The sequence below is a fragment of the Nuphar pumila genome, chromosome 2, assembly GCF_984573655.1.
Source record: "Nuphar pumila chromosome 2, dmNupPumi1.hap1.1, whole genome shotgun sequence".
Lineage (NCBI taxonomy): Eukaryota > Viridiplantae > Streptophyta > Magnoliopsida > Nymphaeales > Nymphaeaceae > Nuphar > Nuphar pumila.
This window is the reverse complement of record NC_143250.1, coordinates 75,322,612-75,394,700: the sequence shown is the minus strand read 5'-3', so window position 1 is coordinate 75,394,700 and position 72,089 is coordinate 75,322,612. Positions and strand designations below refer to the sequence as shown.

Here is a 72,089-nt window from a genome sequence, read left to right as displayed (position 1 = left end):
TTTTCTAACTGCCTTCTAGTTTGGACACCACTCTTTATTTCACCAATAACTTGTTCATGTGGATGATTAGGAACTTCTTTCCAAACCGGTTGAAGAGGAATATTTTCTTGAGAAGTACTCTCTATCAAGGGTTCTTCTTGAAGTGTTGCTTCTTCTTCTTCGCTTAGAGGAATAACCTGCTCACAATTCTCATCAAATGCAACATGTAGAGATTCTTCAATACAAGATGTTCTTTTATTGAAAATACGATATGCTTTACTTCTAGAAGAATATCCAAGAAATATTGATTCATCTGATTTTGAATCAAACTTATCAACATTATCTTTGGTATTTAACAAGAAACATTTACTACCAAAAATTTTGAAATATGAGATCTTTGGTATACGATCATAATACAATTCAAAACATGTTTTATGTTAAATTGGTCGAATAAGAACACGATTTAAGACATAACATGCTGTATTAATTGCTTCAGCCCAAAAATATTTTGGTAAATTTTTATCTTGAAGCATGGTTCTAGCACATTCTTGCAAAGTTTTATTCTTTCTTTCAACAACTCCATTTTGTGGAGCCGCTCTAGGAAAAGCAAAGTTGTGAGATATACCATGTAAATCACAAAACTTTAGAAAAGATTCATTTTCAAATTCACCACCATGATCACTACGAATTTTAATAATAGATGTAGATTTTTCATTTGTAATTCTTCTACAAAGTTTAGAAAATTCTGAAAAAGCATCATTTTTGCTTTTTAGAAAAAACACCCATGTAAACCGAGAATAATCATCTACTATAACAAAAGCATACTTGCTACCATTCAAACTTTGAATTCTAGATGGTCCAAATAGATCTAAATGTAAAAGTTCAAGAGGACGTTTTGTTGAAACTATATCTTTAGCTTTAAAAGAACTCTTAATTTGTTTACCCCTTTGACAAGCATCACATAAGTGATCCTTTTTATATGGTATTCTAGGTAGGCCTCTTACAAGATCATTCTTGGATAATTTTGAAATTAACATGTCCAAGTCTCTTGTGCCATAACCATTGAATTTCATTTGAAACAATAAGACATTTTTCATTAAAAGAGAGTAATTCATCTAGAAATAGTTCATACACATTGTTTCTTCTTTTACCTTTAAAAATGATCTTTTTAGATTGAAAATCAAAAATTAAGCATAAATCATTTTCAAAAGAAACATGAAAACCTTTATCACATAATTGACTAATAGATATTAAATTATGCATTAAATCATCCACTAAAAGAACATTTTCTATCAAGGAAAATTTTGGATTACCAATATTACCAATACCTATCACTTTTCCCTTGTTATTGTCACCAAAGGTGACGGTTCCTCCATCCTTATTTTGGAGGGTGGAAAATAACTCCGGCCTTCCAGTCATATGTTTGGAACAGCCGCTGTCCAATATCCATTTGCTCCTTATGTTGTGTATCTACAACAAAATCAGAAAACAGAGCATTTGACCCCTTTCTATTTTCGGGTCCATGAGAGTTAGTCTTAAGAACCCATATCCATTTGGATTTTGGTTTCCTTTGATAATAAATATTTTTTCTATAAAAGAATTTAGAATAAACATTTCCAGAATAATCATTTCTAGATGCATTTCTATTAGAACTAGAAAGTTTAGTTTTATGAACAAAAGGTTGAGAATAATGTCTTTGATTTTTCACCACATAGTTTGGTCTATTTTGAGTATCAAAGAAGCTATATCCCAATTCGGTTTTATTAACCAAGCATCTTTGAGAACCAAGAAGTTTTTCTAGATTCTTTTGACCATTTGTGAATTTGGTCACTATAGAAAGAAGATCATTTGACTTTTCTTTAAGACTAAATATTTCATTTTGTAAGAGATTGGTTCTAACTCCAATTTCTTTTATCTCAAGTGCTTGGCAAGAATTTTCCTTCTTGAGATCTTCTATTTCTTGAAGTAACACTTTATTTTGAGAGTCAAGAGTTAAATTTTCAGTTTTTAACTCTTTATTTTTAGAACTAAGACTCGTTAATTTAGCATATAAATCATTAAATGCTTCAAATAACTCATCATAGTCAAATTGACTTACCGAATCTTCTTGTGCTACAAAACACATGTTGGCGACTTCTTCATTTGATTCTTCATCGGAAGAGGAGTCACTATCATCCCAACAGGCTTAAAATGCCTTTTTCTTCTTGAATTGGTCCTTGGGCTTGAATTTGAGAAGAGGACAATCTTTCTTGATATGTCCTGCCTTTTTGCAGTTAAAGCACTTTACTTCATTGGGAATGGAAGAATCTGCTTTCTTTGCCTTTCTTTGAAATCTTCCCTTTTTTATGAATCTTCTGAATTGTCTTGTGATGAGGGCAATATCTTCATCTTCTTCAGAATTTTCTGAGTTAGAAGTAGCCTTAAAAGCAAGAGATTTCTTTTTAGGCTCTTCTTCTTGTCTGTCTTGAAGTTGGACCTCATATGCCATTAGGTTACCAACTAAGTCTTCAAGAGTGAGAGTATTGAGATCATTTGCTTCTTCAATAGCAGTGATTTTTCTCTCCCATTCAGGAGTTAAACACCTTAGAATCTTTCTGACAAAATCCACTTGTGAATATTCTTTTCCAAGGGATTTCAAAGTGTTAGTTATATCGGTCATTCTAGTTACCATGTCCGATATAGATTCATTTTGCTTTATTTTGAACAATTCAAATTTATGAACTAAAGAAGCAATTTTAGATTCATTTACCTTTGACGTACCTTCGTGTGTTACGAGAAGAGTATGCCAGATTTCATTAGCTGTAGAACATTGAGAGATGTGATTGAACTCTACCTTGTCAACGCCACAATATAAGGCATTCATTGCCTTGGCATTAAGTGAAGCAGTCTTCTTTTCATCATCGGTCCATCGGCTGAAATCAGTTGATGGAGTTTGGTACTTTTCTGAAACAACTCTCCAGATATCGAGATCCATGGATTGCAGGAATATTGTCATTCTTACTTTCCAGTATCCATAGTTTGTTCCGTCGAAGAGAGGAGGACGAACAGAGGAACTTCCTTCTTTGTGCTGAGATGTTGTAGTTGCCATGTTAGATGATGGTCAAATCAAAGTAATAGCAAACCTGTGCTCTGATACCAAATGAAAGTGCACTAGGATCGAGGCAACGAGCACTAGAGGGGGGTGAATAGTGCTTTTAAAACTTTCTGCGGAATATTGAAGGATTTTGCAAATCTCAAAGCAAACACACAAAGAACACGAGATTTTATCCTAGTTCGGTCAAACCCGACCTACATCCAGTCCCCAAGCAAAACCCGCTTGAGATTTTCCACTATCAACCTTGTAAACTACAAGATCACACAGACCATAACCGGTCCCACTTTCAGTAACAATCCCACTGAAAGCAAACAACTCCTTTACACCAAGGAGTCCTTCTTTTTACAGAAAATAAATAACAACTTACAATACAACCTATGAGCCTTCCTTTTGAATGCAAATGAGATGCAATTGGCTTTTGAGGTTGTTGAAACACTCTACTCACGAATTCACTATCTCTCAAAGTGACTTGAGTGAAAAACTGAAGTGAAAATATCACATGAGTGAGAAAACAAATACTTAAATGAATAGGAGTGAAAAGCAAGAAGTAATTCAATATAATTCTATTGAATTTTATGTTTTTGAGTGTAGAATGCACTCATATTTATAGTTAAAATATTCCATATGTTGAGAGTATGAAAGGGTGTCAAAACTGTCCATTTTGAACGATCAAAACGTTTGAAAAATGAAAAGACACGCCTTTTTTGAAGTTTCAGGAAAACGGCAAAATTAGTCGACTGAAACATCAATTAGTCGACTAATAGTTAGTTATTATTAGACTGACCGTTATCGGCGGTCGACTGATCTGTTAATCGAGCCGTTTGAAAATCTGAACTTTTGAAACTTAGTCGACTTGAGAAAAGTTAGTCGACTGATAATATCATCAGTAGACTGAAAAACCTTTTAGTCGACTGCTGCTAAAAACTTCTGAAAAACAAACATTCTGTTCGGTCGACTGATAAAAAGCATTAGTCGACTGCTGCTAAATTTTTCAGAAAACACATGTTCTGTTCAGTCGACTAATAAAACCATTAGTCGACTGCTGCTCATTTTCCAGAAAACAGACATTCTGTCCAGTCGACTGATAAAACCTTTGGTCGACTAATTTGACAAGAATGACTTTTTAGAAAATATGGCGCGAAAGGATTAGTCGACTGATAAGTCTATTGGTCGACTAATAAACATGAAAATTTAAGAAAAGAGTTTTCTAAAAAGATTTTCAAAAGAGTTTCTTTTAGAAAAGTTTTTCTAAAGACTTTTAAGGTGAAATGCAACCTAAATATGCACTCTAAGTAAGGCTCTTACAAGAATCTAAGACTTTTAATGAATTAAACATATGCACACTAGTCTTCAAAGATTCTTCAATGAATTCTTCAATTTATTCATAGCCTTAGCTGAAATGCAGTTGATTCCACTTGCTCATCATCAAAACCTTGTACTTGAAGTATCATGTATGGCTTCATTGTCGTAACATAACTTATTCTCGATCCAGAATAATCGAAAAATAAAGTAAGTCCAAAAAATAAAGAAGGAAGTCGTGCAACTCTTGGTCAGCTGCTTCAGATGCACATGCAGCGGACCGGCCTTCCCGTTTATTACAAATAAAATGAACTTTCATTGATGAGAAATTGCCTTCACCAGAAATACACTCACGCCATTCCTCCATCGATATTCCTATAAGGGTCGTGCAATTGTCCTTTGGGTTATAGCTTGAATCCCGTGTTAGGACAGCACTTCCATAGCACTTAAGACCCGTAATCCATGCCACATCTTCTAGGGTCATGGTCATCTCAAAACCCCCAAACTGAAACATGTTCATCTTATGGTTCCACTTATTGACCAGGTGGGTCATGGTGTTCCAGCAATTTTCAAAATAATGTTGGTCCAGAAGGCTGCTGAAGTGTATCTTTTGTAATCGGTCCTTCTGATATTCATTCAGCTTTCTAAACCACGACAGAAGTACAGGCCATATACACCGCCCTTTCAGCTTTTCACCTACTATTCTGCTTCTCTTCTGACCTGCCTGTAACACAAAACATCAAATTACAGTTAATCGCTATACCTAGTAATCGCTATACAGAGTAATCGCCATACAAAGTAATCGCTATCACCTTAATCGTTATACATAGTAATTGCTATTACAGTAATCGCTATATAGAGTAATCACTATCGCATTAATCGCTATTGCAGTAGTTGCTTTAAAGAAGAATCATTATACGTCATAATCGTTGTACATAGTAATCGCTATTCATAATAATCGTTGTACATAATAATACCTACAACAGTGCATCATGACATATAGTAGCGATTAACGTACCTTTGTCACACTTTTCTCCTCTTCATCCCCTCCTTTCCTCTGCTTTTCTACTTCTTCCTTCCTTTCGTCCATCGTCTGCTTTTTCCTTTCTCTTTTCTTCTCTTCCTCCTGCTTCCTCCTTTCTTTTTCCTTCTCTTCCTCGTTCTGCTTCTTCCTTTTTCTTTTCTTCTCTTCCTCATCCTCCTTCTCTTTCCTTTGTCTTTCCTTCTCTTCCTCATCCTCATTCTCCTTCTTTTGCCTTTCATTCTCTTCCTCATCAGCCTTCTCCTTCATTTGTCTTTCCTTCTCTTCCTCATCCTCCTTTTCCTTCTCCTTCTTTTGCCTTTTCTTCTCTTTCTCATCTTGAATCTACTTCCTTTGCCTTTCCTCTTCCTTCTTCTTCAATTGTCTTTGCTCTCTTCCTCCTCCTCCTTTTTCAATTGTCTTTGCTTCTCTTTCTCCTCCTTCTTCTTCTTCAATTGCCTTCGCTTCTCTTCTTCCTTCTCCTTATTATTTTTTTGCTTTTTCTTCTCCTCCTTCTTTTGCCTTCGCTTCTTTTCCTCCTCTTTATTCTTCCTTCGCTTTTTCCTCTTCTCCTTCTCCTCCTTTTGCCTTCACTTCTCTTTCTCCTTCTCCTTATTATTCCTTTGTTTTCCCCTATCCTCCACCTCCTCCTTCCTTTTCCTTGGTTTTCTTTGTTTTTTTTTTCATTATCCACCTCCTTCTTTTCATGTTGCTTGTCTTCGTCATCCTTCTTTTTCATCGTTGGATTATCATCTTCAATATCTGATGAATTACGCTTTGATCTATACTTTACCAGCAATTGCTCCCTTTCTTTATCATTCTCAATCTTTATTATTCTATAGTACACTTCTTGTTCCCTTGCGACTTACAGTGTACAGTTGCGCTTAGAGTCTATTTTGCTTTTGTTGAGTCTGATGTAAGCTGCCCAGTTCAGGTGAATCAATACCCCAAAGGGGCAGCCCGTATACTTGAACTGTAATAGCCTGCGGGCAAAATTGTGAATGAAGTAAATGCGTTGAGCTTTCTTTTGTTCACCCTCGTTGTGATTGCTTCTTGTGATTGCAATTTCTCTCCCTCTATTCTCTCTTGCACTCTGATTACAAGCTTCCGCGACCGGCAAGCGAGCTGACGAGTAGGCTTGCGGCGGTGAGGAAGGACCGTCGCACCGTGTTGGCCCATTGAAGGAAATAGGCCCGTGACAAGTGGTATCAGAGTCCGTTCTTGTGCTGGGAAAGGGACTCCGGAGTCGGTGTCGATCGACACGTCGATAGGCTACGATTTGTGAGCAAGACATCGTGGCACCTTATAAAAACTTGCACAACACCAAAGGCAAGACAGTTGCTGAAGCTGAGGAGATGGGTTCACCTCGGGGCCAAGAAGAGTTGGCTGCAACTGTTAACAAGCTGGTGGAAGAGGTGACTTCGCATGATGAAGCGATTTCACGCGCATATGAATCATTCAATGAACTGAATGATGTGGTGGCGAGCCTGCAAGAGCAGGTAACCTTATTAATGGGGCAGGTCACTTCGTTGACGACTACAGTGGCCGACTTGCAGACTGAAGTAGGGGAGCTTCAGTTGAAGAACCGTACGTTGTAGCGGACGGTGACCCTAAATGGCAGAAATGGTGAGAGACCATCAAGGATTGATGTACCTAGACCCGCAAAATTCAATGGTTCTCGCGATAGCAAGGCCATTGAGAACTTCTTGTTCCAAGTAGAAGACTACTTGGATATCCAGAATGTGACCCTCGAAGATCTGAGGATCAAGGTTGCAGCGGCCTTACTTGATGGGGATGCTATCGCTTGGTGGAGGCGGAAGCGCAATGACATGAAGAGGGGTCAATGTGTGATAGACACCTTTGATGACTTCAAAGTAGAGTTGCGCAACTACTTCATGCCAAGAAATGCGTAGAGACAGGCTTACCAGATGGTTCGTGAGCTCAAACACACTGGTTTGTTGCAAGACTATGTCAGAACATTCCAGAAGCTTATGCTGGAGATACCTAACATGCCAGAAGACGACATGCTCAATTGGTTCATTGTGGGACTTCAACCATGGGCACAGTCTGAAGTAGAAAGGAGCAACCCCCGTATTTTGGAAGATGCATATGTGGCGGCAGAGCGCTTAGTTGACACTCAGTGCAAGCCTTTCACCCCATCAACCAAAGTTGGAAAGAAGCCTGACCACAGAGGCAAGAAGGATGAGCAGCGCAATGATAAAGGTGAGGCATCGACACGCCATCAATCCGAAAATAAACAAAACTTCACAAAGCATAACAACAGCAACAAGGGTGCGGTTGTGACATGTTGGTTCTGCGGCGATAGACATATTGCCAGGCAGTGCCCGAAGCACCTTGTAAAGGACGACGGGCAAGCCAATGCTGCACAGGAAGAATGCAGTGACACTGAGACCATGCAACCAAGGATGGGGGGCATGCGATCGATTAACGCAGCTAGAAGTTGCACAACTAAAAACATGCAGGTCAGTAAGGAACTTATGTACGTAGAAGTAATTATGAATGGAAAGTCTACTTCAGCAATGGTAGACTCGGGGGCCACACACAACTTTGTCTCGCGGGAAGAGGCAAAGCGGTTGGGCTTGAAAACTGGACCAAAGCAGAGGACTCTCAAAACAGTAAACTCTGAGGCCAAACCCATCCTTGGTGAAGCAAGAGATGTGGCTACTCAAGTGGGGAGTTGGGTCGGCAAAGCCAACTTCTCTGTGGTGCCCCTGGACGATTTCAAGGTGATTCTGGGTATGGAGTTTATGCGAAGCCAGAATGTTATGATGCTGCCAAAGTTTAACACGTTAACGATCATGGGGTCAGACATGTCACACACAATGCAGTGCCTTACGCAGAAAGGCAAGTCTTCCGTGTTATCGGCAATGCAACTGAAGAAGGGTGCCAAGCATGGGGAGCAGACATTCTTAGTTATAGTGTGTGCAGATGAAGGGAAGGTAGAAGCAGCAGTGCCGCCGACCCTAGCCCCACTATTGGAGGAGTTTTGGGGGGTGATGCCCTCGGAATTGCCAAAGCGTCTTCCGCCAAGACGCGAGGTCGACCACAAGATTGAGTTGACCCCGGGAGCGAAGCCTTCTGCAATGGTTCCATACCGTATGGGGTCAGCTGAGCTGAAGGAGCTGCGCAGGCAGCTAGACGAGATGTTGGACGCAGGCATTGTTCGTTCATCAAAAGCCCCATTTGGTGCCCCGGTCCTTTTCCAGATGAAACATGATGGCTCTAAACGATTATGTGTGGATTATCGTGCCTTGAACAAGGTCACAGTGAAGAACAAGTACTCATTGCCATTGATAGCGGACTTGTTCGATCAGCTAGGCAGTGCCCGTATCTTTTTCAAGCTAGATTTGTGATCGGGTTATTGGCAGGTGAGGATTACCGAAGGTAATGAGCCGAAAACAAATTGTGTCGCCCGCTATGGTGCTTACAAATTTCTAGTAATGCCATTAGGGTTGACAAATGCTCCAGCCACGTTCACAACTTTAATGAACCAGATCCTCTACCCTTACTTAGACAAGTTTGTGGTAGTCTACCTGGATGATATCGTGATCTACAGCAGCAACATGGAGGAACATGTCGAGCACTTGCGAACAGTGTTTCAGGTGCTGAAGGAGAATGACCTCTGTGTCAAACGAGAGAAGTGTCTCTTTGGGCAGGAGGAGATCAGCTTCCTTGGCCACGTTGTGGGGCGTGGTGTGCTGCGTATGGATGGGCAGAAGATAAGGGACATCCAGGAATGGGTTCCGCCAAGCAAAGTGCCAGCATTGTGGTTATTCCTCGGTTTGGCAAACTATTATCGGCGTTTTATCGAAGGTTATTCCCTCATTGTTGCACCTCTCACAGATTTGTTAAAGAAGAATCGGGTATGGCTCTTGACAGGAGCGTGCCAAGATGCCTTTGATGGCTTGAAGAAAGCCTTAGTGAGGGAGCCAGTGCTGCGACTGCCTGATCATTCGAGACCCTTTGAAGTCCACACTGATGCCTCAGACTTTGCCATTGGCAGAGTTATTATGCAAAATGGTCATCTGATCGCATATGAGAGTCGCAAGTTGAAGGATGCAGAGAGGCGTTACATAGTGCACGAACGTGAGATGACTGCCATTGTGTATTGCCTCAGGACCTAGCGGCACTACCTTTTGGGTGTCGAGTTCGTCGTCAAGACGGCCAATGTGGCCATGAGCTATTTTCAGACACAAAAGAAGTTGATGCCTAAACAAGCTCGATGGCAAATGTTTTTGGCTGAGTTCGACTTTGCCTTGGAGTACAAGGTTGGAAAGACCAATGTTGTGGCGGATGCTCTGAGCCGTAGGGCTGAATTGGCAGTTGCGTGCGCGGAGTCTTCTAAAGTGCATTTGGAGGGTGCATTGCTGAGCCGCATCCGTGAGGGTACGCAGCAAGATAGGGGACAAACCAGAAGGCTGCCGGTCTCTTTAAGTCTCTACCAATTCCAGAACGTCCTTGGGATAGCATCTCCATGGACTTTATTGTTAGTCTGCCGAAGGTAGAGGGCTTCAGTTCTATTTTGGTTGTGGTGGATCGTTTCTCAAAGTATGCCACCTTCATCCCAGCTTCCAAGGAGTGCTCTGCAGAGAAGACTGCAGAGTTGTTCGTAAAGCATGTGGTGAAGCACTGGGGCATACCAAAGAGCATTGTGAGTGATCGCGATGCTCGCTTCACGGGCAAGTTCTGGCATGAAGTATTTCGGCTACTTGGCTCTGAGTTGTTGTTTTCAACAAGCATCTATCCGCAGACAGAGCGTATCAACGGGATACTGGAGCAGTACCTTAGGCACTTTGTTAGTGCAATCAGAAAAATTGGGTGAAGCTCCTTGATGTGGCACAATTTTGTTATAATCTGCAGAAGAGCGAGTCTTTAGGCCACAGTCCGTTCGAGATAGCCACGGGGCAACAGCCACTGACCCCGCACACTCTTGCCACACAAGAAAAGAGAAGGCCATCATTCGCCTATCAGTTTGTTCGCGACTGACACGAGCAAAACGAGTTGGCGAAGGCATTCTTACACAAAGCGGCAAAGAGAATGAAGAAGTGGGCGGACAAACACCGTCGGCCCGCAAGGTTCCAAGTTGGGGACCAAGTGTTGGTGAAGTTATATCCTGGTCGCACAGACATCTTCCGTGGGCGGCACCGCGGACTACTCAGAAAGTATGAGAGACCCTTCACCATCACAAAGAAGGTGGGCAAGCTGGCATACAAGCTGGAGTTGCCCCCAGACTTCAAGGTGCACCCGATGTTCCACGTGTGCAACCTCAAGCAGTTCCATCCAGATGATGGAGACCCGGAACGCAGTGTGCCACAACACACTCCCATCATGCAGAGGGCCCCTGGCAGCACAACAGGCCGAGAAGCACCTCTGTCAGATCCTTCGCCACAAGGTCAACTACTTGGGGCAGGCGAAGAAATACTTGGTGCAATGGGAGGAAACAACGGAACCAACGTGGGAGCCTGTATTTCGAATGAACAGCCGCTACCCGGCTAAAGTCAGAGCTTACCACGAAACAGATGGCGCCGAGGACAGCGCATGATTTGAAGGGAGGAGCATGTTCCCTTGCGACTTATAGTGTACAATTGCGCTTAGAGTCTGTTTTGCTTTTGTTGAGTATGGTGTAAGCTGCCCGGTTCAGGTGAATCAATACCCCGAAGGGGCAGCCCGTATACTTGAACTGTAATAGCCTGCGGGCAAAATTGTGAATGAAGTAAATGCGTTGAGCTTTCTTTTGTTCACCCTCGTTGTGATTGCTTCTTGTGATTGCAATTTCTCTCCCTCTATTCTTTCTTGCTCTCTTGCACTCTGATTACAAGCTTCCGCGACCGGCAAGCAAGCTGACAAGTAGGCTTGCGGCGGTGAGGAAGGACTGTCGCGCCGCGCTGGCCCATTGAAGGAAATAGGCCCGTGACACTTCTACTTGCTCATACAAAGCATACTCTTGGATGATTACGTCAAGAGTTTTTCAAATAACGCAATCGGATTATCAAATATCATACAAATCGATATGGAAATTACTGTTGATAGCTTATAAATCGATATACAGAATCAGGATCGAAATCGATATTTAAAATCAAGTCAATATCTTAAATCAATATTAAGAATCAAAACATCTTAAATCGATATGGAAATTCTTATTGATATCTTAAAAATTGATATTTAGAATCACGACAATGTCTTAAAACAATATTAGGAATCAGAACAATATCTTAAATCGATTTGAAAATTCGTGTTGATATCTTTAAAATCGATATTTAGATTCAGAACATCTTAAATCGATATGTAAATTTTTATTGATATCTTAACAATCAATTTTTATAATCAAAACTGTATCTTAAATCGATATTAAGAATAAAACAATATCTTAAATCCATATTAAGAATCAGCATAGAAATCAATATTAAGATTTGGAACAATATCATAAATCGATTTAAAAAATCATATTGATATCTTAAAAAACGATAATTAGAATCAAAACAATATCTTAAATCAATATTAATAATCAAAACAATATCTTAAATCGATATAAGGAATCACGATAGAAATCGATATTATGCTGAATTATTGTATCGATGATTAATATATTATGCGATATGTATATCGATGTGTAAGATATTAGGTATTTTCTAGTACCGATTTTTAAGATGATATACAAAATTTTGCTTGATACCGATTGTCCTTTCGCGAATTAATTTTATGAGCTTTGTATAAGTGAATGTGTCCTACAGCGATTTATACAATGACTGATTCATAAAAGGCCGAAAGAAAAATACAATAAACAAATCGACACGATGTTTAGGCATAGTAAACTATAAATCGAGTTAACTTCAACAATACATTACAACCACATTCATTTACAAAATATATGAGTGTTGCACATTCTTTGCTTCTCATGCAAATATCCTCAACTGAACATTCTTTGCTTTCAGCGATCCTCCAATGTTATCACTCCTGGCAGAGAGTTCATATTCCGGCTAACAAGAGCTCTAGAAAGGTATATATGCGAATATGCTTCACAAACATCAGCTCAGACACTGTCCTCTTGAAGCAACCGATTCTATGTGCATATTTGTCATGAAGTATATCGAAGGTAGGCATATATTTTTCCAACTACGAATTACGGTTTGTGAACAATGGAAGGTCCGGCAGTAGGAATAGATCAAATAGATAAACATCAACATCACCCCTGTCTATCATGCAGAATATTTATGTTTGCTCCCGTGTGACAGCAATAATTGAAGATGATTATGGTGGTTATATTCTGTGTAAGCTTCGATATACTTCACGCTAAATACGCCATAGTCGTATGTGTCATGAATATATCGATGTATACACAGAAGATAACAACCATAATCATCATCGAAGATTATACATATTTGTTCTCACGGCGTGAAACAACAATGTTATCAGCATCAAAACCCATCTATCAAGCACAGGTAGAAGAAACACAAAAGAACAAAGAAGAAAGAAAAATACAAGGAAGAAGAAGAAGAAGAAGAAGAAGGAGAAAAAAGAAGAAGAAGAAGTTGCGCTACCGTAGAAAAGATGAAGAGTGGTTAAATAGATTAGGGTTTTAGACATGGACAACGGGTCGGGTAGGGTTTTACATAAAATAGGGTTTTACACAAATCTATATTAGGGTTTTACATAGAATGGGTTTTACGCATGTGTACACAAATCGATAAGATGTTTAGACTTAGTAAAGTACAAATCGATTTACAACTTGATAACTATTAAAAAGTTGTAAATCACTATCACTGTTATATAGAAAAAGTGTTCTATCATGATCTGTGCAACAACAAACATTAAGTTAAAGTTGTAAATCGTTATCACTGTTTTATAGAAAAAGTGTTCTATCAAGATCTGTACAACAACAAACCTAAATTGTTAACGATTTGTCCTATAGCGATTTTTGTTTACCAGCTTTGTCTATGTGAATGATATCCTATCGCGATTTGCTTTTATGAGTGTTTTCTACGTGAACGATATGTCGTATCACGATTTACCTAATGACTGATTCATAAAAGACGAAAAAGAAATATCTTTAAACAAATTGACATAATGTTTAGACTTACTAAAGAACAAATCGACATGATGTTTAGGGTTTAGGATTTAGGGTTTAGGGTTTCGGGGTTCAGAGTTATGGTATAGGTTTTAGGGTTTAGGATTTAAGGTTAAGGGTTTAGGGTTTAGGGTTTAGCGTTAGGGTTTAATAAGATATTAAGGCTTTAGGGTTTATGTTTAGAGTTTAGGGTTTAGAAGTTTTGAGGTTTAGGGTTTGGGGTTTAGGGTTTAGGCTTCAGGGTTTCAGGTTTAGGGTTTCAGGTTTAGGGGTTATGGTTTAGGGTTAGGGTTTAGGGTTTAGGGTTAGGGTTTAGGGTTTAGGGTTTACAGTTTAGGGTTTATGGTTTAGGGTCAGGGTTTAGGGTTATGGTTTTGGGTTTAGGGTTTACGATTTAAGGTTTAGGGTTTAGGGTTTAGGGTTTATGATTTAGGGCTTAGGGTTTAGGGTTTTGGGAAAAGGGTTTAGGGTTTCAGGTTTAGGGGTAGTGTTTAGGGTTGGGGTTTAGGGTTTAGGGTTTAGGATTTAGGGCTTAGGGTAAGATACTTGTAGTATGTATTTGAAACCTGTGCGTGAGGAATAACAATTGTAGGGACATGAGGTGGCCATTTGTGTGTTCAAATCGTTGCTCCTTTAGCGATTTTTTATGGAAATCGCTTTAAAGCGTCGTACCGATAATTAAATAGTTATCACGTGAATCACTATCATCAATAATTATAAATCGCTATTGCATCAAACATATAAATCGTTTCTAATTTAAACATACAAATCGCTGCTTCAAACTTACAAGTCGATGTATAAATCACACCCTTCATAAGTACATATCGTTGTAATGTTTGGGCTTCAACAATAAACCTCGTTGTACGATTTAGCAAACTTGAGTACAAATCTTGGTAACTTTATATATCATAAATCGCTATTGCGTTAAATGTATAAATTGTTGTTGCTTTAAACGTATAAATCATAACTCATAAATCATAAATCGTGTCGATTTGGCTTTATTACAAAAATATGTGTCATTCAATATTTGATGGATCAGGATTCACGATTTGTATTTATGATTTATGAAGTTACCATGATTGTTGTTGTCCAAGGTTTATGAGGCATAACAGTACTTACATTTATCATATCGATTTGTAATATGAATAAACGATTATGCTGAATTGTCATATCAATTTGCAGTATATTATGCGATATGTACATCGATGTGTGTGTTCAAATCATTGCTCATTTAGCGATTTCTATTAAACTCGTTGCATATTATTTGAAGTATGAATCGTTGTAAATAGATATTATGTGTTTGCTAGTGTCAATTATTATGATATTTGTCGTATGAATCGCGTCAAAACATGCTAATACTATAAATCGTTACTTTTATTGGCATGGTAAATAATAACTCGAAGATCATTACAAATAACTGAATCACCTTTCCTTTGGTAGGGTCAACCCATTATTTGTAAAGATCTTCAATTATTTCTCTTCGATGAGTATGTACAACCACCAATTGAAACAATATTGAACATAACAAACATCTGAGAAACTATATCGATTTGAATGGTACAGTGGGCTGCCATTATGAATGAGCTCGTTTGCTTGCAAAGGATATGTGGGATCTGACCCCTGATACAGAGCTATTGTCAGAACTTCTGCAGAAGAACATGGAGCTACCAACTGCAGAGTATACTTTTGAATCTGCTCTTGTTGATTTAATATCTAATAGATCCTCAGTTGCATGACAAAGGGTGGTCCGACAATAGACCACGTTAAAAGGTGGTTCGACAACAGACAACGGTAAAAGGTGCTCCGACAACAGACGACGACAAAAGGTGCTCCCACGACAACAGACGACGCAAAGGATGCTCCTTCGGAGGTGTAAGGGTGATCCAGAATGGAGAGGGCGACATATTTCGAGGTTGAGACTCTTCAAGCAGAGGTGTTGCTTAGGGTGAAAACAAAAGGTTATCCTCCATTTTCTAGCTGGAGGAGATTTTGGTACATTACTTGAAACATTGTTTCATGACGCTAATGGCTGGAAAGGATACTTTAATCTTTGCAAACGCACCGAACATCGATGCTAAGTGATGCAGACACACACAGGGAAACAAGTCCCACGTGCTTACATACGTGGTGCTCATTCAGACCCAAGAACATATAACCTGCCTGTTCGGGGGGAACATATAACCAGTGGCGGAGCCAGGGGTGGGCGGTCGCCCACCCCAGAATTAGAAACCGATTCGAAATATGATACGACTCAGGTCTTCTTCTTCTTCATTCCGCACGATTTGGTGGTTACATTCTTTCCTTGCGAATGCTTGTCGAAGAAGATCAGAGCAGGGTGGTGTAGGAGTGGCGATCAAGCCTCCCTGCGATACAGAGTACCCTATGGCACCCAGATGCGGGAGACGGTGGACATGGGATGGAGCCAGCTGAGGGAGTTGCTCCGCCTCATGCTGTGGCGAGGACTGTCCCCTCCGAGAGGGAGCTGAGGAGGCACTTCAGTTGGAAGACCTTCGGCTTGCTGTTGGATCACCACCGAGAAGGAGGTGGCTCAACTACCGAAACAGGCTTTCGATCTCGATCTATGATCTTCACCACCACGGAGGCTTCGGGCCATTGCGCCACCGATAGAGGTCGATCATCACCACCCGAAGTCTGCCCACCCAACGAAAAACTTCTCGCTCCGCCACTGCATATAACCTTCTTCGGGTTTAAATAGTTGGTAGTTCAAACATTTATTTAAATACAAGTGAAAATAAAATTCTCATTTATGAAATACGTTAGTTTTAAAATTATAAAAAACGAAAAATAAATGCATAGAAAAAAGGGCCGCGCCAAGCCCTAATCACAAGCTGTTCACGTCAATTTTCCAGCAAAAAATGATTCAAACATGTAGCTATGGACTTCTTGCGGACACACTACGCCTGATAGCAAAGTCTTGCGGAAAATAAGGCACTTTTCCAAGAAATCAGATTAACCTTTTGCTTAAATTACCCCGACTGCCACAAGCACAGGAATGTTTTTCCCGTCTGTTGGAGGGGAAGCAAGAAGCCCATAGATTTTGATCTCTACATTATGCGTGCCGAGTGATTTTTTATCTGAAAGTATAGGGGAGAGGAGGGACGTGAAGAGAGGATAAAGGTCCTAAAAGAGAGGAACAATGAAAAAGGAGCAGGGTAGTCAGTGACGACTCTCCAAGGCGCAAGGAACTCTCGTCTGCAGACAGCACACACCCAACTCCCGGAATTCAATCCGATCAAAACTGTGCAGTTCGATGGCGGCATCCCTGCTGAAGAAGAGATGGTTTTCGGATTCGTCCATCGACTGGTGGGAGAGAGTGAAGCCAGCTGCCAAAGATCCCATCTTCGCCATCACCGAGGCCTTCCTCGCCGATGACAACCCCATCAAGATCAATCTTGGAGTGGTGCGACTTCGTTACCCAACAAGAGTCCCCCTTCTTCTTTACACCATTCGACCATTTGTTCCATTTTTGTTTGTTTTTTTGTTGGTGCTTTCCTCTGGTGTAGGGAACGTATCGTGATGATGAGGGAAAGCCCGTGATTCTTGAATGCGTGCGCAGAGCGGAGGCGCAGATCGCCGGCACCGAGTCTATGTTAGTTCTCCTCCTTTTTTCCTTTCTCCGTGGGCATATTTTCAGTTTACGAATTGGGGTCTCTTCTCTTTCATGGGCATGAATTTAGTTAGTTGGTGTTCTGGAATTTTTAAAAGGAGTGATGTGGTTCGTGTTGTAGGGAGTATCTCCCGATTGGCGGTGACTCGAAACTGGTTCAAGAAACCATAAAGCTGGCATACGGGGAAAACTCTGATGCGGTGAACGAGAGCAGGGTGGCTGGAATCCAAGCTCTTTCGGGCACCGGTGCGTGTCGCCTTTTCGCCGAGTTCCAGCGACGCGCCAGACCAGAATCCCCCATGTACCTCCCCGTTCCAACGTGGTCAAAGTGAGTATTGTCTCGATCATATCATTCGCTCCCCGCTCGGACCGAGTATTATTTTATCGACTCTGCTTTCATTCCTTCTTTCTTTATTTTCTGTTTTCGGTTTCTATTTTTGTGGTAAGTTTGGATTTCGGAGCTTTGTTTTACTTCATTTACACGGCTAATGTTACAAACCTGTAAACACATTGAGACTCGTTTTCCAATTGTTACTTTGTTGTTTTTCATAGATGTAATTTTTATTCTTTCATTAAGAAGTTACCATTTGAATTGCATAGCCATCATAACATTTGGAGAGATGCACAAGTTACACAGAGAACTTTCCACTATTATCATCCTGAATCTAAAGGATTAGACTTTCCAAAGCTTATGGAAGATGTCAAGGTAATGGGTGTCATCTGTAATGCATACTTGAACACCTATTCAGTTTTCATTCATTTACTGATTATTTCCCAGTATTTTTTCTTTGTTTCAAAAATTGTGCGTATTCAGTTATAGTAAATAGGAGCTCCATTCTCATTTTAATTTTCACACTCACAGAATGCTCCGGATTGCTCGTTTTTCCTGTTCCACGCTTGTGCTCACAACCCAACCGGAGTTGATCCTTCCCAGGAGCAGTGGAAAGAAATCTCACATCTGTTGAAGGTGTTCTGTTGTACATGTTGTCCCTTTCCTTACTGATGCTTGTAAACTCTGCAACTTTGTAACTTCTGTGCTCAGTAAATTACATTTCTTCTCTTGCGTGCTTGCTAGGTAAAAAATCATTTCCCATTCTTTGACATGGCTTATCAAGGTTTTGCAAGTGGAGATCCTGAAAGAGATGCTCGAGGAATTCGAATTTTCCTAGAAGATGGTCATAAAATTGCATGTGCTCACTCGTTTGCAAAGATCATGGGATTATATGGCCATAGAGTGGGATGCTTAAGGTATGTCATGCAATGACACGTGTTTCTTCAGTGACACATCTTATTTGGCTAATTGTTGTTTGGAGTTTTTTTCTGGTTTAAGTTAATATGTATAAGTGCATTTGCATTCTCAACATTCAATTGCAAGGCATGCTATGTTGATTTGAAATTCACAAATTTGTAGCTGGTTTTTAGAGATACCGCATGTTAGATCTAGATTGCTTTTGGTCTATCTGCTGATACACGTGAATTTTATCAGCTGTTCCTATCATAGAATTGTGGAAATTGATATGTATACCAGTAACTTAGAAATCATTCAACATCTAAGGGATCCCAAATCTTGTATATTTGTAACCCAAGATTATATGTTGTTCAGTGTTATCAAAAATGCGCTTTGAGGCGCAAAGGCGTGCCTCGCCTTGAGGCGTGGCCCTTTGTGCCTCAAGGCGCAAAAAAAAAAAGAAAGATTTTTAAGACATAATCAGCAAGATTTTTGTAGGTTAATCTCATATATTTTCCAGTTATTTCAGTTATGTAATCAGTTTCTTAGTATATTTTAACTTTTGTTGGTTAATCTCATATATTTTCCTGTTATGTAATCAATTTTTATATGTTACTTAAAGTAACATATAAAAGTAACTTACTTTTATATGTCAATCTCATATTTTTTAGAATAATCTCATATATTTTAACTTTTGTAGGTTAATCTCATATATTTTCCAGTTATTTCAGTTATGTAATCAGTTTCTTAGTATATTTTGACTTTTGTTGGTTAATCTCATATATTTTCTAGTTATGTAATCAGTTTTTATATGTTACTTAAAGTAACATATAAAACTAACTTACTTTTATATGTTAATCTCATATTTTTTAGAATAATCTCATATATTTTAACTTTTGTAGGTTAATCTCATATATTTTCTAGTTATTTCAGTTATGTAATCAGTTTGTTAGTATATTTTAACTTTTGTTGGTTAATCTCATATATTTTCCAGTTATGTAATCAGCTTTTAGTTAATTTTATATGTTAATCTCATATTTTTTAGTACTTATTTGAGATTTTCTATTTTTTATTGGTTGATATTTCATCAATAAAACATTTCTTTATGTATTTGTATTTTTAGATATTTTTTTGAAGTTTTCAAAATTTTTTTTGAGGCTTACGCTTTGCGCCTCGCCTCGGTTTTTGGTGGAGTGCCTCGCTACGCCTCAACACTTTTCACAACACCGATGTTGTTAATAGAGGACACCCAACCCGAATCACACAATAGGGCTAGGTTTTGGCTGCAACTTCATCTTCCCTCTTGTTCGTCCTCCCATTGTTATCTTGGGCATGAAAAGTGTTATATATATATATATTCTTTATGTATTTATATCAAAATACTTGCTAGGGGTATTTTGATAATTTTATTGTACCTTTTTATTTTTTCCTCAGTTTTTTTTTCATTTTTTTGTATTCTTTTTTCTTTTTTTATTTTTCATGTAATTGGGACCATTGGGGCCCCCACTATTATAGTTGTTGGGCTCCCCAACGGTCATTAATATGATCGTTGGGGCTCCCCAACGACTATAATGGGAGCCCCAATGGCCCCCTCTTGTTAGCTTTCCCTTTCTCTATAAATTGAGGGACTCTCCCCTCTTGTAAGTGAGCTTGTACTCATCTTTTTACTTCTTAATAATATTTCATTTGCCTTTTTGGCATTTGCCCTTTAGTGGGTTTGTGTATTGTGCACATTATGTGCTTGTGATTCTTGGCTCTTTGTTAAACTCTTCTAAGAGTTATCTTCTAATTTGTATTTTCACATTGTTCATTACATGGTATCAGAGCCAATTAGGTTACTTGTAATCTTGGAAGTATTTTTCTAAGTTCTTTCTCATCTCTACCTCTCTTTGTCATCATGGAGCACAACACAAGAGTTGAACTTTCCTTCAAGCTCAACAAATCAAATTATTTGATGTGGTTGTTGGCCATGGAGAATCACCTTCGTGAAAAAAAGCTATGGGGCATCATGATGGAGACCACTCTTGAACCAACATTAAAGCTCACCAAGATTGAAGGTGACGTCGAAAAGGCCCTTGATGGTGAAGATCACATTAAAGCAATCAATGCGCATCAAACTAAGGTAGAAGATTGAGAGAGTAACCACGCCAAAATTTTGGCGTGGTTCATGAACAATGTTGACATAAAAATTTGTGCCAACATTGCTAAGTTTAGAAGAGCCAATGAAGCTTGGTTATTTCTTAAGGGTATGTATACTCAAAAAGATTTAGCTAGACAATTTTTTTGTCAAGAAAAAATTTGATCTACTAAACAAGGGGACATGAGTGTCCGAGATTACTTTAGTGCTTTGTCTCCCCTTTAGGATGAACTTGCTCTTCTTGAGCCCAAGTAGGTGGCTCCAGAAGATGTTGAATTAAGAAGAGAACAAGTTGAGAAAAAACATTTCTTTCAATTTTTTCACGGTCTTTAGACCGGAATTTGAACAAGGGCATCCCTTCTTCATAGAAGCAAGGCCTTACTTATTGAAGATGCCCTTACAGAAGTGTGTCAAGAGAAAACTCGTCTTGTCATGACTCATAAAAGTGATGAGATTTTGGCCATTATTAGGCCGAGATTCAATGTTAAGCCTTATAGGCCTCTCCACTTTGCCAAAAATAATGGCTTTAGAAAGGGTGTCATTTGCCAATATTGTAATAAACCGGATCATATCAAGCCGGTTTGTCCTAAGCTCAAAGAAAAAGTGACCGCGATTGGTGAAAATGTCCAAAATAAAGAAGTGAACAACAATGGACGAGACATTAAAGACACTCTAAATCAAATTTCAGATGCACTTCAACATCTTCTCAAGTGTTCTACTTCAGGTGCTGCTATCGCACATGACACCTCATAAACACATCCTTTCTAATGTCTATTCCATTCCCATAACATCTTATGTTTCAACGGCCGATGGGACTTCTTTCAAAATTGAAAACATTGGAACACTTGATTTAAAACATTCTCAAAATTTCTTTGTTTCAAAAGTAAGGGTGGTTCTAAAAATCAATTTAAACTTATTTTTTGTTTCTCAAATTATCGATCAAGGATGCCAAGTGTCTTTCTCACCTAAGGATTGCACCGTGCATGATCTTCAGTCAGAGAAGCTGATTGGGTAAGGCCATAGGAGGGGCGATCTGTATTTCATGGATTTTTTGACACTACCATCCAAGTCATTTTGTAATTTTGTAAATGTCAAAAAGATAGATGTTTGGCACAAGAGACTTGGCCATCCGAATTTTTCAAAGATATCTCTCTTCTCCTTTTTGGGAAACTCTTCTAATGAAAAAGTTATGACTTGTAAAGAGTGCATCTTTGGTAAATTAAAAGCACTCCTTTTCCTCAAAGAAGTTTTGTCTCTACACGACCATTTGAATTAGTTCATTCTGATGTTTGGGGTCCTTCTCTTATCATGTCTAAGGGAGGTTTCTCATACTATATAATCTTTGTGGATGATTTCACTAGATACACATGGATCTTTTTTCTAAGTAGAAAGTCCGAAGTGTTTTTCATCTTTAAAGATTTTCATGCAATGATCAAAAATCAATTTCTAAGTAATTTGTCTATTCTAAGATCAGATTCTGAAGGAGAATATATGTCAAATGAATTTCAAACTTATTTGCGACAAAATGGAATTTGTCATCAAAGATCTTGTCCTAATACACCGCAACAAAATGGTCTTGCGGAAAGAAAACATAGGTATATTATGAAAACAACTCGAATCCTTCTAATTTCTAAAAATATTCCAAAGTCTTTTTGGGCCGAAGCTGCGTTAACTTCAACATACCTTATTAATAGAACTCCTTTGTCATAAATTCTAGTTTTGAATCTTTTTATTTGGTTTTTAGATCCAACCCGATTGGGTTTTCGGTTTTGGATCTGGATCAGGTTTTTGGATTTAGTTTATTTTTGGATTTGGACCCAAGTAGGATTCACTCCAGCCCCTAGAGAGTTTTTAAAACCCTAGAAGGCTCTAGAGAGGGTGGGACGCCCCTCCCTAGTTGAGCCATAATTGATTTAAATTAATTAGTAATTAATCAAGATTAAAATAAGAGTAAATTAAATTAATTACTTAATTAATTAAGGGGATTAGTTAGAATATTCTTGGATTATGACTCATAAGGATCAACCCTAGAGAGTACCATATGGAATGGAACTCCAAGGAGGGGGACACCCCCACTGGTTTTTCATTATAAAAAAAAAGAGAGAGTCCTCTTTTATTCTTCTTTCCTATTCTTTTCTTCTCCTTCTTCCTCTTCTTTCTTTCTTCTTTCTTGAAACTTTTTCAGCAGCCATTGTAGCTTTTCCAAGGTTCTAAGAAGGGAGACAAAGGTTGATCTACAGTTGAAAATTTGATTAAGGTAGGTACATCAATCACATAGACATCAATTTTTCTAAACGCATAAAATATGCATGGAATGATTTTCAGATATGAATCAATGATGGATCAGACCTTGAAACACCTCTCTAAGATTGATTTTCAATCTAGAGAACACGTTTTTATAGATCTATGTTATCAAAGAATAAAAAAAGCAATTTTTGAAACAGGACGATTTACGGGCGCCTTTAAAGAAAAAAAAATGATTTGGCAAAAGCTTCTTTATTGTTCTTTGTTAGATCTTATTATTCTAGCATGATTAATATGTTAATCTTAATTTATATTGATGAGATATAGGTTTTATAAGTTCTAAAAATTTGTTATATGCTTGAATCCATATTCTTGCATGTGAAAGATCATTTTAAAGAAGGTTTTGGCAAAAACGTTCTTAGGGTTTTGATGTTTTTGATAAAGAAAGTTGATCTCAGCATGTATGATGGATTATTTCATATTTAGCATGATCAAACAACATGTTAATGTATAAAGAATCCATGTTTCCATGATTGTTTAGGGTTTATTATGATTCTTGCATAGATATAATCTTATTTGAGTTATTTCTTGATGGTTTTAAGATTTTTCGATGTTACATGTTATTGTTTTAGCAAGATTAGCATGGATCTGAGCAAATATTTATTTTATGATGATATAACATGATTAGAGCATCAAAAATCATAACTGTATAGATTTTTACCTTAAATCTTGTTCTTTCTTGAAGAATCTTGCATGAGTTTGAATCTTGGTTTTTTTATCCTTATTTTTTATCCTAACCTATTTTAGAAAAAAATCGATAACTTTATAAAACTAAACTAAATAAATAAAAATAAAAATACTGGAGTGTTCTATATACCTAGGTCTTGAATTTAGAAACATGAATCACTTCATTTGGGCAGTATTGAGGCTGAAATGTCCCTTGCAAAAGAGCATTAGTTTTTTGGGTTTTGTAAAAAGATTTTTGTATAGGCCTAGAGAAATTCTCTAAATTGGGATAAATTTCTACAGATGACAAGATCTGGCTTATATTTTTCCATAACAAGGTTTAGTCCAGGCATTTTCATGATTTATTTGCAATGAATTTTTGGGTTCTGTTTCTTAGACTATTTTCGTAAGACATAAGGTCATTACCAGTAAAATTGAGAAAGTGTAATTCATTTTTTGTGATTTTCGGTGGATTTTTCAATAATGGGTTAACAGGTACACATGATGACATGTATGAATACTAAAATATATTTTACATTATGCAGCATGACTATGGATGTTTATCTTGAAATTTGAGTTGATATGCATGCAAACTGAATGTATTCCATGTTATTCTTGATTTAAAACCATTCATATGACATGCATGTTAATGAACATTGAATCTTATAAGGCATAATCAGTGTAAAGTAAATTGTTATACATGTTGCTTGTTTAAGCATGATCATGAATTGTATATGGTTGTAGCGTTTATGTACGCGTGTGAGCATCTGACATAGTGATAGTCATGTGTGATATGAGCATGTGTGTGTAGCTTAGTGTGAGCCAAGGTTCGGTGGAACCTATGGGTGTTTGTGGTGCACCAGAGATAGAAAATATATCTATACACAATCATATAATTGCCTCGTGGAGGCCAGGCTCACAGTGTTAACTGTGAGATCTGGATGGGTCAAAAAGAAAAAAACAGACTGACTTATGGAATCTCAAGTAGGGAGATTGGACTGTTGAGCTCGGGTGTGTGTGGTGTGCATATATAATTTAATTTATGAGCCTAATAATTAAATAATACCTATGACCCATTCAGAATAGGTCCTTTGGACTGTGGCCCTCTTTAGAGAGAGTGGGGGTGCACACGACCGGGTGATCATTGTTTTTGTTTTGGAGAGCGACGATGTCTCTTGGTCTCTTGTCTCCTGTCGTAGGGGGCCCGAACTACCATGTATCCTAGGTGGTTGGTCTAAAATCTCTTTAGAGTAGGAATCAATTATGTGCGGGACTACTGGGAGTTCTCTCAATTATGGACTGCTCCAGTGGGACCTCAAGGTAAGGTTGCAGGTTCTTTCAGTTTAATGAAGTTAACAAAATACATGGCATAATATACCTCTCATTGGATTAGATGAATCAAAGTTAGGAACCCGAGAGTATGCTTTCAGACACAAGGAAAAGTGGCACATAAGAAATTATACTGGAATATAAATTGTTACTTCATTGGCATGATGTATTGTAGCATGTTTGTCCTTTAATATAAATGCAAGCATGATTAGTTATGTTATTGTGATTTATACTTAATTTAGATATTGTGATGTTGCATGACTTGATGTTATCTCAAAAGTGTGTCAATGTTTATTTCTATGATTGGAATAGTTGTGTTCACGTGTTGGTGATTACCTACAAAGGCTATAGACTTACACCTCTACTTATAATATTTAAGGTAATGAGTTAGCCCATGAATGATGACTATAGCTTGGGGTGGCTCCAGGAGGGTCACAGTTCTTTGCAGTTTTGAGAGGACTTGATATTTTATTATTTATTTATTTGATTAATTTCTATTAACTCTGATAAAGTTTTAAGACTAGCATTTGATTTAATTTCATGCATACCATTGTTTGATTTAGTTATTCTAGTCTTATACGTGCGTGTTGTGTCTGTAACCCGCCCAAGGCTTGAACCGTATTTAAAAAGAGTTTCTGCTATGTTTCTTGAGAAAGTAATAATTTAAGGATTTTGTCATTTGAATGCTTTAGTTTTGAACTTGGTTCTACGGAGCTATAAAACGCCAGTGCATGCGCAGACTAACTCCCTAGAGATTATTTCAGTTAAGGCAAGGTCAATGATGAAATACTAGGTTTAATAATTTCTTATATGTAATAGTTTAATCGGATTCGTTGACGATGATTCTGTACTAGACCTAGTACTAGGACGCTAAGATACGCTCGCGCTTGTATTCAGGCAGGCCGTCTAGTACTTGGTACGGTTGAAACAAGTTCGTTGATGAGACTGTTGCATTATTACATTAAAAAAAATTCTTAAATTTTTGGTTTAAAAATTTGGGGCGTTACACATAGCATGTCATAACATATAAATCCAATGTAGTTAAAGATCACCACAAACAATAAATTAATCTTGCAGAATTAAACATTAATTCATTCTTGTCATCAAGTGATGTACTGTAAACAACCCAAACAACAACAGCTGTGTCAAAACACACTACCCCCAGGAAAAGTGACGGACTCTCCCTAAAACCGTGGTCAGGAAAAGAACCTCAATATCGAGTTCAAGGGCAACAACACGCACATAGAGTTTTTGTATCCTCACGGTTTCCCCCAAACCGCAATATCCAAGATTCTCACGCTAAAGCAGGGACATCAAGGAGAAAAATGAATTACACTGTTCTTTACTTTCTTTTATCTGGTTATTAATTCATTTCTTTTACATTTGCAAATTTACATGCAGAATTAATAACATAAGCTTGCACATCAGTATGCTAAGCTTTTCACGGGACCACAACCCGTGACAACATAGAACAGTGTGGTAAAACGATAATATCACATTTGATTTGTTGCACTGCATCAAAATAACTAAAACAGAGAACAACTGGTTCTCGAGGCCCACCCAACCCCTGATGATCCAATTGACCATCAATGCATTCTTTTCACACACTTTTCAATGCACATTCATCTATGACAAAATCAATAATATTTAAATGCATGAGCACGAGTTCCCACACCAACATGTAATGCATACTTTCATTCATTGCACAATTCCTGCCAAATGCATGATTTCATTAATGAATTATTCCAATTAAAACGTGCGAACACTCATGCCATTTTGATCTTGCAAAAGCACCTAAATTCCATATATGTGCATGCACAAGTAAGCCTGCTTGCAACAACAATTTCGCATAAGTATCACACAACAAGTTTAATCACATAGGGAACATCACCCCTTTGTATGCATATGATTAAGCCCAATACACTTAGCATAATTTGTAATATTTGCATGCATAGCCTAACCGATTTATTTTCATAAACAGAAAATTTGGGCCTGTCCATACCAAACTACATATATATATATATTGAAAGGGAGACTGATCCAGCACAATTTCAGTTAATGCAAGTATTCCTGTCATATACACGCTTCACTCACATATTCATACCATATGCACACCCTTATACACTACACATTTTAGTCAAGTATGTGAGTATTCAAGTGATAACACACGTGACCTACTCATAAGTTTAAATGTATAAATACACCAATGTTACCTTCAACATATTCTGTCAAGTGACAATCCCATTCCTTAACATGTACCCAGATACACCCACTTAACAGGAAACTAAAATTAAAAAGAAAAGCACACCACCCGTATTTTTGAACTAACATAACCTTTTTTTTTTATACAGGTGGAATCTGCCAGCGCTTGGCAAGTGCTGCCAGACCCACATAAAACTAGGTATTTCCCAGCCGATGCCCACTCTACTCGGTTCAGCAGGCTCGACAGGCCTGTCCAGCCTGTCGAGGCCTAGCTGAACAGGGCCAGGACTGACAGGGGGCCTGTTAAGATTGTCTTTCCTTCTAAGCAACCAAAGTTTTTCTTTTCACCTTTTTTTTTTTTTTTGCTGACACCATACCAACAGAAATACCAAAGAAAAATTCAGAACATGAGGTATGCTTATGCATAATTAGAAAAAGAAATCCCAGTATGCATGTTTTAAATACAAAATATTATGAGGCAGTACGTCTAACTTCTACCACAAAATTTTAGTTAGCATATTTCAGGAAACAAGAATTGTACCACAGATTGTATTCAAGGAAACACTATACAAAACCACCTATGTTCTGCAGAAATTACACAGTTCAATATGCTACACATAAACAGGCCCTAAACTGGATATTCAAGATGAAAAGCAAAATACACATGGCACATATGTTTCCTTGCACAGACTGATTTCACATATAATTTGGCATTACCGAAACCCCACCATAACCATTCTGGCATAAAGTACTCTGAAGGTATAAGGAGCCCTGCATACCTATACACGGTAAATAGGGGTTCAAGGTGGAATTTATGAAAATCAATACATGAGAAATCCATTATTCGGTGTTCACACAATGAAAACCCATACAAATGGGTTGTGCAGCTCGTGTCTCAACCCTTGGAACCAATACACTACGAAAATCACGCTAAACCCCTACATTCGTATTGAAAAATCCCAGAAAATGTCTCGAACAACAACACAATGCATGTTGGATACTGACACACAAGCAAAAACAGAGAAACCCTACAAATCACACCAAACCCTACCTTAGAAATAGCAAACCCCCAACTTCTTTTTTTTTTATTAGAATTCACAGCAACCGAAATTCCCCAAATCTGTCGATTTGTGAGTTACGAGAACCCAAAGCAAACTTGAAAGATAATACATCTGTAAGAACACTGAAACCCTACCAAACTATTACATGGGATACAAACCTATGTTCCCATTCTTATTTGAAATCAAAAGAGAACCCGTACCTCTTTGGCGAAAATCTCCGACGATCGGCAGGTTCAACCGTTGCGAGAGAAGGGTCGGCTGAAGTCTTCCCTTGTTGCTGCCGTGACAAGGGTTCCTGCCGTAGCCTGCGGTGGATGCTGGTGGCTGCGGCTTTCCGACGACCTCCACCACTCCGATGCACGCCCACACGAGAGAGAGAGAGAGAGAGAGAGAGAGAGAGAGAGAGAGAGAGAGAGAGAGAGAGAGAGAGAGAGAGAGACCCCCTCTTCCACCTCCCTTTTATCGCTGTAACCCCCCCTCTTGCCGAGAGGCGCGGGGTTCAGTTGCTCCATCTGTAACCGCTCCCCCCTCCTTCCTTTCGATATAGCAGGAATCGTGCCCTAGGCACGATTCTTGCCTTTCTTTCCCATTTTAAAAACAACCCGATATCGGGTTTAAAAACCCTATCGGGTTATGGATCCGGGTCGGGTCCGACCCGTGTCTAAGAGTTCTCTTGTATTTTTTATTTATTTAACGGTAACGGGGCGTGGCCCGAGTCTGGGTCCGGGTCCCAGTTGTAGTGTGAAGCCGTGGTTTGGATCCGTACGTCTTACCTGCAATGTGGACCCACAAGTTGGATCCAAATGGATCCAACTGTGGATCCCCACACTAAAATTTATTTTTATTATTTTTTTAATACTATCAATTATTTATTTAAATATTATAAGTATAGTTTTAATACCCCATTGTGGGTTATTTACGCATTCTATTATGGATCCGGTAACGGATCCGAGGCCCAAATTTAGAAAAGTACCCGTATTTTCCAATAAACTTAAATAATTAGTTGTCAAAAATTAAGGTTATTACATGGAAGACTCAGGAGCTTAACAAGCATTGATATATCTGAAATGACCTTGAAGGAGAGCTTCCTGTAAGCATTGGAAACCTAAGCAATCTGCCCTTTTGTTGATGACAAATGCTGGCTTGAGTGGCTACATTCCAGAGCAACTAGGCAACTGTGAAATACCTACAGGGACCTGCAATATCAGCGTCTTGAGCCACTTGTCTCTATCTCGGAATAGACTCGTCGACAACATTAGCAACATTTCCCGGTCATGTCGAGTCTCACAAATTTGATCCTAGCAGGGAATGGCCCCTCTAGTAAAGTTCCTGAATACCTTGGGGAGCTACCCTTGGTCGCGCTGGAGCTTTTATAGAATGGGTTTCGTGGTGAGCTGCTAGATGAATTCTGGACTCCCGAGACACTGCCGGAGATAGCCATCAGCAACAATATGTTCGTAAGTAGCATCTCCGTGGGCATTGCCACTGCAACTTGTCTTGAAAAGCCATTGCTAGACAACAATCTACTTGAAGTCTCTATTCAAAAGGAGACAGACGAATTGGAAAATCGCACAGATCTTGCACTTCATGGCAACCAACTCAGTGAAAGCTAGCACAATTCAAACTTCTGGACAACCATCTCTTCGGTGAAACTCTCTCATCAATCGGGTAATGTGTAGTAGTTGTAGAGGAACATGCTGGTTGGTAGCATACCATCTCGACTGGTCGTGCTATGGAACTTGATCCTAGTTGACCTTTTTCTACAACTACTCGACTGGTCTAATCCCACCTCTCGCCCCTTTTTCACCTGTATATTAATACCTTTTATTGCATATGGGATCATCAATGGTAGGTAAAACTCAATCTGCCACTGTACTTTCATTTTAGATGCAGTACACTGTAGGCCATCTCCAGCATTATTACTTCATCATTTTCATCTGCATCTCTTGTTTTCTGCAAAATGTGTTCTAAATTGTATATTTTCAACATCCTACAACTCACTCCAAGCCCCTGCCAACACTGTTTGCACTATCTCCTTCGCACCTTAGCTTGTTCTTTGAATATCAGTTTGCGGAAGACTGATCTGATGCCTATGGTTCATTTGGACTGTCATCTTATCAATAACTTGACTGGCATCTTGCCGTGATACTAGTAGAGTTTTGCTGCAAAACTATGGCTCGTCGGCCCACAAGCTAGTTTATAGATATGACAGGAAATGATTGATATGCTAAAAATTAGTGTTTGATTTGCTGTAAGAAGTATGAATTCTGATTCAACTTTTGATATACACCATTGTATGCACTTCTTCATGTAGGTTTTTATTTTAGTTAAAGATTAGCATGCGCTAACCTCCCTATGCATTCCCCTTTAATTGAGCACGAATATCCTACTTAGGCATGTGCATCTCCTCACTAGTTCAATGCATCATTTATTTCCTCACTATCTTAGGATATCCTATATATATATATATATTTCCCCATTTGCTCAAAATATCATTCTATTGGCCAGAAACACAGGCGTGTGTATCTCATCATTTGCATCTCTAGATCCAATGTAATATGTGTCGTTTCATATTTCTCTCATTTTGTGTTATCTAGTGTTTTGCAGGGACATATCAAAATTTTGTTTATTCCCATCTTAGTTCGGGGAATTTTGATTTCAGTTTAATTTAAGAGTTGTAATAGCTAGATATCAATGAAAATATTTACTTTTCAGTATAGATTAGAATGTATGAGCATATATATATTCTCTAGAAATGCTTGTTTCACATCACTATGTCTTTTATTGCAAAATTTCACAAATGGAAATACGAATGGCACGTGCACCATTTCATAAAAGGTGATTAAATCCTAAGTTGAGGATTTGCATCAATGGCCATAGTTAAGGTGTGAACAAAACTTAGGATTTTCATCTTTTATGGAATAACATTGGATCCACACTGAGTCTCTTTTAAAAAATCATCATATTTTCAAATATTTTTCTTCCTTTATTAGAGTTTAACTTAAAATTAACTCAAAATATATATCAATGGCCATAGTCAAGATATATTGAGAGTTAAATTCATTTTAAACTCTATAAAAGCACAAAAAAATGTGTTTTATTCTTCACTTGAATTTAAATATGATTGCTATATAATACATTCAATGACCATAGTCAGGGATGTATTATATCTTCAATCTTATTTCAGTTCACTTAAAGAATGAAATATTCTTTTCAAAACTCAATTTCAAATTCCTTTTCCATTCATCATTTATGATAGAATTACATCATGTTTTCAAAATTCTTTTTTTCAAAATTCAAATGATTCTAAAATAATTCTTCAAGTATCTTCTTCACTTCTCAAATCAATCTTTCAAAACTTATTCAAATTCCTCCTTCTATCTCATTTCAAGATTCAAAAATTCAATTTCAAAGTCCAATTTGACTTTGAATTCATTTTTATATTCAAAATCCCATTTCAAATTCAAACCAATTTCAAAGTTCAATTCAACTTTGAAAATTTGAATTCCAAATTCATTTTCAGGATTCAAATTCAAAATTCAATTTAACATTTCAAATCAAAACTTCAAAATTCAATTTAGCTTTAAAAATTCCTGATTCATCTTCTGATTTCAAAAACTCAAGCTTTAAATCAAGTTTTCCCCTTATTTTCATTGAGCCTTGATTCTCAAAATTCAAAAATAAAAGTTTTGAGATTGATTCTGAATCTCGAAATTCGATTTTTCGTAAGTTGTAAATTCAAATCTGGATTTCCAAAATCCAGATTCATTCTCAAAATCCCATTTTGGATCTTCAAAAATCCAAATTCCATCTCGGGTTCTAAATTTAGAACACAATTCCACTTTGGATTCAGATTTTCAAAACCAATCTCATCTTGGATTCCAGACTTCGGATCCAATTCCATTTAGGATTCCAGATTTCGGATCTAACTCCATTTTGGATTCCAGACTTCGGATCCAATTCCATTTAGGATTCTGGATTTCGGGTTCAACTTTATCTTGGATTCCAGACTTCGGATCCAATCCCATTTAGGATTCCAGATTTCGGATTCAACTCCATCTTGGATTCCAGACTTCGGATCCAATTCCATTTAGGATTCAGATTCCGGATTCAAATTCCATCTTGGATTTCAGATTTCAAATCCGATTCTATTCCCAATTCCAGATTTCAAAATCAATTCCATTTTCAGATCCCATCTAGACTTTTTAAATCTAATTTTTAAATTCCATTTGGATTTCTTAAATCCAAAACTCCATCCTGACTTCAAACTTTAAAAATCTGGAATTCAATTCCATTTCAAATTCCATTTCTACTTTGAAATCCAGATTCAAAATTCGAATTTAAAGTCCATTTTTGACTTTGGAACTTCATTTTTTTCTATCTCAACTTCAAATTCTCCTTTCTCTTCATTCTTTTCAAATTATAGACTTATTTTCTCAACTCTGATTATTTCAAGACTTAGAACTTCAAATATCTTTCCAGATCTATCTCAAGTTCTAAGTTAGATTCAACTTTCAAAAACCATTTGTTCACTCCATTATCAAGTTAATCTCAGAAACACTTGGAAATTTCCAAATCATTTTTCTCAAAGGAGCATACATCCTTGCATTCACACAAGCATGATTCTTTGTGCATTTTTAGACTTAGAATAAATTCTTAGATAATATTTTTGCAAAGCAAAAGGCATAAAATTCTATCCTTGGTTTGATTACCCCTGGTAAAGGCGCCAGGAACGGTCGAACCTCGTACCGACGAGCGAATCCCGTCTCTCCATTTTCCCGCAAATTTTCAAAACAGAGGCGAGTAATTTTAAAATACTTTCAAAATTTTGGTCCGATGAGACCTCGCAAAAGAGTTCCTCTCTCTTCTTCATTTTCTCATTCTCTTTTCTTTTTTGTCTTTTATTCCCCTTCAAAAGGGGAATAAAAGCTAGAAAGGTGAAGAGAAGGAAAAGAAGAACGAGAGGAAAATTTTTGCATGATCACAGTCTCCGGCCTAGTCTGCATCTGAGTAGGCAATGATATTATGAACATTATTTATGGATCTGCTTTTAGTGTACAAAAGTCCATCTCTAACAGTACTCTTTAGGTATCTTAGTATCCTTTTTACTACATCTATATGTCCCGTCCTTGGCTCATGCATGAGTTGAGAGACTTGATTGACTGAATATGTGATGTTAGGCCTAGTAAATATAAGATACTGAAGCATCCTCACTAGACTTCAATATTTAGTGGGATCATGATACAAGTCTCTATCTTGTATACTTAATTTCTGATTGATCACACTAGGAGTAGCAAGTGGTTTGCAACCCTTCATTTCAACCTTTTCTAACAGATCCAGGGTGTATTTATGCTGGGTCAAAATAAGCCTATTTTCTTGATTATCCACCTCTACTCCAAGAAAGTATCGAAAGACTCCAAGGTCCTTCATTTTGAATCTCTGACTCGGAAGATCTTTAGTCTCTTGAACATGGTTCACTGCTTTCAATAATAATTATATCAACAACATATATCAATAAGAAGGTAGTAATCTCATTACCTCGAAGAATAAAAAGAGAATGATCCAATTGTGATCGATAAAAACCATGTCTTTGAATTTACAGGGAAAAACTTTCAAACCAAGATCGAGACGCTTGTTTCAGGGCATAGAGTGCTCGATTTAATTTGCAGACATACTTCTTTGAATCCCCTTCTGTATTTCCTAACAGTTGCTCCATGTATACTTCTTCTTTCAAGTCTCCATGAAGAAAGACATTCTTCACATCTAGCTGACTTATTCTCCAACCATATTCTACCGCCAATGAAAGAACAATGTGAATTGTTTCCATTTTCACGACTGGATTAAAGGTTTCATCATAATCCTGTCCAAATTCTTGCATGAATCCCTTTGCTACGAGGCGGGCTTTGTATCGCTCAACACTCCCATCTGGTTTGTATTTGATCTTGTAAACCCATCGCGACCCAACAATATTCTTATCTGAAGGGCGAAGAACAACTGTCCATGTTTGACATTGATACAAAGCTTTCATCTCTTCATTCATGGCTTGAATCCATCTTTTAGAATTAATAGCTTGATGAAAATGCCTAGCTTTGGTCTCTTTCTCAATTTATGACAAAAATAACTGAAAATCCACGATGAAATTCTCATAACTAACCCACCTTTCAATAGGATGCCAGACTCTTTCTGATCATCTGATTGGTAGTGCCACTGTAGTAGAAACTGGAGAAGTGGTGTCATTGGGAGTATAAGAGGTAAGTGCTTCTTGTTCAGTATCATTCGGAGTCAAAAGGGAGCCCCTCTCTCTTCTCCTATAAACCTGCCAAGTAAACTTATTAATCTCTAGAGGATTTTCTATTTCAAGTTCCTGCATTCCACTGTTTCCATCTTGACAGGTTGTCCCTTGAGCACAGGAAGAAGAGCATTCGTTATTTGCATCAGAGAATAGCTCTGCATTGAGCCATGGATCATAAAATAACTCATTCATATTGGTTTGGGCAGAAACATATTCTCCATCTCCAAAATCTTTTTCATTAAAAACTACATTTCTAAATATCTTGATTCGCCTGCTGTCAGGATCATAACATGTGTACCCTTTATGATGATCTGCATATCCAACAAATCTGCACTTTGATGCCTTAGCCTAAAATTTGTTTCGCAGAGAAGAGTCAATGTGAACATAACACATGCAGCCAAAAATTTTTAGTTCATCATAATTAGGATGCTTCCCAAATAAAACAAAATAAGGTGATTTATTTTCTAAAATCTTCATAGGTAGGCGATTAATAATGTGAACAGCAAAATGAAAAGCCTCTCTTCATAATCCTATGGGAACACGACTTCCGTGCATCATGCTCATAGCGCTCTCCATAATGTGACAGTGTTTTAGTTCTGCAACTCCATTTTGTTGAGGCGTATGCGGGCAAGATGCTCTACAATTTATTCCACTATCTTGGAGGGAATTGATAAATTCCCTAAAGGAGTATTCCCCCCACCATCACATTGGAAATGTAAAATATTACAAGAAAAATGAGTTTTAATAAACGCATGAAAACGATGAAAAACAGGGAAGACTTCCGATTTATTCTTCATGAAATATATCCAAGTGAAACAAGATGAAATTATCGATAAGAATTTCAGATCTCAAATCCAATTTCATCTTGAATTCCAGATCTCAAATCCAATTTCATCTTGAATTCCAGATCTCAAATCCAATTTCATCTTGAATTCCAGATTTTCAAATCCAATCCCTTTTTGAATTCCAGATTTTCAAATCCAATCCCTTTTTTTTCAATTTGATTCCAATTTCAGAATCAATTCCATTTCCAAAACCCATCTTGATTCTCAAATTCCATCTAGATTTCTCAAATTCCATCTAGATTTCTCAAATCCAAATCCCATTTTCAGAATTCTATTTTGATGTTCAAATCCAATTCTCAAATCCATTTCCCATCTCTAGATCAAAACTTTCTTTCCAAAATCGATTTTTGATAATCAAATTCAAATTCAAAGTTCATTTTAACTTTGAAACTCACTTTGACTTCAAAATTCTATCTCAGTTCCTTAATCTCTTTTTCTCTTCATTTCTTCAAAATTCAAGATTTATTTTCAAATCTCTGATTATTCCAAGACTTAGAACTTCAAGTCTCTTCTTCCATATCTATTTCAAGTTCTAAAATCTAACTTCCCCAATTCAATCTTCAACTTTCAGAAACCATTTCTTCATGGTATTTTCAAACTTATTTTAAAATCACTCGAAAACCCCAAAAAATTTCTGAATTATTCTTCTCAAAAGCATACATCTCTGCATTTGCATTGCACAAGCATGATTTCTTTGTGCATTCTTAGACTTAGAATAAATTCTTAGACAATATTCGGGCAAAGCAAAAGGCATAAGTTCTATCCTTGGTTCGATTACCCCTGGTAAAGGCGCCAGGAACGGTGGAACCTCGTACCGATGAGCGAATCCTGTCTCTCCATTTTCTCGCAAATTTTCAAAAACAGAGGTGAGTAATTTCGAAATATTTTCAAAATTAAGGTCAAGTGAGACCTTTGCAAAAGAGTTCCTCTTTCTTCTTCCTTTTCTTTTCTCTCTTCTTTTCTATCTTTTATTCCCCTTTAAAAAAGGAATAGAGGTTAGAAAGGCAAAGAGAAGGAAAAGAGAAACAAGAGGAAAAATTTTGTAATGATCACAGTCACAAACCTTTTCACTTGAAAAAAAGTCTGCCATTTGGTCATCGTCACCCTAATATTGTATTCCGTCTAGAAATCCAGCTGCGTATGGCATTCAACGGACAATACTCTGTTGAACGGAATAGTAATAATAGTAAGTTTAAAACACGAAGGTACATTAGTAAATAAAATGACAAAATAAACATATCAGATAACCGATATACCATAAAATAAGGGGTGACGACGCGGACTCACATGGTTCTTCCCTTGCTTTGAATATACATGCCGAAATCGTGTATAGTCTGTTTAGAACAAATGTGCATTTATTAATATACATACCCATGGCATACGTTAATGTATAACTGAGAGTGATTTCATACATACAAAATTACTCATAGTGTGTCCTTCTGCAAATTCATCTCGCATCCGGTCGATGTTCTCTTCAAGCACTTTGTTGAGTTTTCTGGCACCTTGTTTTGTAGATACTGCACTGAAATTAGCTGAATATTCAGTAAAATAACTGTAGCATTATATTCAGTAAATGAATTATAAACAACGTAAAAAGGCTGAAGCAGGTTATAGAAATCGAAGGTACCCTTTTTTGCGAACGTTTGACTGAATCGTAGCGTCCTTCTTCGACATCGATACAACTTGCGCTTAGAAAGAGGTTAGAGGAAACATCGGTTTTTCTGTTTGTTGCTCACGAAGTAGGTTATAATAAAGGCTCCTTTTCTTCTTTAAATGAAACGTCGCTTGTTCCATGCTATTAAAGGAAACGTCTTGTGTGCCTTGCGAAACACGACGATTCATTCATTTATTGTTCACGTCGTTTCACAACCTGTCAGTTTTCAAAAATCACGCAATGAAAGTTTATTAACAAATAAATAAATTACATTGCACATTAATTAAAAGACGTCGTTTCATTTGCTAGTATCATCGACACGATGTTAGTACGTGTAAATGAATGATACGTAGCATAACATCAGTAGCGTGTCAGATCCTAAACCCTATACTAATGTTATGCGACGTTTTTTGCAACTCAAAACTAGTAATCGCTATACATAATAAACTCAAAACTAGTAATCAGTATAATTGTTATCACAGGAAGTACAAATCGTGGTAACTGCATAATCGCTATATCTATTAATCGCTAAACTAAGTAATCACTATCACGCGAAACGCTACTACAACAACAACAACAACAACAACTACGCCTTCATCCCAAAACAATTGGGGTCGGCGATATGAACCGACAAAGAAAATCATTCTGGGTCTTCCACATGAATCCTTCTCCTCCAATCATTTCTATCCAATGCCATGTCCTCGGTGAGGTTCAAAGCATTCATATCTTTTCCTATCATCTCCATCCAAGTCTTCCTAGGCCTACCCCGACCTCTTTTAACTAATATATTTTCCCATTTCTCTATCCTTCTAACTGGAGCACCATTAGGCCTTCGCCGAATATGTTCAAACCACCGTAAACGATTCTATCACACGAAACGCTATAAATAATAAACCCTAAACCAGCAATCGCTATACAGAGTAGCAAACGTAAGTACAAATAATAGTATCTTCATAATCGCTATAGTGAGTAATCGACATAGTAAGTAATCACTATCACAAGAAACGCTAAAAGTAATAAACTTTAAGCTAGTAATCGCTAAGGACAAATCGTTGTAACTTCCTAAACACTATACATATTAATCGCTATACAGAGTAATCGCTATCACAGGAATCACGATACATAATAAACCCAAAACCAGTAATCGCTATACGTAAGTACAAATCATGAAAGAGTTAGTGGCACTTCTGTGTTACACTTATTAAGGAAAAAATTATATAATTACAACAAAGAATGTCAAAATTACAACATAGAATTATCGAGATACACAAATCAACAACAACAACAACAACTACGCCTTCATCCCAAAACATTTGGGGTCAGCGATATGAACCAAAAAAGAAATTCATTTTGGGTCTTTCACATGAATCCTTTTCCTCCAATCATTTTTATCCAATGCCATGTCCTCGGTGAGGTTCAAAGCATTCATATCCTTTCCTATCATCTCCATCCAAGTCTTCCTAGGCCTACCCCGACCTCTTTTAACTAATATATTTTCCCATTTTTCCAACCTTTTAACTGGAGCATCATTAGGCCTTCGCCGAATATGTCCAAACCACCGTAAACGATTCTCTCGCATCTTATTTTCAATGGGTGCAACACCTACCTTCTTACGTATCTCCTCGTTCCGAATCTTATCTTTTATTGTATTTCCACACATCCATCTAAGCATCCGCATCTCAGCTACACTCATTTTTTGAATATGATGTCTCTTGGCAGCCCAACATTCCGTACCATATAGTAAAGCGGGTCTAATAGTCGTCCTATAAAACTTTCCCTTCAACCGCAATGGCATTCTACGATCGCACATCACTCCAGTTGCACTTTTCCATTTCATCCACCCAACCTTTATCCTATGATTTACATCTCTATCAATTTCTCCATACTTTTGAATGATGGATCCCAAATATTTGAAATAATCATTCACCGATATTTCTTGCTCACCAAGCTTCACTACACTTCCATCACTAGTTCGTTGCTTACTAAACCGACATTCCATATATTCAGTCTTACTCTTACTCAACTTAAAACCTCTAGCTTCCAATGTCTGTCTCCATAATTCTAACTTAGCATTAACCCAGCTCTAGACTCATCAATCAAAACAATATCATCAGCAAACAACATACACCACGGTACATTTTCTTGAATTGATCTCGTAAGCTCATCCATCACTATCGCAAATAGGAAAGGGCTTAAAGCAGATCCTTGATGTAACCCAACCGTTATCGGAAAATTGGTTGTCACCCCTCCACAAGTGCGGACATTGGTTACTATTCCTTCATACATATCTTTAATTATACTAATGTACTTGAGAGAAACACCTTTCTTCATTATTGTCCACCAGAGAACGTCCCTAGGTACTCTATCGTTAGAACGTCCCTAGGTACTCTATCGTATGTCTTCTCTAAATCAATAAAAACCATATGCAAATCATTGTTCCTCTCTCTATATCTTTCAATAAGTTGTTTAAGAAGATGTATAGCTTCCATAGTTGATCTTCCAGGCATAAAACCAAATTGATTCTCCGATATCATGACAACCTTCCTCAACCTAGACTCAATCACCCTCTCCCAAAGTTTCATAGTATGACTCATGAGTTTTATACCACGATAGTTTGTGCGATCTTGTATATCACCCTTATTCTTATATAAAGGCACAAAAGTACTCTTCCTCCACTCATTAGGCATCTTATTTGTTCGCCAAATCAAGTTAAAAAGATTTGTCAACCATTCTAAATCTTTCTCTCCCAAGCATTTCCAAGCCTCGATAGGTATACCATCCGGGCCAACTGCCCTTCTTGATTTCATTTTCTTCAAAGCCTCTGCAATTTCTTTCTTTTGAATCTTGCGCATGAAGTCGCGATTTATCTCATGAAAAGGAATGGAGAAGTCTCCAAGATCTTGAGCATGACTATCATTAAATTGCTTATCAAAATAATCTTTCCATCTCTTCTTAATCTCCTCATCTTTGACTAAAACCCTTTGCGTTTCATCTTTGATACATCTAACCATACCCAAATCCCTCGATTTCCTATCTCTCATCTTTGCAAGCCTATAAATATCCTTCTCGCCTTCTTTGGTATCCAACTTGTCATAAACCTCCTTATATACCTTAGCCCTCGCGTTTCGAACTACTTTTTTAGCTTCCTTCTTTGCTATCATATACTTCTCCAAATTCTCATTATCACGACTCTTAGATTTCTATAACACCTTCTTTTAACCTTAATAGCTAATTTGACATCCTCGTTCCACCATGATGTATCCTTACCTAGTGGTGCACCGCCTTTAGACTCACCCAATACCTCCTTAGCCACTTTTCTCATGCCACCCGCTATCTTATTCCACATTGATTCTGAATCCTCCTCGAGACACCAATCAACTTCCTTAACTACCTGCTCTACAAACATTCCTTGTTTAGCTCCTTTCAGTGCCCACCACTTAATTCTAGGATCTATCCTATGTCTATCCCTTTTGCGGCATTGTCTAATTCTAAGATCTAAAATTAAGACTCTATGTTGTGTAGCTACACTTTCTCCCGGTATAACCTTACAATCGATGCAACAACCCCTATCTCTCTTTCTAAGTAGGAAAAAATCTATCTGACTCGTATTAACCCCACTTTTAAATGTTACTAGGTGAGACTCCCTCTTCCTAAACCAAGTGTTTGCTAAGATCATATCATATGACAAACAAAAATCTAAAATCCTTTCTTCACTTTCATTTCTTTCTCCTATACCATAGCCTCCATGGATACTCTCAAATCCATCCCTACTAATGCCTACATGTCCATTAAGGTCACCGCCGATGAAAAACTTTTCTCCATAAGATATCCCTTGTACTACTTCATCTAAATCTTCCCAAAATTGATGCTTAATGGAATCATCTAAACCTACTTGAGGTGCATAAACACTAATAATATTAATAATATCCGTACCTAATACTAATTTAATAAGTAAAATTCTATCACCCTTCCTACGGACCTCAACTACATTATCTATAAACTGACGACTCATAACAATCCCTACTCCATTCCTATTCCTATTTATTCCTGTATACCAAATCTTATATCCCCAAGGTTCTATCACTTTTGCTTTCTCACCTACCCATTTGGTCTCTTGTAGACATAAAATATCAATCTTTCTCCTACACGTAACATCTACTAACTCTACTAACTTATCAGTTAAAGACCTTATGTTCCAAGTGGCTAACCTAATTTTATGGTCTTGGACTAACTTCTTTACCCACACCCGTCCAACGAAGTGAGGGAACCCTTGCCTATTTGACACCACACCCGAGCGCCAGTGTGACGCGTCGCTTCTGGGCGACGACCTAGCAACCTTTGCCCATTTATCACTGCCTCCGGGCCTAGAGAGTACAGCGCATCGCTCAGTAGGGAACGCCCCAACGAAATTCTCATATTGGTTTATTTTCATAGGGTATGACTAAGTTTTATGCTGGCTGTCACAGGCCTATCGCAACCCTCCTCCTTTATCCGGGCTTGGGACCGGCAATGTATAACTAAACAGTTATACACAGGCGGAGTTTATCGAGATACACAAATCACATATATTTATTCACTTGCGCTTGACGAGTCAGATAGACCTATAACTCGTCTCTTGCTTGCACTTGGTGGAGTCTCTTTATTCGGTGGCCTCTTTGTTCTCTTGATCTTATATAACCCACTAGTAATCAACTCAACCACCCACCCAATTTGTTTACTCAAATTCTGCACGTTCTTTCGTAACTTCTTATTCTCACTCTTCAGCATCACAAACCTTTGGTCGGACGATACCTTCTCCTTTGGGAGCTATGCTTGCTCCTTATCGTGTACTGCAACAAATGGAAACGTAGTATCCGCTGAATGGACACAATGGACGTTACGTCTATGCTGGAGGATAACATGCTTGGGGACAAGAGTGACCTCACTTTCAGGTTGCTTCTCCTCAATCTGTCGATTTCCACGCATGGGTTGCCAATATTTTTTAAAATAGTTGGGATCATATTGTCCTTCTTTATAATCATATGGTATGACACAAACACCTCCTTTGTTTCAGTTATCCAATTGTTCTCTGAAGCGTTCGTGCCAATTCATGTTTGTGGCCCTACCACTATTCATCTTCCTTTTCAATGCCAGGGGCAATTTTGGTATCGACTGTCCCAAGCCAGCTTGTAGGAGTACTCGACTACCATGCTGCATCTCCGCTTCACATTTGCTAAAGAGCCAAATATCGCATACAGACAGTCTCACAGCCTCGACAACAACCTCGTTGTCTTCATCCTCCTCATCCTCATAAGGTCTCCACACAACCTGTACAATCGAGATTGTGGTTTAGATATAGACATAATTATTCATGAAAAATGCTGAATGCGATAACGATTTGTACTAAAGAAGACAAAATGTTGAATGCGATTATTAGTTAAGAATGCTAAACATTACAACGATTTACGGTAATAGATGCAAATGCGATAACAATTTGTACTAAGGTAAACGAAATGCTGAATGCGATTATTACTTGAGAATGCTAAACATTACAACGATTTATGGTAATGAAAGTTAAATGCAAATGCGATAACGATTTGCACTAAAAAAAATGAAATGCCGAATGCGATGATTACTTGAGGATGCTAAATATTATAACGATTTACTATAATGAAAGTTAGATGCAAATGTGATAACGATTTGTACTAAGGAAAACGAAATGCTGAATGCGATGATTATTTGAGAATGCTAAACATTACAATGATTTACGGTAATGAAAATTAGATGCAAAGGTGATAACGATTTGTACTAAGGAAAACGAAATGCTGAATGCGATGATTATTTGAGAATGCTAAACATTACAATGATTTACGGTAATGAAAATTAGATGCAAAGGTGATGACGATTTGTACTAAGGAAGACAAAATCCTAAAGCGATGATTACTTAAGAATGCTAAACATTACAACGATTTACGCTAATAAAAGTTATGCAAATGCGATGACGATTTTTAATAAGACAAAATCCTAAAGCGGTGATTACTTAAGAATGCTAGACCATATAACGATTTACGCTAATGAAAGTTAGATGCACAGGAGATAACGATTTGTACTAAGAAAGACAAAATCATAAAGTGATGATTACTTAAGAATGTTAAACATTACAACGATTTTAAACCATTTACCTTATTTAATTGCAGCCCATCTAAAATGAATTGAGCATTTTCGCACTTGACATTTATTCAAGCCCACGCGCCAATCATGGAAAAACCACAAACCGCAGGGCCACATTGAAGACGCAAGACGACAATGTTAGTTTGGATCATGGATCCGACCCGATCCACTTCGAGATACAGCGGTGGCATGTTTGTAATTAGTTCTTATTACCTGTGTAAAGTTATGCCCTGTATTGTACCACTTATAAATATTAAGTAAAAGGGAAAACCCTATTGCCGCCGACTACTCTTCTCTCTCTTCTCTTTCTTTACCTCATCCCTAACACCTGCAGGCTGATATTTCTGATATTTCTGACATGGTATCAGAGCACAGGCGCGGAAATCGATCATCTGGAAGGCCTATAAGGACCAGTGCGTGAAAGGACGTAGGCTTTCTCTTTCCCTTTTCCTTAAATCTATTTCTGATCTTCTGATCTTTTCTCTGTTTTTTTTTCAAATCAGATTTCTCCAGTTTTCTTTTTAATCTGATTTCACGCATCATCCCAGTTTCACGTATCCCTATTTCTCTGTTTCTTTTCCTTAATCAGATTTCTCCAGTTTCTCCTTTTCCTAATCTGATTTCACGCATCCCAGTTTTGCGCATCCTTATTTCTATTTCGATTCCTTTTCTTTTCCAATTCTTTTTCTGGCTCACACGTTACACAGCATTGCTATTTCTCTGTGCACACAGCATTGCTATTCCTGGTTCACACGTTACACAGCATTGCAAATTTTTTTTTGAATAACGTGTGTGTGTGAAGATTATTTTCTGGGTTGCACGTCACTATATTTCTGTACACTGTGATTGCTGATATCATTTTCAGCACACAGTATTGCTGTTCTTCTTCTCCTAATACACTGTTAAATACAGTTTGTTCTCTCATTCTTCATAAAATCTATGGATTCCAAATTGAACCCTAGTTTTCTTATTCACCTCATGACCCACAAGTTATCACATGATAACTATTTGCTTTGGAAACGCCAAATTGTGCCTTTTATTCGCAGTCATGGTCTTTATGGGCATCTAGATGGGCGATCACCCACCCCACCTACACATATCATGCAGGAAATAACAGGTGAAGATGGGAAGGTGAGTCAACTTCGAAGCACCAATCCAGCTTATGACATATGGGTACAACGGGATCAGACATTAGTTGCTTACATAACCTCCACACTTTCTGATCGTGTTTTACAAACTATCTCTGATGACCAATCCGCTGCCGAGTTATGGAATGGACTAGCTCATTCCTTTTCTCAGGTTTCCGAATCTCGGGCTTTGCAACTCAAGTGGAAATTCCAATCCATGCGAAAAGAAAACAAATCCATTACAGAGTTCATGGGGGATGTCAGAGTGATTACAGATCAGTTAGCTGCCATTGGAAGTCCTGTATCAGATAAGGACATGGTACAACATGTATTAGGTAGTCTTGGACCTGAATATCGCATGTTTTGCACGGCACTTCAGGTTGTCTCAGTCCTTCCATGTTTTGATGATCTTCAATCTAAGCTTTTGCAATATGAGGTCAGTTTAAATCAGGAAAACGCGTCAGAGGATGCTCATCCTGTGATGATGACACATACGCCTATTCAAACAGGAGTTTCATTTACTCCCCCTCGCCCCAATGGAACACCTATGAACAAAGGAGGATTACTGCCTACACCAGGTGGAGGAGGTATTGGTTCAAGCAGTGTACCACGAGGAGGACGTGTTCCTACTTGTTTTCTATGCAACAAACGGGGACATGTTAAAGCAAACTGCTGGTACAATCCTCAGAATCGGAACAAATCAGGGAGGCCAGATAGTAGGCCAGGGCAGAAGACAACTCATCAGTTTGCCCGTACTCCTCAGGGACAGGTTCTTCCACAGGACGTACAAAATATCCTTATGACTACTTTCAATCAGATGAATTTGCGCCAAAATGAGGAAGGTATATGGTATATTGATTCAGGGGCAGCAACACGTTACTTCTGATGCAGGTAAATTTTCTCACTTGACTCCTTACACTGGAAATGGCACTATAGTCATAGGAGATGGATCTCACCACCCCATCTCTCACACTGGAAATGTCTCCCTTTCTTTGCCTGAATCTCAATTACCCTTGTCAAATGTCTTACTCACACCTGCTATTCAAAAGAATATTCTATCTGTGTCTAAATTAGTTGATGAAACAAATTCTTCCGTTGAATTTACTCCTTCTGTTTATCTTAAGGATCTTCACACCAAGAAGACGCTCGCTAAAGGTGAACGGCACGGGAACATGTACGTCTTTGAAGAATCTCATGTGCCTTTGAAGACGTCGTCTTCCGTAGCCGTGGCTTCTTCAGCTCCTTCCTTTCCAACATTTTTGAGTCGATCCACAAATCATAGTTCTTCATCTAGAGTCTTGAAACTTAATAAGCCAAACTTATGGCATCTTCGTTTGGGTCATTGTAGTCAAGTTTTTCTTGACAAGTTGTCTGCTACAGGTCTAATACCCGCAGTCAGTTTAGTGTCAAAATGTCCAAGTTGTCATTTATGCAAAAGTCATGTACTTCCTTTTCATAGTATCAATAAAAGAGCAACAAAGCCTTTTGAGATTATATGCTCAGATGTTTGGGGTCCTGCACCCACTGCCTCTCTTTCTGGATCTCGATACTATGTACTCTTTCTTGATTCTTACACTCGTTTTAGTTGGATTTACTTCATGAAAAACAAACATGAAGTTTTCAAGTTGTTCAAACAGTTTCATGCACTAGTCCAAAACCAATTCAATACCAATGTTGTATATTTCCAGTGTGATGGGGGGAGAATACATATCGCATGATTTTAGTGAATATTTGAAGGAGCATGGCATTACACGTAACATTTCTTGCCCTCATACCCCTCAACAAAATGGAGTTGCTGAGAGAAAGCACAGGCATATTGTTGAAACAGCCTTGAGCATGATGCATACTGTGGGCATTCCTTTTTCCCTTTGGACCGAGGCTTTCCACACAGCTGTTTACGTTATCAACAGGTTGCCCATGACCATCCTTGAAGATAATTCTCCGTATTTTGTTCTTTATAATTGTCATCTATCATATGAAGAACTACATCCTTTTGGTTGTGTATGTTATGTTCATATTGATCATTCATTGAGGAATAAGTTTCAAGACAGAGTTGTACAGTGCAAGTTTCTTGGGTATGCAGATGACTATAAGGGATACAGGTGTTATGATCCTCATACAGGCAAAATTCGGGTATCCAGAAATGTTGTTTTTGATGATGAAAATTTTGACACTCTATGTTCATCTTCCACAGATACACAGGACAATTATGATCCTTGGCTCAGTGACTCACTTTTATATGACTCGTTGCCTCATGAGGATTCATCTTTATTGACAGACAATGAACCCTATACTTTTGATGTGGAACCACATATGGAAGACATTCCTCCTACAACAACATCCTCACGTTTTTCTGGTCTTGTTTATTCTCGTAGAACTCACCCAGTCAATGCTGAGACTCCTCTACGACATTCCACTCGGGTTAGACATCCTATAGATCGTTGGGTAAGTTATAACAATTTCTCTTTGGATTTTCAAACATTTCTAACCAGAGTGTCCAAGAAACAGAACCTTCCTCCTTTCATGATGCTGTAAATTCTCGTGCCTGGGTAGAGGCGATGAATGAGGAAATGGAAGCATTGCATGAATGCAACACATGGGAAATTGTGCCAAGGCCAGATAACAAGAATGTTGTAGAATCCAAATGGGTGTACAAGATCAAGCACAAACCGGATGGCAGTGTTGAGCGCTATAAGGCTCGTCTGGTTGCACGAGGCTTCACACAGCAATATGGGCAGGACTACGATGAAACGTTCAGCCCAGTAGTAAAACTGGGCACAGTTAGATTGTCATTGCGTTGGCATTACAACATGGATGGTCACTCAGTCAACTTGATGTTAAAAATGCTTTTCTGCATGGTGAACTAAAGGAAGAAGTTTACATGAAGCAGCCACCTGGATATAGCATGCATGATTCATCAAATTGGGTATGTAAACTTCGACGTTCTCTTTATGGATTAAAACAAGCTTCTCGATCTTGGTTTGAAAGTTTTTCCACAGAGATCCAGCGTCATGGGTTCAATAAAAGTGCTCTAGACCATTCATTGTTCATCTTCAAAAGTGGTTCAGCCATTGTTTGGGTGCTTATATATGTTGATGATATCATTATTACCGGGAGTGATGATGATCACATATCTTGGGTTAAGTCTATGCTGATGGCTAAATTCAAGATGAAAGACTTGGGTTCCTTGAGATATTTTTTGGGTGTGGAAGTTGATAGTCGACATGAGACTATTACATTGAGCCAACATAAGTACACTATTGATATTCTACTCGCTACAGGGATGGAGAATTGTAAACCAATTAGCACACCTTGTCTTCTAAATCATAAGTTAAGTGCTAAAGAAGGCACTACTTATCATGATCCAACTTTGTATCGTCGAGTTGTAGGGATGTTACAATACTTAACATTCACTAGGCCTGACATAGCATACTCTGTCAATCAGGCCTCTCAGTTTATGCATGCTCCTACAGATGCACATATGGAAGCGGTAAAAAGAATCCTTCGGTACTTAAAGGGTACGATTGGAGATGGTTTGATGTATAACAAAGACACAACTTATACGTCAGGACATCGACTATTCACCTACACAGATGCAGACTGGTGATCCTGATGAGCGCAGATCAGTTTCAGGGTATTGCATCCTTATCGGTAATAATGTTGTAACATGGAGTAGCAAGAAGCAAAAGGCAGTGGCGCGATCTAGTACTGAAGCCGAGTATCGTGCAATGGCAGCAGGAACAACCGATGTTACGTGGGTGAGACATCTACTGCAAGAATTACAAGAACCAATCTCGTCCTCTATGCTTCTTTGTGATAATCAGAGTGCTATTAATATTGCCTTCAATCCCATTCTTCATTGTCGCACGAAGCATATCGAAATCGATCAACACTTTGTTAGACAAAAGGTGGAAGAAAAAGAAATTGAACCTGCATATGTTAGGTCAGATATGCAAGTTGCTGACATTTTTACCAAGGGATTATCCACTCATCAGTTTTGGGCACTCAAAGACAAGTTGAGCATGATCAAAGACCATACTCAACTTGAGGGAGGCTGTTAGTTTGGATCATGGATCCGACCCGATCCACTTCGAGATACAGCGGTGGCATGTTTGTAATTAGTTCTTATTACCTGTGTAAAGTTATGCCCTGTATTGTACCACTTATAAATATTAAGTAAAAGGGAAAACCCTATTGCCGCCGACTACTCTTCTCTCTCTTCTCTTTCTTTACCTCATCCCTAACACCTGTAGGCTGATATTTCTGATATTTCTGACAGACAATATGCTCCCAAGTCCTGACCTACAAAAATAATATATTAGTAAGACTACAACCTTTAACGAGCTTAGTCCACAAGCACTAAATATGTAATAAACAAATACCTGAACAAATGGCCAAAATCCCTCGACGGTTTTTGTACCCCTACTCGCACGGTAAAGCTGACTGTACAAGTGTGCGAGCATAGTAGCACCTCATGCCCAGTTGTCGACTTCATCTAAGTCTTTAAGGAACTGCAACCACAAGTAACTTATTCTCGATCCAGAACAATCCGAAAATAAAGTAAGTCAAAAAAAAAAAGGAAGCCGTGCAACTCTTGGTCAGCTGCTTCAGATACACATGCAGTGGACCAGCCTTCCCGTTTATTATGGAAAAAATGAACTTTCATCGATGAGGAATTGCCTCTACCAAAAATACGCTCACGCCATTCCTCCATCGATATTCCTAGAAGGGCCGTGCAATTGTCTTGGGTTATAGCTTGAATCTCGTGTTAGGACAGCACTGCCATGACACTTAAGACCCGTAATCCGTGCCACATCTTCTAGGGTCATGGTCATCTCAAAACCCCCAAACTGGAACATGTTCATCTTATGGTTCCACTTATTGACCAGGTGGGTCATGGTGTTCTAGCAATTTTCAAAATAATGTTGGTCCAGAAGGCCGCCGAAGTGCATTTTTCGTAATCGGTTCTTCTGATATTCACTCAGCTTTCTGAACCACGACAGAACTACAAGCCACATACACCGCCCTTTCAGCTTTTCACCTGTTGCTCTGCTTCTCTTCTGACCTGCCTGTAACACAAAATATCAAATCACAGTTAATCGCTATACAAAGTAATCACTATCACATTAATCGCTATATATAGTAATTGCTATCGCAGTAATCGCTATACAGAGTAATCGCTATCGCAATAGTCGCTTTAAAGAGAAATCGCTATACGTCATAATCGCTGTACATAGTAATCGCTATTCATAGTAATCGCTATACATAATAATACCTATAACAGTGCATCGCGACATATAGTAGTGATTAACGTACCTTGGTCACACTTTTCTCCTCTTAATCCCCTTCCTTCCTCTGCTTTTGTACTTCTTTCTTCCTTCCGTCCATCGTCTGCTTTTTTCTTTCCCTTTCCTTCTCTTCCTCCTACTTTTTTCTTTTTCCTTCTTTTCCTCGTCCTGCTTCTTCCTTTCTCTTTCCTTCTCTTCCTTGTCCTCCTTCTCCTTCCTTTGTCTTTCCTTCTCTTCTTCGTCCTCCTTCTCCTTTGCCTTTCCTTTTCTTCCTCATCAGCCTTCTCCTTCTTTTGTCTTTTCTTCTCTTCCTCATCTTCTTTCTTTTGCCTTCTCTTCCTTATCCTGAATCTGCTTCCTTTGCCTTTTCTCTTCCTTCTTCTTCAATTGTCTTTGCTTCTCTTCCTCCTCCCTTTTCAACTGTCTTTGCTTCTCTTCCTCCTCCTTCTTCAATTGCCTTCGCTTCTCTTCCTCCTTCTTATTATTCCGAATTACCCGAATTACCTGTCACGTGGGTGGCTGCTCCAAAGTCTATATACCACTCTCCCTGATCATTTTGCTTGATATTCATCTGTGAAAAGGCTGCAAGTAAGAGTTGTTATACATCTCCATAAAGCTTCGATCCCTCAGTTTCCCTTTTTCCCTCTGCTCTGTTATTTCTGCCTTTGTTTTGAGGGTTGAACCAACAATTTGCTTTGATATGTCCCTTTTTGTTGCAGAGAAAGCATGTAGGAATATTTTGATTTCCCACTTAGAGTTTTCTGACATATTTGGAGTAGGAAGAAGCCCACGACCTGCTTGTCCGACCATGACCTCTTCCACCTCGAAAATTATTCCCACCACGAGCATCACCTTGATATATATATCTGTAACCAAAACATTTTGTGTATTGGACTGTTCTTTCTTGGTAGTCAATCTGTTCAAACTCATCTCATATTGTAAAAGCTTAGCTCTAAAGTCTTCAAAACATGGTAATTCTGGCAGGCACAACAACAATGTGGTAAGAACATGATATTCTTCCCCGAGGCCATTTAAAGTTTGTTGTACTATCTCCTTGTTTGATACTATACTTCCAACAATAGCAAGCTGATCCGTTATTTTCTTCATTTTGTTCAAGTACTCCATAATGGACATGGTGCCCTTTTGAAGAGTTTGGAATTCCCGCTTCAAGAACAAGACTCTAGCCCCAGATATTTGGGAATATGTTTGAACAAGCTTATTTCATAACTCTGCGGCAGTGCAATCATCAGGAATCAATATCAAGACCTCTTGTGACAAGGTCGAAGTAATGTAGGCCACTAAGGCCTGATCCCGCTTCGTCCAAGCCGTGAACTCTGGATTTCGTGTTAACTGAATTGATGCATTCCCTTTGTCATCCTTTGTTTCTTGTGAAATAAATTGTGGTGGGGTAGGAATTGATCCATCCAAATGCCCAGACAGATCCTGACTCCTTATAAAAGGAACAATTTGTCTTTTCCAAGTCAGAAAATTAGAATGGTTTAATTTTTCAAACACAAGCTGACTGAGGAAATTTGAAGAAAAACCAGTATGGGAAGAAGAAAAATCCATATTAAGAACGGAAACGAAAGGAAAGATCAATAAGAAACTTGCCGGAGAAACAACAAGGCAGGAGGCCACCCCCTGCCAAAGAAACAGTAAGGCAGGGGGGCCACCCCCTGCTGGCGAAACACAAGGCAGGGTGGCCACCCCCTGCCAGAAAACAAGTGAGGCAAGGGGCCACCCCCCTGCCGGCAACACAACAAGGCAGGGGGGCTACCTCCTGCTGGAAAACACAACAAGGCAGGGGGGCCACCCCCCTGTCGGAAAACAAAATGAGGCAGGGGGCCCCGCCCCCTGTCGACAAAACAACAGGGTAGGGGGCCATTCGACCCCTTGCCGGAAAACCACGAAGGGCAGGGGGGCTCCGTCCCCCCCTGCCGGAGAAAGAAAAAGGGGTAGGGGGCCCTTCCCTCTGCCAGAAAACACACAGGGCAAGGGGACACTGTCCCCCTGTCGCCAAACCGAGGGAAAAGGGGGGGGGCTACCCCCTTTCCTTGCCGGAAAACCCCAAGGCAGGGGGCACGCCCCCTGTCGGAACCGCAGGCAGAGGGGGGTTCCTTCCCCTCTGCCGGAAGACGAGGGAGAGGGAGACCCTTGGAAGTCACTGAAGGTCGGGGACGTCGGCGATGGACGGAGGCGGACGACGAGAAGGAGCTGGAGGTGAGAGAGAGAGAGAGAGAGAGAGAGAGAGAGAGAGGCGAGGGGCTTTTTGCTCCTTGCACAGCCTCACCTGAGCCTTTTAAAGGCTCAGGTGAAGGTTCTGGAGACCGGGTCGAACCCGATCCGACCTCACTCGAATCTGCCCAGATCTGAATCGTGTCCAACACACTGAGTCTGGTGTGCTGGATACCCGTCGGACACGCGACGTGCCCGACATGAGTCGAACACGCGACGTGTCCGTCACAACACGATTTTTTTTTCACGGTTCTTACATCCTAACCCCCTTAAACAAATTTCGTCTGCGAAATTTTCATTAATATTATTTTTCAATGTACAATTCTGGGTATTTTTCCCTGATATCCACTTTGGGTTCCCAAGTACATTCGTCGATTCCATGATGCTGTCATCGAATTTTCACAAAATGTTTCGTCCTCGATCTCAACACTCAGTTACTACGGTCGATGATTTCTACTGGTCTTTCCTCGAAAGTCATGTTCTTGCCAACCTGAATGTCGTCGAACTTAATGATGTGGGAAGGATCGTGAACGTACTTCCTCAATATAGATACATGGAAGACGTTATGAATCTGTGCGTATTGGGGAAGCAACGCTATGCGATAAGCAGTTTCGTCAATGCGATCCAAAATCTCAAAAGGGCCAACGAACCGGGGACTCAACTTCCCTTTCTTCCCAAAACGAAAAACCCCCTTGGTCGGAGAAACCTTGACGAACACCATGTCTCCTACTAGAAAAACGAGCTCTCGGCAACGGCGATCAACGTAACTTTTTTGCCGATTCTGAGTTGAACGGAGACGATCCCGAATCATTCACACCTATTCTGAATATTGCTGAAGCACAAGAGGGTCCTCCTGCCTTCTCTCTCCTACCTCATCCCAATACACTGGCGATCAGCACGACCTTCCATATAAGGCTTCATAGGGGGCCATACCGATACTAGCGTGAAAACTATTATTATACGTGAATTCTGCTAAACTGAGATGAGAATCCCATTCACCTTTCCACTCTAACATGCAGGCCCGCAACATATCCTCTAGGGTCTGAATAGTCCGCTCAGACTGCCCATCAGTCTGAGGGTGGAAAGCTAAGCTGAAGCTCAACTTGGTGCCTAGAGCCTGCTGGAGCTGCCCCCAGAATCTTGACGTGAACCTCGGATCATGATAAAAAACAATAGAAATCGGTATGCCATGGAGTCTAACGATCTCGCGGATGTAATGACCAGCCAGGCCGTCAAGAGACTGCCCGAGGCGAATGGGTAGAAAATGCACTGATTTGGTGAGTCTATCGACGACCACCCAAATTGCGTCGTGCCTGTACCGAGTCCTAGGAAGGCCAACTATAAAGTTCATGGCGATACCCTCCCACTTCCATTGTGGGATATCCAAGGGCTGCAACACTCCTCCTGGCCGTTGGTGCTCGATCTTTACTTGCTGACAGGTGAGGCATCTGGAGACGAACTCGGCCACATCCTTTTTCATACCGTGCCACCAATAATTCCGCTACAGGGCTTTCAACATCTTTGTGCTCCTCGGGTGGATGGTATATCTCGATTTGTGGGCTTTAGTTAAAATTTCACTCCTCAGGGCAGGGTCATTTGGGACCCAAAGGCGCTGCCCAAGCCAGACACTGTCTCTAGAACCCATGCGGAAAGCAGAACCATCACACAAGGCTCGCGATCTCAACTCTTCAAAGCGAGAGTCGCCCCTTTGGCTGACAGCGATCCTGGGGAACAGGTCGGGTCGAATCACCAAATTCGATAATCTCATTGGACCGGGTGTTAAGAAAAACGGATTCCAGGAAGCAAGGTCCTCTAGCAACTTACAACCTGCTGATAACATACTGGCGAGAACCCCTGATGACTTGCGACTGAGGGCGTCAGCAACCACGTTCGCCTTGCCCGGGTGGTAAGAAAGGGAAAAATCATAGTCTTTTAAAAATTCAAGCCAGCGGCGCTGCCGCATATTCAACTAGGTACTTAAGGCTCTTGTGGTCCGTGAACGCTTCGAACTGTTCTCCATATAGGTAATGACGCCATATTTTTAGAGCAAAAACGACGGCGGCCAACTCTAGATCATGCGCCAAATAGTTCTTCTCATGAAGCTTAAGCTGGCGAGAGGCATACGCGATTACCTTTCCATTCTGCATAAGAACGCCTCCCAAGCTCGAACCGCAGGCGAAGGGGGGTTTGTTCCCCTCTGCCGGAAGACTGGAAGACGAGGGAGAGGGAGACCCTTACCTGGAAGTCGCCGAAGGTCGGGGACGTTGGCGCCAGACGGCGCCGGAGGGAGGCGGACGACGTTGGACGTAGCCGGATGACGTTGGAAGGAGGCGGACGACGAGAAGGAGAGGGAGCTGGAGGTGAGGAGAGAGAGAGGCGAGGGGCTTTTTGCTCTTCGCACAGCCTCACCTGAGCCTTTTAAAGGCTTAGGTGAAGGTTCTGGAGATCGGGTCCGGGTTGAACCCGATCCGACCTCACTCGGATCCGCCCGGATCCAGATCGTGTCCAGCACACCAAGTCTGGTGCGCTGGATACGCGTCGGACACGCGACGTGCCCGACACGAGTCGGACACGCGACATGTCTGACATGGCACACGATTTTTTTTTCACGGGTTCTTACACCAATAAAGTTAAGTAAAAATCTCATAAAAATTTGTGCAATCATATGCACAACAATATGTCAATTAATGCAATTATATGCAATACATGATTTCTTATAACAATTTTTCACAATCTTGAATAAGCAAATAACAAGTCATGCCTAATATAGGCCCTCTACGTAGAGGTGATGGGATTATGAGGATTGAAAATCTTTCAAAACAAGTACACTTGCTCATTACAACAACAACAACAACAACTACACCTTCATCCCAAAACAACTGGGGTCAGCGATATGAACCAAAAGAGAAAATCATTTTGGGTCTTCCACATGAATCCTTTTCCTCCAATCATTTCTATCCAATGCCATGTCCTCGGTGAGGTTCAAAGCATTCATATCCTTTCCTATCATCTCCATCCAAGTCTTCCTAGGCCTACCCCGACCTCTTTTAACTAATATATTTTTCCATTTCTCCAACCTTCTAACTGGAGCATCATTAGGCCTTCGCCGAATATGTCCAAACCACCGTAAACGATTCTCTCGCATCTTATTTTCAATGGGTGCAACACCTACCTTCTTACGTATCTCCTCGTTCCGAATCTTATCTTTTATTGTATTTCCACACATCCATCTAAGCATCCGCATCTCAGCTACACTCATTTTTTGAATATGATGTCTCTTGGCAGCCCAACATTCCGTACCATATAGTAAAGCGGGTCTAATAGTTGTCCTATAAAACTTTTCCTTCAACCGCAATGGCATTCTACGATCGCATAGCACTCCAGTTGCACTTTTCCATTTCATCCACCCAACCTTTATCCTATGATTTACATCTCCATCAATTTCTCCATACTTTTGAATGATGGATCCCAAATATTTGAAATAATCATTCACCAGTATTTCTTGCTCACCAAGCTTCACTACACTCCCATCACTACTTCGTTGCTTACTAAACTGACACTCCATATATTCAGTCTTACTCTTACTCAACTTAAAACCTCTAGCTTCCAATGTCTGTCTCCATAATTCTAACTTAGCATTAACCCCAGCTCTAGACTCATCAATCAAAACAATATCATCAGCAAACAACATACACCACGGTACATTTTCTTGAATTGATCTCGTAAGCTCATCCATCACTATCGCAAATAGGAAAGGGCTTAAAGCAGATCCTTGATGTAACCCAACCGTTATCGGAAAATTGGTTGTCACCCCTCCACAAGTGCGGACATTGGTTACTACTCCTTCATACATATCTTTAATTATACTAATGTACTTGAGAAACACCTTTCTTCATCATTGTCCACCAGAGAACGTCCCTAGGTACTCTATCATATGCCTTCTCTAAATAAATAAAAACCATATGCAAATCTTTGTTCCTCTCTCTATATCTTTCAATAAGTTGTCTAAGAAGATGTATAGCTTCCATAGTTGATCTTCCAGGCATAAAACTAAATTGATTCTCCGATATCATGACAACCTTCCTCAACCTAGACTCAATCACCCTCTCCCAAAGTTTCATAGTATGACTCATGAGTTTTATACCACGATAGTTTGTGCAATCTTGTATATCACCCTTATTCTTATATAAAGGCACCAAAGTACTCTTCCCTCCACTCATTAGGCATCTTATTTGTTCGCCAAATCAAGTTAAAAATGTAATAACCTCAAATTTTGTAATTTATTTATTTAAATTTATTTGAAAACAACGAGTATTTTTCTAAATTTGGGTCTCGGATCCGTTACCGGATCCATAATAGAACGTGTAAATAACCCACAATGGGGTATTAAAACTATACTTATAATAGTTAAATAATTAATTAATAGTATAAAAGAAAAGAAAAACCGAGTATTTAAGGTTGGATCCGTGTTTGGATCCAAATGGATCCAACATATGGATCTAAGATCCATATAATGGCCTTTATATCCATATTCATAATAAAACTAATAATATAATATATAAATAAAATTTAAATTTTTATTTTTTTTTATTTATCCGAGGATCCACAGTTGGATCCATTCGGATCCAACTGATGGATCCATATGGTTGGGGGTCGGGTTACGGGCCTCGGGTCCGGACCCGAGCCGCACCCCCTGTGTAACCCTTTTAAAGAAAGGGGCAACCCGATAGGGTTGCCCGATAAGGTTGTAGCAGAGCAGAAAAGGGGAAAGAGGGGGGGGGGTTACGCAGGCGTAACCGAAACCCCCACCCATCTCGGCAAGAAAAGAGGGGGGGGGGGGGGGTTCGGCGATAAATGGGAAGTGGAAGAGGGGGGTCTCACCCTCTTCTCTCTCTCTCTCTCTCTCGTGTGGGCGAGCATTGGGGAGGTGGAAGATCGCCGGAAGGCTGCAGCCACCGCAGGCCACGGCAGCCCCTTTTGTTGTCTCTTCCCTTGCGTGCGACCATCACGACACCGGAGCAGTTGAGGCCGGTGGAATAGCTCGTCTCCTCACGTCAGCCGCAACCCCCAAAACATCGGATTGTAAAGGTACGGGTTTTTCCTCTTGATTTCGAGTGGGAAAGAGGGTGCAAATTTTGTTTTCCATGGAATATTTTAGGAAAATCGTTAGAGGGGCAGATTTGGGGGTTTGAGTCGTCGGAACCCCAAATCGTCAGTTTTGTGAAATTGGAGGCTATGGGTTATACTGGTACCTTATTGGGTGGGTTGAGGATGCTATCAAAATTAGTTTTGTGGCTGATAGGTTTGTCTAGCAGAAGTTTTCTCCACGACCGATAGTCTAGTAATCTGATTTTCAGTTTTTTTTTGAGGATTCAAGTTGCACATGTTGAGATTGTGTGGCTGGTTTGGTATTGTTTAGCATAAGTGGGGTCTATCGTGATTTTGTGGGGTATTTGTTCCAAGGATGTGTAAGGGTTTGCAATACACTCCCTATGAGTGGACTAAATCATTGCAAAACCTTAGTTCTGTGTGTATGCTGAATATCATAAAAGGTTTTTTTCGTAGGTACTGATTTTAGGAATCCCAATTCTTTTAAGAGTTTGTCTATTCTATTGGAATGTATATGACCTTGTGTAGTATATAATTAGACATGTGCTTGCTGAAATCAAAAGTTGTCCAGATCTTTTATGGTTTTGGCTACATTCATTCATTTTTCAATAGACAAGTTCATTTAGATATGAAATGGGGATTAGAAATTCTGCTTTGTCTATACTAAAAAGGGGTGTGTTATTTTTATTATCCTGCATATATATATATATATATATATATATATATATATATATTGTAATGATCCAAGTTATCTGGTCTTTTATTAATAATATCGATTACTTGATCTTTTTTTTATGGTCTTGCATATTCTGTTGTTTTGAGTAGGCTGCATTTCTGTGTTTTGTTTTAGCTGCTGTCAGTGAAGAGATGAATAAAAATAACTTAGAAGTTATGATTATTATGCCTGCAAACTGAAAACCTTTTTGGTATGCTAATGCTCATTCTTATCAAATACTCTGATATGCTTGTTGGGTCTGGAAGTCTAAACCAGTCTGTTTTTGGGATGCTAAATTAGACCATGTAACCTGTACATTACATTCCACCCATCCAGTTAATATACATCATGTTATGTTATTTTCTTGTAAGTAGAAATACCCCTATTTAATTGTAAAGTGCATAATAGTCATTCTTTATATGAAGGCCAAACAAATTTTAATTGGGGGACCAGACTTAACATATGTCCAGATTGTCTGACTGCAACATATACATACATGCTCGGTTGGTTATGTAGGGGGGCTGCATCTATCATTACCCCATTATTGTACACACACACACAACAGTTATACCGATTTTATAGTGTTACCCTGGTTATATTTTATCTCATGACCAACATGTGTATAATGGTTTCTTGTTATATGCTACTTTATGTTCAACATATGTAAATGTTCTGGTTATACTTTATCTCGTGAACAATATATATATATGAATGTGACTACCTTTGCAAAAATATGTTTCCAAGTTCAGTGTCCTAGAAAGATTGTACATGGTTTACTAAGATTGTGGTGTATGATTGGTGAATTGTTGACTCGTGTTTTGGGTGACTTTTCTACATAACTCTTTTTGGTCCAGTAACCAGTGCTAGAAGCTTCTGTTTGGTAAGCCAACATGGTCTTGGTCCAGGCCGCCCAGTGTTCACCAGTGCTACTTAGACCATATGCCTAATATTCATATTAATTGTCAACCTTCAAAATTCTTGGAGAAAGTTTTGGTGCAAGGGTTGTGCGTTTTTATCATAATAAAAAGAAATCTTAGGACACCAAATCTATCTTGATTTATGTTTATGTATTTTGTTCATGCCCATTTACATAGTGATCAAGATACGTAGGATAGCTTATGCTGCGTTACTAATGGTAACACTTGGCTGTTTTCTCATGCATGAGTCTACATGGAATTGAAGTATGTCTACATGCGAGTGGTTGTATGAGTGTGCACATAGCCGTTGTACGTGTGTATTGCAGGGAAAGCATGCATACAAATACTCAATGAAATCATGCCGTTGACATGAATATGCAAATCCGAGGGACACATGCAATAAATATGAGACTGCGAATTCATATGCATGCATATGCTTATCATTGTTTAGTGCGCATTTTTAATTGGCATGCATAAATGTACATTGTGAAACATTCAAAAGTGATGCTTTGTGGTATGCTATTCATGGTTTTTGCATGTGGTGCATCGATGATAAATTGGATCATCAGGGGCTGGGTGAGCCTCGAGAACTAGTTGTTCTCCGTTTTAATTGTTTGTGATGCATTGCAACAAATCAAATGTGATATTGTTGTTTTACCGCACTGTTCTATGTTGTCACGGGCTGTGGTCCCGTGAAAAGCTTAGCATGCTGATGTGCAAGCGTATGTTATTAATTCTGCATGTAAAATTTGCAAATGTAAATGAAATGAATTAATAACTAGATAAAAGAAAGTAAAGAACAGTGTAATTCACTTTCTCCTTGATGTCCCTGCTCTAGCATGGGAGTCTTGGATATTGCGGTTTAGGGGAAACCGTGAGGATACAAAAACTCCGTGTGCATTTTGTTGCCCCTGAACCTGATATTGAGGTTCTTCTCCTGGCCACGGTTTTAGGGAGAGTCCGCCACTTTACCCGGGAGTGGTGTGTTAGTCACAGCTGTGAGTTTGTTTTGGTATACCAAGAAAGTGGCGCCAGTGGATGCTGTTTTCCCTGGTGTCCCCGACTTTGGATGCTGTTTTCCAAGGTTCCGATGGATGGTGCTGTTTCCTGATATCGGTCGAGGGCTAAGTTTGGAACCCGGTAACAAAATACAAATTGTGTGAAGCTACCCCGTGAACCCTACTTAACCTCGGGGATTGTACCCGTTTGGTGTATCCGCGGGCCACTGTAATTAAAAAGAGGAACTTAAGGATGTGTGCATTTAATAGGACATGCATATGGAAAGAGGAAAACTTAAATGGAAGATAATAAATGGTTCATGCATTGCACACAAATCATGCATATTCCTGCTATACATTAGTTCATGCATATTTACCTGTTCACTTAGTTGTTTATGTTGATCATTGTATGATGTTGATCTATTTTACATTTAATTGCCTTATTGATTAAGTTATGATCAATGTTGCATATTTCGTGTTCCCTCCTGTTAACTGTTTAATTATGCATGAATGGTTAATTGACTTAAGAATTGAGTATAATTGTATTTCCTCAAATTATTACATGGATCTTATTTATGCTCTTTTTCTTATTTGATTCATTAGGGAAACTTGTACGCAGAATTCTTCGGATTTCTGACCCTCTTATTTTATTGGTTTTTCCCAGGCACAGGTGATCAGTGAAGTCGACTAGCTTCTGAGAGATACGAGGGTCACATTTGTTTCAGACGACTTCACTTACGGACAGAGTGACTCTACTGTTATTTTCTTTTAGTTCTTCTGATTTCCTGTAGTTTGATATTTCATTTTTGACATGAAACATATTACTCTTATTGATTCATTAATAAAAGAATTCAGTGGATTGGTTATGATTGATAAATGTAAGTTGTTTTGTGGTGTGTGGTTATCCAACTGAAATTGGAACTGTAGGGACCCCAGGTCTCTGGGAAGTTTTCCGCGACTCTAAAAAAAAAAAAAAAATTCCGCATTTTTCAAAGGTAGGAGTTGGGGTCGTTACAAAAAAGATTTGTCAACCATTTTAAACCTTTCTCTCCCAAGCATTTCCAAGCCTCGATAGGTATACCATCTGGGCCAACTGCCCTTCTTGATTTCATTTTCTTCAAAGCCTCTGCAATTTCTTTCTTTTGAATCTTGCGCATGAAGTCACGATTTATCTCATGAAAAGGAATGGAGAAGTCTCCAAGATCTTGAGCATGACTATCATTAAATAGCTTATCAAAATAATCTTTCCATCTCTCCTTAATCTCCTCATCTTTGACTAAAACCCTTTGCGTTTCATCTTTGATACATCTAACCATACCCAAATCCTTCGATTTCCTATCTGTCATCTTTGCAAGCCTATAAATATCCTTCTCGCCTTCTTTGGTATCCAACTTGTCATAAACCTCCTTATATACCTTAGCCTGGAAGTACACTTGCTCATTAAATACAAAAATTCAGTAAGTCTATTTAAAAAGATAACAACACATATGCTAAGAGGTTAGATCTAAATCATAAGTCTACTACGAGACAATCGAAACCAAACATGTAGAAATTCATAAGGATAAAAATAACATACATAATCATCTCTAATCATGAACCCACATATGTCAAACAAGAAATTTTATCATAATGCTACAAATATGAAAATTTTAAGAAGCATGATACAAAAATATCAAAGCGTAAGAGAAGAGTCACACAAATCAGCTACTTAAGGGCACACAATATACATAAAAATGTAAACAGTTATTGAGGAAATGCTTTAAGAAAAATCATAAACACAAGAATCCACTAAGATAAGGATACAATCCACAATAGAGAAACACATTTAATATTTTAAAATATGCATTTGAATACATGATGACAAGCCATGATTCATGATTATGTCATTCAATACTCATAAAAATTACTTGAGGCACATACCAAGAATTCTACAAGTCATTAATTTGAAAATAATCGTACTTAATAAGATATATAATGATAGATTAGAGCCATATCAATCAATCATACACAGAACAACACATTCATGTGATGATGGAGAGATCTTTATGAGAGCATAATATCTTGGTCTTATAATTAAAAAATAACCTAAAGAGACATCACAATATATTAACCATCCAAGATAGTCCATGTATACACATACGTTAAGAAACATCAAACATGAAATTTAATATTTTGCAAAACATGAACACATAGGATTTCAAGAAATCACATATCATTGCAAAATATAATTTTTCACTATATATTCATAATTCAAAACATATGTTTCATATATCAAAAGATAACAATCTCTACATATTCTAATTTCAAAAGAAAAACATTTAATTTTAAGATAACCTATTTAGAAAAATCACCTACCATTCATATAAAGATAAGACGACAAAGATATACATATGGGAATACGAAATTCTTGAATCCATACCATTCATAAATATGAATCTTTTACAAGACCATGATGCCTTGCTTTGATACCATGTCATGAAATGACACCGATCCCAATGCACTCCATAATGGTCTCCAAGAACATAAAACATTTGGATAAAAACATGAGAGCTAAAAGGTTATATAAAAATGTGAATCAATAATTCTATTCATAATAGATATTAAGAATACAAAAGGAAAATTACATTGAATAACTCTAGTCATAATGGACACTAGAGATACAAAAGGAAAAATTACATAAATTCCTCATTACATAACTCTCAAAACATAAAATACCTAATGCTACCCATCACTAGGGATGGCAGTGGACCGGGGGGAAACGGGGTCCCGCCCTGCCTCACCCCGTTTGGACCAGGGATGGAGGACATGAAACGGGGAATAGACCTAGGATGGAGGTTAAAATTAAAACCCGTGGGGGGATGAACTTATTCTTGCCTCACCCCGCCTCGCCTCGCCCTGATCTCCGTTAAAGAAATTTCTATTATACCCTTATACATATTATAAAATCATATATATATATATTCCTAACCCTAACATAAAACCCTTTCTCGAATCTTTCCTCTATTCTTCCTCTCCTTCTAACGAGCTGTGCGAACTCCCATTTTTCTCCTCTCCTTCCACTAACGACGAAAGGCGACAGCGGCGGAAGGACCGAGGAAACTGGTTCCTGCCCCCCATCCCCACGTTTGGACCAGGGATGGAGGATATGAAACGAAGAATGAACTAGGGATAAAGGTTAAAATCAAAACCCGTGCGGGGATGGAGGGTAAAGTTTTGGAATGGGGCAGGAGTAGAGACCTTGTGCCCCCCTCCATCCAGGTCCACTGCCGTCCCTACCCATCACTCTCTCACCCTTACACATGCACACACATCTCATTTTATAGAAGAGAAGGAGAGGAAGGAGTTGAGGAAGAGAGGGAAGAATCCCTCTCAAATATCTCAAATAACCAAAAGGAGAGACCTCAAAATGGCTAGAATTCTAGCCGTTGGAAACCTAGTCAAACAAGTTTGACTTAGTCTCCTATATATATATTTATAATAAATAAATAAGTATATATATATATAATGTATATAATTATATATATAATATATTTTAAATATATACATGTAGTATGTATATAAAGATATATACATAAGCATGTATATGTGCAAACAATATATATATATATATATATATATATATATATATACACACACACACACAAAAGAGTACATTGATCTAAACAGGGATCCGCATGCCAAGTGAAGTGTCCATGCAGCATAGGTATTGGTTAAGGTTTGTGTACTCAAGAACATCCATGATCCAAAAGCTTTCCCCTCTACCCTTCTGCTATGTTACCAGTCTCAAAACTGTTAGTCCCAGGTAAAGCTTGTGAGAATTGAACCTGCACATGGTTCCATGAGATTGATTCAAACTCCAGTAAAGCTGAGGCTTACACATTTTTGTTGCAACCAGAGCTTGGGCAGCCTAGTGTTTTCCTCAACTCGCCTTTTTACACCATATAAACACCGTTTTAGAGAACAAGGAAATGTATAAACTCCATTCACAGCTATATGCAACAATGTTTTGGAACGTGTGTCTGTCAGTCTCACCATACTATTTTTCTTGGATTGGGATTGGTGAAATTTAATACATAATGGGAGTTTCTGCAACTTGAGCTGTTCTCCTTGGCTGGTGCTTTCTTCTATTGTCTTCTTTTATCACCATGACCCTCTTATGCCTTTTTCTACTGTAAATTTCTGTTAAAAACATACAAAAAAATTGGTTATGCATGGCTGGAAATGCTATTTTATGACCGAAAGTGCTTGTTCTTTTCTCCTTTGAGTGTAACGATGGTGTCTACTTGCTAAGTTATCTAATTATACAAGAATCTTATATTTATTGAATTTCAATGTTACTTCTCTGTGTTTGCTTATATCATTCTGGCTATTGAAGTGTTCTGTGCAAGGATGCAGAACAAGCAGTTGATGTGAGGAGCCAGTTGCAGCAAATAGCCAGGCCTATGTACAGTAACCCACCTGTTCGTGGTGCACTTCTTGTATACACGATCTTGACTGATCCAGATTTGAAGAGCCTTTGGCTTGAAGAGTTAAAGGTAAAGGTTATTTCTTTTTTCTTTTCCTATGGTTTTCTTTTTGTTCATTTGATGACTGGAATGTCCCTTAAAATGTAATGAGATCCTTCTACAAAGTAGAATTTAAAATAACTTTTTCCTTTTCAACTTTTTCTTTTTGTTCGCTGATATTTATCTGGCTAGGTTCCTATTTAAGGTCATGGTCAGTCGCATCAGTCGAATGCGGAATTTATTACGTAAAAGCATTCAGAACTTTGGATCCCTTCACAACTGGGAGCATCTAACAAATCAGGTTAAGCGTATGACTGGAAACTCTTTTGTAGTTACCTTGTTAATCCATGTTCATGTGACTCTTTCCCTAACAAAAATAACTTCATTTCCTTTTTCTTTTCTTTCTCCATATTGAGATGCTAATTTCATTAGGCATGTTTGACTTATGCAGATTGGTATGTTTTGCTACACTGGCTTGTCCCCTGAACAGGTTGACAGCCTAGCTAATGAATTCCACATTTATATGACTCGTAGTGGTCGTATCAGGTAAATTTGCCTTTTATGAATAGATTTCTGTAGATACACATGAAATAGGAATTCCTAATTTTGTATTTTATATTTAGATGACTCATCATGGTCACAGCAGTATGCTTTTCATGAATAGATTTCCATCTTTAATCTGACAATATGCAGCTTATAGCATGCACACATGCACTCATCCATGTACAAAACCGAAGTGCATGTGCACCCACACAAATCATAAACTTGGACACTATAAAAAGTTATTTTAGCTTGCTTAGGCTCTGTTTTGGAGTCAGCCTTCGAGAGGAGATGAAAGGGGTGATGGGAGTAGAGAAGAGAATCGGTGATGAGAATGGAGTTGTCAACTAAATTATTGTCAGGATGTATTTGAAATAGGGCTCCACTCCCATCTACATTCTCATCACTACTGACATCTCCCAAATCATGGCTTCCAAATAGCAGTTGGGGTAAGTGGGATTCACTGAATTCCCATTGCCCTTCATCTCCAGCTCCCAGCCAGAGCCTATTGAATTTGATGTCAATGAAATTGATTCTTGCCTGCATTGATGGTTTACAGTATGGCTGGAGTCACAACAGCAAATGTGGCTTACTTGGCAAATGCTATTCATGAAGTTACAAAATCTGGTTAATAAACTGGGGAAAGCTGCCTTGACCCGTCTAGAAATTAACTCCACAGGCTGCAAATTAAATGGTTTATCATGGATATGAAAGGTTTTATTGAAGCTCTTTCTGTTAACATTCTCCCCTGGCTGCAGTTGTATTTTCGTTGTTGTTGGTGGTGTTGGTAATAGTGGTAATCACAGTATTTCTTCCATTTAATCACATCGACGCTATCCTTTATTTATGAACTAGATAGTTCATTTTAGTATATTTCATATTGCCATAAAAAATTCTTTTAGATCACATATGCATATTAAATTCTGTGCATACGACACAGTATATAGTCTTGTTGTATAATGAGGCTTCTGAATGAGCAGTGCTACTCATGAGGAGTTAAGGCTCAGTTAACTACGAACCTGTTCAAACAAGTTCTATAGCACGGTTTTTGGGCTGGATATTTGACTAAGCATAACTGGAAAAGCCTAGCTTGGGTTAAAAGCAATGTTGTGAAAAGCGTTGAGGCGTAGCCAGGCTCCACCAAAAACTGAGATGAGGCTGTTACCATCGCAAAATTTTTAACTTTTGCAAATCAAACTGACCTTTGAAAAAGATTTTTGAAAATAACTCGCCTCCGTTTTTAAAATGCGGGAAAATTCCGAAGAATGAGACTCGCCTGTCGGTACGAGGTTCAATCGTTCCTGCCACCTTTAACAGGGGTAATTGAACCAAGGATCAATCTTATGCTCTACTCTATTCAACTTGTCTAAATCATATTCTAATTTCTAAATGCACATAGAATCAGGCATGTGCTATGAATTTTCAGAAAATGCACATTTTGAAAACATGATGTTTGCTTTGAATGATTGAAATATTTAGAAAATATAAATCTTGGAAATGATATCACATGAGAAATCGTGAAATGGGATTTGAAATGTACTTCTGAGAGAAGTAAAAATCGATTTTGAGAAATCCTTGACATTTGGTGAAAATCGATTCTGAGAGACTTGGTTTCTCTGAATTCAAACTTTGAAATTGAAATTCTAACTTAGAAAATTTGAATTTGGAACTTGGGAAATACTTGAAATATTCTTTAAAATTCAATGCTTTTGGGAAAATCAATTTTGCTATAAGACTTAGGAGATTTTGAGGAATTCAATTTCCTTGACTTAGAATTTGAATTGGAATTGGCAAATGCATGAAATGAATGAATATGGATTTGAGGAATTGAGAAATACTTTTTTGTATCTTGAGAAATGCAGTGCATTTTGAAGTTAGCCTAAGAGTGTAGGCTGAATGTGGCTAATGTGAAGATTATAAATTTGAGTATCATTCGTATTCTGACTATGGCCATAAATACAAATTCCACCAAGTTTATAAACTTCATAAAAGCTAGTGCATGTGCCATTCGTGTAGACCATGGTGAATTTGTAAAAATATGCATGAATCATCATCCATCACACATTAAAATTATAAAAATAAACTATATGCAATGCAACCTAAGCTAAACAGGAAATGTAAATTCTTATTCCAAAGTTTAATTACAAGTTACATCACTATTGAAATTTAAACACATGAAAAATAAAGTCTTCAATGTACCTGCAAAACTAGAAAACTTGGTTAATGAAAATATGTTGGCTTTTCTAGATTTATCTAGTAATATCTAGAAATTACTGGATTTTGCTAGATATAAGCCTTTTCCTTGATTCCCTTAAATAAAAATGATAAAGTATGAAATAAAATTGAATAAATATGAAAGAGAAGATATGAAATTTCGAAATTGGGGTCAAAATGACCAAAATACCCCTAATAACAAGACTATGGCCTTGAAATTAGGGTTTTTAGAAAGATATTTTGATAAAATGCAAGTTTTGAAATTTGAATGGAATAAACTCAAACCAAATATGCTATGACATGATTAAAAATATGAAATTAGGGTTAGGGATTTCGAAATTTAGGTCAAATGACCAAATTGCCCCCGATAGCAAGACTATGGCTTTGAAATCAGGGTTTTTAGAAATAGATTTTTTTGTAAAAACTTAGGTTTTATGCACTAAATGAAATCAAATGAGCACAAAATTAAACCTAAAGCATCCTAATATGATTATGAGCATGATTAAATCCTAAAAATATATGCTCATGCACGAAAATCCAATAATATCACAAAAACTGTGATTTTAGCAGTGTTTTTGGATCTTTCAGGAACCCGATTTTGCAATTTGCTTAATTCAGCCATCAAATGGATTCCAAAATCCATAAAAATTGGTACCTGCACTTGTTATAACCCTAATGTCGAATTGGAATTATAAAAATAATTTTTTGACATTAAATTAATCCGAAAATTGCATTAAACCCTAAAATATGTTATTTTTGACCTAATTCACCAACCAGTCTCAGTCCAAGACCTGAACCAGGGGTCAAATCTCCATGGAAATTTATGACATTTTACAGAGACTAACTAAGAAGAAAAACAAAGATTTCCCAATTTACAGATCAGAAAAATCATCTATGGTTAGGGAGAAACTTTTCCGGCAATCTGAGCTAAAATCTATCATTCTTAACAGGGATTAAAATAGCTATTCCAGATTGAAAATACAGTCATAAATAGCAATCCTAAACAAAAATCTCTGAAATTTTAGTGGTGAACGGTAGACAGAAAAATAACAATACTCACTTTTTACAGATCATGAATCGGATCTGTGGTTTGGGATTTATGACTAACGCAAGTCTGATTAGGGTTTTGGTAAACTCTAACGAGTTTTAAATTTAAAAACAGATTCTCTAAAAGGGGAAAAATACTAAACAGTGATAAAAAAATCCGAAAATTTCACAGTAGACAGATCTACTCAATGTGAATCCATAACACTTTACAGATCTAAAATCGGATATAAGATGAGAGAAATATCATAACAGCAATTTACCTTCTTGATTTTAACCACGATTTTAAAGCTTTAAAAACCCGATTTGATGTCTGATTTTTTTTGACAGGGTTCTCGAGATCCAAAACCTCTGATTTTTCTACAGTAACTCAATAACTCATGCATGCATCACATATAAAAAAATCAGAAATAAACAATGAGTAATTCAATCCGAAATAACATTATCTTTACTGTTCTAAACCTAAAACACACAGAAATTTAAGAAACTTGGAAAACCATGCATTAACTAATGTAAATCAATAAAATAAACCATAAAACAGCAAATAAAAATTATTTCTATGCTGTAGAACGTAAAACAAACATGAATAAACCATGAAAATAAAATAAAAACAGGGAATCAATGGCTGGAATTTGATATCACCTTTAAAACATAGATTTAACCCATTAAAAAGGGTAAATCATATATTTTATTGGTTAATAATGTAAAGAATCATATTAAAATCAATTCTAATGGATTAAAATCCCTGTAAATCACCCAAAACAGGGTTAGATCACCTTCTTGGATTGTTCTTGCTGATTCTTGATGGTTTTTGAGGTGAAACCATGGTTTATCTTACATAAGGAGGGGTATCTAAGCCTAGATCTAGGTTTAAAACATTAAAATCATTAAATAAAATATGAAAAAGGCAAAGAAATTCATACCTTAGAGTTGCAGCAATGGAGGAAGGGCTGGAGAAGAGAGAAAAGCTTCAAGAATCCAATAGGAGAGAGATGGAAAAATCGACCCCCCTATGGCTTTCTATTTATAAAAAAAATTTAGGTTAAAAATCAAATGTTTTAAAAAAATTGGACTCTTCTAAGGGGGGCGATTTTGGGGTGTAAAGACTATCCTACCCCTAGCCTAAATTATCCTATTTAATACCTAATTAACCCCTAGACTCTCCTAAAAAATCCCCAAATGTAATGCCACTTGGCATTTTCTCACATTGGGTTTTTAAAACACCTTTAAAAACCTTTAAAAACACTAGTTTTAAAAACTAACTTTTAAAAATGAATTTTTCAAAATGGTTTTGACTCTTCTAAACCTCTAACACTAACCAAGACATCAACTAACCCTAGTCTAGCCCTGACTGACTCGAATATGACACCACCCCGAGTGGGCCCTACTTGAGTTTTAAAAAAAAAACGATTTTAAAACTTGAAATTGAAGGAGTTTTCAAAAGGATTTTCAAAAGTAATCTTAAAATTAGAATTTTTGAAATGGCATAGGATCCTAACTAAGTTAGAACTCCTCTGGATATGGTGCCAACTGAGTGGGCCCACATCGAGTTTTAGAAATTTTGAAATAAACACTGAAAATGGCTTTGAAAAGGGGTTAAAATCGATATTTGAAATTCAAGATCTTTGAAAATAGGGTCTCAAGCGAACTGGAACTCCGGGTTAGAGTCCTGAACTCTTAGGACTCTGAGATTTTAGATTTTAAAAGCCAAATGAAAGAATTTTCAAAAGATTTTATCAAGAAATGATGAAATAAGTCAGAAAACACAGTCAGGGTTAGACTCCTAACTCAACCGAACTCTAAAATAGAATCCTGAACTAACTGGACTATGTAAAATGACCTAAATTTTGAAAATAATCGAAAAAGACTGAAAATGGAAGTAAAACAGACTTAAAAACCAGACTCTTGACCGGATTAGGACTCCGAGACAGAGTCCTGATCGGACTGAAACTTTCAAAGATTTGAGAAATTTGATGAATAGAGGAATTCAGAAGCGACACCACCTCAATGGGTCTCATCTGTGAATTGAAATCGAAATACCTCATCAAAGGAGGCCCAGGTTTGTATCTTTAACCTGATCGGGCAGAAAATGGACGGAATCCTCGAAAGAAGAGACCGTGATGGAACCTTCGGATTTCCGCACAATGAATTCGATAGGGTTTTTGCAAAAGGAAGGAAATTGGGGTCCCTAAAGCTTGAAAAGGGTTTGATTTTGGGCGTCTCATTGCTGAGACTAAATAGCTTTTGAAATTGCCTTTTGCTGAAATTGGTGGCTTAACCTCAAGCCGAAATTGGACTGTCTATGGTGGGACAGTGGGGACACAGGGAAGTGTGCGAATCTGAGAGCCCGTGCGCTCAGATTATACCAAAGAAGGAAAGAAATCTTGAAAACTCCCGTTATCAAGTCCTAAAAAGGGATAACAACTGATGTCAGGATGCACCAAAGATGAACCTCAAGCTCTCGTTTCATGCCAGGATAGCTAGAAAATATTGTAAAATGTTGAAAATTGTTGTTGATTCAAAATAATTGAAAATGATGCACATTGTTTTGAAAGTATTCCCTCTTTTCTACCTGAAGTATTACCTCCGACTGGGCTTAACTCCGTAGAATCAAGATTCGAATTCAAATTGCTTGCGATTGACTTTCTTTCAAGGAAGCTATCAATTTCCTTGATATGGACGGAAAAGAAAGTATTCTTGATATTGCGAGGGCTATTGGTGAAAGAATATTGATAAAAGAATTTCACAAAATTAAAGAGGATTTTTGATAGATTTGGAAGTCTGATATCCTGGGATTCTTTTCTCATGATGATCTTTCTGCACTCTCTTTTTAGCAGATTGGAGCTCTCTTGGATTTTTCGGGAATTACATCCTTCTTCATTTTGGAGATGTCCTGACTTGTCTCTCTCTTTTTTTTTGGAAGGGTACGTCACAAACTCCTTCATTTCAGAGATGTTTCGATCCTTCTTTTCTCTCAGGGATTATCATGATGATTATTGGCTCTTTGGTAGGAAATCTCTTGATGATAGCTGGAATTAAATATCTTTTAGGGTTTGTCGGTAGGCTCATCACACTCGCCTTCATCTCGACGGTGATCTAAACTTTCCCTGGAAGGATCCGTCACAAACTCCGTCATCTTGGAGATGATCCAAATCTTCTTTGGCCCCGGGGGTCGACTCGCTTAATTCGCCTTCATCTTGACGACAATTGAGAGATCCCTTTTGCAGATATTTAATTGCAGCTTAGGTGATTGAGGAGATATGAAAATTGAGTGGATTTTTCTGTATCACCCAGGATATTTCGACTGCTTTATTTTTCAAGAATGGTCTTTAAAAATGTGCCATTGACTGCGATCAATATCAATCACTTATGGCTTTGCAACAACATTGAGTTTTCTTTACTAGCCATATCGCGGATTTATTCTTCATCCTTTTGGTTGGCCAATAGAAAGATTTTGAACTTTGAATCCTTTTTCGCGAAAGCTTTGTCCTTTCGGAAGTAATACTGAGGGTATTCTGAAGTAATAATTTTGTGCAATAAAGATTTTTGAAATCAACAAATATTTAATGACAAATTGGCAAAATTTTCTTGAAATCCTTTTGCGAAAGCGAGCATTTGAAGCACAACGCAACACATCCATGACAAAATTCTCTTCTCCTTTCCCCAAAGGAGAAGATTCAGAAATTAGAATTGGGAATTACTTCTCTCTTCCCTGAAGAGGAGGTGTTTGCAAAACGAACTTTCGAAGAGAAATTAAGCTTTCGTCAAAACTTCCTAACATTAGGCTTCTCTTATGGAAAGGGGGCCGGAATTGGTGAGGTTGGTAAATTGGTCATGAAGGAACGAGTTCATCACACTCTCCCTGAAAAGAGGGTCCTTCATGATGAAATGGCCTAGTCTGAAATTATGGGGGCCACAAGGAAAGCAAGTCTCTGTCGAGTCTCTCCCTATAAAAAGGGTTTCTTGTGTGAAATTTGGAATTTTGTTTTGCAAACGGTTCACAAAGACACGAGTTCCTTCAAACTCTCCCTAAAAAGGGGCTAAGTGAACGAATTAGATAGCATGCGAAAAGAGCGAGCTCCCTCGAACTCTCCCTATACAAAGGGTCTCTCGCAAGAAAAAATGATTGAAATTGGTATTGGATGACCAAAAGGGTCAAATTTTGGAAATTGGAATTTTGAAATTTGATATTTGAAATTGGAAATTGGAAATTGGAAATTGGAAATTGAAAATTGGAAATTGGAAATTGGAAATTGGAAATTGGAAATTGGAAATTGGAAATTGGAAATTGGAAATTGGAAATTGGAAATTGGAAATTGATTGACCCGAAGGTCGAAATTGTGAATTGGTTTACTGAGAATGACATGGGTTCTATAGGGATTCAGCCTAAGAACGACATTGGTTCTATTGAGAACGACATTG

General features: G+C 38.3%; 1 protein-coding gene across 2 annotated transcripts; it reads left to right on the top strand.

The window, feature by feature from the left end:
• The first annotated feature begins 16,560 nt into the window (after positions 1-16,560).
• Positions 16,561-65,256, top strand: LOC149845779 (aspartate aminotransferase, mitochondrial-like). 2 transcript variants are annotated; one of them, XR_016430220.1, is made up of 10 exons: positions 16,561-16,900; positions 17,004-17,089; positions 17,229-17,435; positions 17,708-17,813; positions 17,970-18,074; positions 18,183-18,355; positions 63,740-63,899; positions 64,062-64,170; positions 64,321-64,415; positions 64,969-65,256. XR_016430220.1 is itself a non-coding variant. In XM_089995998.1 (10 exons), the coding sequence occupies exons 1-10, from the start codon at positions 16,751-16,753 to the stop codon at positions 65,039-65,041; spliced, it is 1,251 nt and encodes a 416-aa protein (XP_089852124.1). In that variant the 5' UTR covers positions 16,561-16,750; the 3' UTR covers positions 65,042-65,256. The 2 variants fall into 2 exon arrangements, 1 of the variants encoding a protein (XP_089852124.1); XM_089995998.1 differs by having other exon boundaries at positions 64,075-64,170.
• The last annotated feature ends 6,833 nt before the right edge of the window (positions 65,257-72,089 follow it).

What these genes read in the sequence shown, in the direction of transcription:
- LOC149845779 (XM_089995998.1), top strand. Translation starts at nt 16,751, where the DNA reads ATGGCGGCATCCCTGCTGAAGAAGAGATGGTTTTCGGATTCGTCCATC. An exon ending in ATCGCCGGCACCGAGTCTAT is followed by an intron (nt 17,090 to 17,228) that starts GTTAGTTCTCCT and finishes TTCGTGTTGTAG; the next exon opens with GGAGTATCTCCCGATTGGCG. An exon ending in CCCGTTCCAACGTGGTCAAA is followed by an intron (nt 17,436 to 17,707) that starts GTGAGTATTGTC and finishes TGAATTGCATAG; the next exon opens with CCATCATAACATTTGGAGAG.